The sequence below is a fragment of the Macaca fascicularis genome, chromosome 1, assembly GCF_037993035.2.
Source record: "Macaca fascicularis isolate 582-1 chromosome 1, T2T-MFA8v1.1".
Lineage (NCBI taxonomy): Eukaryota > Metazoa > Chordata > Mammalia > Primates > Cercopithecidae > Macaca > Macaca fascicularis.
The window spans coordinates 63,811,210-63,883,298 of NC_088375.1; the positions used below are offsets into that span (position 1 = coordinate 63,811,210).

The following is a 72,089-nucleotide window of genomic DNA, read 5'->3' on the forward strand; positions in this document are numbered from 1 at the left end:
ATTCAGTTTTTGAGACATCTTTTAATTCAATCTTTTTGTTTCCTAAAAGGTTCTTCTTTCTTTGAGTTTTCTTTCCTTTGCTTCTTGTCAGCTTCCTAAGACGTGGATCTGCCTCCTCTCCAGGAGGGAGAAGTGGACTGGGTAGCAGCATGGTGCAGGGGGTGGGGAGGTGAACACAGGCAGTGTAGACATCTGAGTGTAGACATCTGAGGTTTCTGCCAGGTCCCAGCAGTGCCACCTCCCTCCTCCACCAGTCCATCCAGGATGCCCCAAAGATCCTCAAGTCTGGCATGTTCTCCTTAAGCCCGCCCTGTGGGCTCTAATTTCCACTCACAGATATGTGGGAGTGGAGCAGGGATGAGGCTGGTTTATCTGTTCATTTTTCATAGGGCAGCCAAAGCCACCCAGAAAGCCCAACTCCCAGGCCACATTTTGGCAGAGACCCACCTGCATCTAGAAATCAAAAGCCTTGCCCCTGAGGACAAGACACTGTCTTAAGAAGCATCCTCCGAGCCTCTCAGCAGACACCCTGCCCCAAGCAGTCACGAAGGGCCCCTCTTCTTCCGGGTTATGGGCCTTCTCTTTCCTTGGGGTGGGAAGAGAAGGGGGAAGAAAACTGATCCTTCTCATAGCAGAAGCCTGGAAATCTATTTAGCGATTTCCATTGACAGTCAGTTATGACTGTGTATAAGATAAAGGAGGCTGGATTCAGCTGAAGCTAAATTGAAGGGAAACACCAGCAAGAGTCATTTGCTGGCTGAATACCTTTCTCTGCTCCCAGCCTACTTCTACCTTCTCTGGCCTTTTTCACTCTTCTCTCTTATCTCCTAAACAAGCTTTTTGGAAACATTGTTATAATAATGATTAGCAGACTCTAATGTTATTTCAACGATTCATAATTGTTCCAAAATCGACCTCAGATCACATTGCTGTACTACCTGGAAAGCTTCGGTGGCTGCCCCCACGCCTGTCCAGGTCTGTTAGGGCCTGTATGGTGGTAACACACCTTCCTCTCACTGCACCTCTTACCTCTGTCTCCCTTTCTTGGGACTCTTCAGGCGCACAGGCCGCCTCCTGCTTGGAGAAGTTTCCGAGCTCATTCACACCTCAGCCCTTCCTCCCAGGTCCCTCGAAGGTCTACCAGCTCCCTGTCACTGCTCAGGGCTCAGCTCTGATGTCCCTTCCTCAGACAGGCCTTCCTCCACCTCCCAGCCTAGATAGGCCCTCCCCGTGGATCAACCCGTGCCCACCTTATTTACGTGATAACTTGTTTGTCCTATTTTTCACATGGACAGAGACCTCACCTGCTTTCTCCATCTCTGTGTCTCCAGTACCCGGCAAAGCACCAAGAGCATAGTAGGTGCTCAAGCCAGATTTGTTGACTGGACAAGTGTGGATGAGTTGGGGGTTGGTGACAGATGGTGGAGTTTGGAGGCTGTTCTGATTGTGGTTTTGTCGCTCACTGGTGAATGGCCATGGGCAGATTTCTCAGCTCTCTGGGCCTCCATTTCTCCCCTGGGACCAGGATAATAATAACTTCTACACTGAAGGTTAATTTCAGCATTGTACATAAGTGTCTGGTGGTAATTGGCACTGTTAGGGACTCATTAAATTGTGATTATTAATACTAATAATGATACCTTTGTTTCACACTTACTCTGTACCAGGATCTGGTCCTGCCCTCAAATATTTAGTTTATTGGATGACACAGAGACCTGCCTGGCCAATTATGAAACAAGGGTGACTGTAGCTTAGAGGTATGAAAAGGCACCATAGGAACAAAGAGGCAAGAGCAGTGAATGTACAACCTCTTCACGAGAATAGTGTTTTAAGGTTTATATCCTATATGCACCTCTATATAGGATATAGTTCATTTGATTGCCTCCTAAACCTTTAAAGGAGGTGGGGCAGGCCTCAGTATCTACATTGTATAATAGGAGAGCAGAGGTTCAAAGAGAAGACACCATGGGCTCAAGGTCACACTCTAGCCCGTCGCTCTGCTTTATTCATCTTCCACAGCATTGAATCCTCTGGACACCTTGTGTAATTGCTGGAATGCAAGCTCTGTGACAGCCTGTTTTGTTCATTGCTCCATGCCCAGCCCCTAGAACAGTACTGGCACATAGTAAGCACTCAGTAAGTGTATGTGGAATGAATGAATGAAGGACAGAAGAGTTAATGAGTGGCAGAGCTAGGCTCAAACTTCTCAAGCAGGAGTGAGAAAAGCTAGTTAAGGGGACCAGTTTCTGGAGCCGAGCTGTTTGGGTTTGGATCTCAGCTTTGCCACATAATAGCTGTGCAACTTGACAAGTTACTTAACTTCTTTGTGCCCCACTTTCCTCATCTGCCTAATGGGAAAGATAATATAATACCTAGTTCATAAGATTATTGTGACAATTACCATGAGTTAACATTCATAAAGTGCTCAGAACATGCCTGGTACATAATATGCCACAACACTTAAAGAGAAAATACTAGGTATCTTGACTCCAAATCCAGTATTCTTTCTCTGTACCAGATTATAAAGAACTTTATAGTTTCAAAATCACCAATATATTCATGGCTTTATTTTCTCTTTTCAGCATCCTTGTGAAGTAAGCAATAAATCATTACTATTGCCATTTTACAGGGGAGAAAGCTGAATGAAGCTGGAAATGACAGGTCTGGCTCAAGGTCAAACAGAGGCTTTATTGTCTGACTTCAAATATATTTCTCTATGATTCTGCAGGTAATCTCCTTCCCCAGATCTAGCCTGAAAGAAAACAAACAAACAAGCCAAAGGGGGAAAGAAATCAAAGCCTAGCAGAGATTCTCATAAGGTCTAAAAGAAGGCCTATTTTCAGGGTTTGGAAATCCATTAAGTTTCTCTAATCATAGGCTGTCTAAATAAGACCAAAGATGCTGGAGAGTTTAAAGTCAGGGGAAACTCCTATAGATTCAAAAGGGACTGACCCAAGCCTGTAAATATCTGGGGAGATACCTGCCAACTACGGGTGGCCTTTCCTTCCAATGAGTGGCTGCTTTCATGAGGAGCATCTAGTGGGCCCAGAACGTGCCAGGTGCTGTGGGGGCAGGGAAGACACGGCGAGTTTGTCCCGAAGGGATCTTTTGTCCAGTTTGGAGGGTGGAGGCAGAATCTTCATGGGGCTAAGCTCGTCCACTACCTGCTTCCAGAGACTCTAAGTAGGTGTAAGAATTGGATTTTAAGTTTTGTTTTAAGTGACCCCAAAGCTAACCAGATGATTTGAGTTCCAGAGGGCATTCAGAGGAGGAGATGTAGAGGTGGTAAAAGAATTCTTGACTTCTTTCGTTTGCTCACTCATTCATTCATTCAGCTCTCATTTATCGTATCCTTAGCCTACAACGGGGAGTCCCAGAGTCCAATGCCCGAATTCACAAATAGATTGTAAAAAAATGCATTGAGTATCTACTATGTGCCGGCCACGTTTCATACATAAGTAGAGTCCTTCGAGGGAAGTATCATCATCCTGGTGAGACAAGGGAGACTCAGAGGCTAAGTGACATGCCCAAGGTCACTCAGTTATGGAAAAGTCAGTATTCACACCCAGGAGGCCTGCCTGACTCCACAGCTCAGGCTATGGTTTAGATCTTTACACTGGAATATTTGAGTCATAAACAAGAGTATGTGTTGGCCGGGCAGGGTGGCTCATGCCTATAATCCCAGCACTTTGGGAGGCCGAGGCAGGTGGATCACCTGAGGTCAGGAGTTCGAGACCAGCCTGGCCAACATAGTGAAATCCCGTCTCTACTAAAAATACAAAAAAATTATCCAGGCATGGTGGCACATGCCTGTAATCCCAGCTACTCAGGAGGCTGAGGCAGGAGAATCGCTTGAACCCAGGAGGCGGAGGTTGCAGTGAGCCAAGGTCGCACCACTGCACTCCAGCCTCGGCGACAGAGCAAGACTCCGTCTCAGAAAAAAACAACAAAAAAAGAGTATGTGTTAATGCACAACTAAGATCAAAAGTACGATAATAAAATGACTGACAGTGATCAAGGAATAAACCATTTCCAATAAGGCCTGTCATGGTGTGTGCCTCACCCCTACTACATTCTCCCGTTTCCCTACCACCCCCACTCCAAGGTGACCGCTATCTAAATCCCAGTTTCATCATTCCCTTGCTATGTTTTTGGTTGTTTTCACCACGCGTTTCTGATAAACATGTGTGAAGAGAACCCTTCAGTTTTGTTTTGAACTTTATGTAATGTTTTGTGATATCTTCTGCAGCTTGCTTTGCATCTTCCACAGGCTTCTGAGATTCACCCAGCTGATATACGCGGCTTCAGTTTATTCATTTCCACTGCTGTGAAATTCCATTGTTTGAACACACTGTACCACATTTTATGTATCCAATGTCCTGTAGAAGGACGTCTAGGTCATTTTCAGTTGTGGTTTTTTTTGGTTTTGTTTTGTTATTGCAAACAACGCTACAAAGAAAATTCTTCATCATGTCTTCTGATGCACCTGACGGCGTTATGTAGGTGCAGGGGTGGGCTTGCAGGGTTGCAGGGCTTGTGTGTAGCATATTTTTACTCAATACAGCTCCACAGTAGTTGTACCATTTTCCTTGCAGCTTATAAGCTGGAGGAGAGTCTTCTGAGGGGCCACTGTTGAGCTTAGGAAAGGGGGCTCCAAAGTGTTGACTACCTAGCAAACCTTGAGATTAACCTTGAGAACCATCTACCCTAAGAATGGTAATTTATATGGTAGTCCACGGAGCAGTGCACAGGCTTGATATTTATCTCCAGAGCTGAGCCTCTGAGGTTGGAAACACCTGCAGTTACTGACCAGCGTCCCAGGAGAAAACTGGCCTCTTAACTGACACAGGAGAACCAAGAACATTTGTGCCCATCTCAGCCGACCTGCGAGACTTGGCATCTATGGCAGAGCATGTGAGCTTGTGGGATTTTTAAAGCGTGTCCTTCTCTTGCAGCAGAATCTAAATTTGTCAGCCTTGGATTCAAGGGCATGTGATGTGACTGACTGGAGGCAGCTAGATCCTGGCTGGGATTCCGCCTCTCTCCCTGCTTGCTCTTCCTCCTTCTCACTCCCTTGCCTTCTACTAATATTTATGTCCTTCTTTTATATTTTTGCTTGGGTAATGCATTCAAAGAGGTGGAAGTTGAAAGTATAAAACTGTGAGGGAAAGTCTTGCTCCCACTACTCACTGCCACTTGCCTGCTACCTTTTATTGAAGGTCATCACTTTTGTTATATATCCTTCTAGAATCAGATTTTGTTTTGTTTTGTTTTGTTTTTGGTGTGTGTTATTTCTGAAAGTGTCTCACTGGGTTACCCAGGCTGGAGTGCAGCGGTGCAATCACGGATCACTGCAGCTTGGAACTCCTGGGCTCAAGTCATCCTCCAACCTCAACCTCCTGAGTAGCTGGGACTACAGGTGCACACCACCAGGCCTGGCTATTTTTTTATATTTTTTTGTTTTGCTTTGTTTTTTTTGTAGATATGGGGTTTTGTCATGTTGCACAGGCTGGTCTCAAACTCTTGGGCTCAAGTGATCCACTGGCCTTGGCCTGCCAAAATGCTGGGATTACAGATATGAGCCACTGTGCCTGGCCAAGTTTTTAAATGTATAAGCAAATATGAATATAAAGTCTTATTAAAACCTCCTATTATAGAAAAGATAGCATACTATACACATGATTCTGCCTTTGCCTTTTCTCATAAAGAGGTATCTTGGATGTCTAGTCCAAATCATCATAATAAACATTTCGTTATTCTTTTTAAAAAGCTGTGTTAATATTCTATTGTATTCCACTAATATTTCTCACTTACTGTGCACAAATCTCTTTGCTGGGTGCTGGGGTCAAAATGATGAATCAAAAGAGGTCCTGCCTTTAAGGAGAGTACAGCCTAAGGGCAAATAGACAAACGATTATGATGAAATACTGCAGGAGTTATTCATTCCCAAAATATGAAGTACCAACTGCTTGTCAAGCATTGCTCTGGGCAGAGGGGAGATGATGGAAAATAAAACCCATGAAAATCCCTGCCCCGTGGCACTTCTGTCCTAGCAGAGTTGATGCTCTGGCACTGTGATAAGGGAGAGTTGGGGGTGGGCACATGGCGGGGCCCCTAACCCGGTCTGGGGGTCAGGGAAGGCTACCTGGACGAAATAGGTGGACCGAGAGATAATGAGGGTGGTGTTGGCAGGACTTGGTTGGATTTGACCAGGAGGGAACGGAAGTCTCAGTCCTCTCATATAAAATGAGGCAAATGACCCTGTCCCTGGGCTGCTCTGAGACTCTCTGATACAAGTAAGGCTCAGGGCAGTGGTGCTGTGCCACAGCCCCAGACCCATCCCTTCACCTGCTCCCGTGCTGCCCCCACCTCACCCCTGAGCCATGGTGTCCATACTCCAGCAGGCACTCTGCCTTCCTGCCTTCTCAGCCCACTCCCTTCCCCATCACACACATACAACACACACACACCACATGCACATGCCGCATGCCACACTGCACACTGCACACATACACATGCACGCACCACATACCACACCACATATCACACACACATCACACCACACCATGCACACACACACCCCTCACACCACACACCCACCCACACACATGCACACACCACATACCACACTGCAAATCACACACACACATCACAACATGCATACATACACACCCCTCACACCACACACCACGTACACACACACTACACCACACCACACATGCACACACCACATTCCACACTGCACACTACACACACACCACACACACCACATATGCACACACCACATACCACACTGCACACCACATGCACACATCACACCATGCATACACACACACACTCCTCACACCACACACCACATACACACTACATCACACAAACGCCACACATGCACACACCACATGTCACACTGCACACCACACACACAACACACACACACCACACATGCACACACCACATTCCACACCGCACACCACACACACAACACACATGCACACACCACATACCACACTGCACACCACACACACACATCGCACCATGCATACACATATACCCCTCACACTGCACACCACATACACACACTACACACACACACCCCACACATGCACACACCACATACACACACTACACACACACCCCACACATGCACACACCACATGCCACACCGCACACTGCACACACACATGCACACACCACATACCACACCACACATCACACACACATCACACCACACCACGCACACACACCCCTTACACTACACCACACACACACAACACACACCACTTGCACACACCACATACCAAACACCACACCACACACCACACATACATACCCCCTCACACCACATACCACACACACACTACACCACACACACACCACACATGCACATGCCACATTGCACACCACACACATACACACACACCCCTTGCACTGCACACCACACACACACTACACCATACCTGCACACACCACATACTGCACCGCATACCACACATACATCATACCAAATATACACACACCCCTCACACTGCACACCACATACACATACACTACACTACACACACACACCACACATGCACATACCACAACACATACCACACCACACACACACATTATACCACGCATACACACACCCCTCACACTGTACACCACACACACACCACACGTGCACATACAACATACCACACCCTACACCACACACATACATTATACCACAAATACCACACACACCAAACACACCACAGATGCACACACCATATACCACACACATGCGGGCACATACACACCCCACACCACACACCACATACACACACATTACACCACACACCCTCCATACACATCCCCCTACACCACACACACACACATTACACCACACATACCACACACACTACACCACACATACCACACACACATCACACACACCACATACTACACACAGGCACACACCACACCACATATATCACATACATACACACTTCACACTACACCACACGTGCACACATACATACACACCACATATACACATGCACACCACATACATAGGCACATCACACTACACATGCACGTATCCACACATCACATATACACCCCTCCACACACACACCATACACCACACATGCAAACACAGCACAACCACCCACACCCACCCCCCCTACAGATCCCACCCACACCACACCACACCACAAACACCATACACCACAAACACACAACATATTCACACACAACACACACATCATACATACACTACACACATCACACATACAGACATCATATGCCCACACCACATACCACACACATACACACACGCACACACACAGACACTCCACACCACATACATACACACATTACACCACACACACAACACACCCCACATGCACACACCACATACACACATACTACACCACACATACCACACACACACCCCCTACACAACACACCACACATCAACACACCACATACCACACCGCACACCACATACACACACATTACACCACACATACTATATACACACCACACACACACCACACCACATGTACACATACCACATACCACACACATGGACACACACACGTACATACATACACACCCCTCACACCACATACCACATACACACACATTACACCACACATACTACCCCCACACCCCTCACACACAACACAAACATATACACACACAACACAAACCTATACACACACATTACATCACACATACCACACACAGTACTCATACCACACACATACCACACACACACCACACATGCACACACCACATACTACACACAAGCACACATACACCACACTACACACACCACATACAAACAGGTCACACTACATACAGCACACATGCACACATACATACACCACACCACACATCATACACATGCACACCACATACATATGCACATCACACCACACACGCCACACATGTACGTACCCACACACCACACACATTACACCACACACACATCACACATACACACATGCCACCTACACCCACCCACCCACACACTCATGCTCAGACCCCACCCATACATACCATATACAAACACACATCATACACACACACACCACACACACTGTAAATGCACATCATACTATACACACGACATATACATCACACATACCACATACCATACACACACCACACACACACAGCCACATCAAAGACACACACATACCACATACCACCCCCCCACACACAACACACACCACCCCCAGACACGTACACAATCTTGGTACAGGCCATTGACCCTCTGCAGGAGTTCAACTTCCTGCCTAGCCTGGCCCGTCCCCATCGCACATTAGGGAGCGTCCCAGAGTGCGCACAGCCCACTGTCATGGCTAGGCTGCCACACACCTCTCAGCCAGTCCAGTGTCACTGCCTGTGTGACTGTTTTGCGGACCCCATTGGACTGTGCAGTCCCAGGACTCCCACACCATGGGTGCCGCCTGGCGCCTGACCTTGCAGGGACCTGCTTAAGGTATTGCCTGTGGCTGGTGGACTCACGCAGTGAGGGTTGGGGACATCAATGGGAGTCAATGGCAGGAACAGTCAGCATTTCCCCAAATCCCCATGGGCGGTTTGGCACCCGCCCAGGCCCAGCCCAGGTTTATCTGGTGATAAGATTTGGTTTTGTTTTTTCCCAAGCCGCAAGGGCGTGTGCCACCCAGAGCCCTGGCCCGGATTACCTCTGTTGTTGGGTGGCAGCCTGGAGCTGTGCCTCAGAGCGGGGCTGTGCTGGACACAGGGTGGTCTTATTCATCCTGGCCCTCTTCTTCACAGGGATGGTGATGAAGGGCTCCAGAAGAGGTGCCTGTACAGCCCCAGCCAGGCTCCAGTGGGTGCCACTTGTCCCGGCCTGAAGTCACAGCCCCCAGATGCTGCCTTCCTCTGCCAATCCCTATACCTGCTGGGGTGGGCACCGAGGGCCAGTCCCAGACTTGGGAGCAGGGTGGGAGTGGGGTGGGGGTGGTGCACAGGGAGGGCCTCTATGTGGCCCTGATTGTTGGCTCAGTTCCCTCTGCTTGGGGGATGGGTTGAGGTGTCCCCTGGTTGTGACAGAATGGAGGCTGTGGGTTCTCAGCCCCTGCAATCCCCACCCTACATTTGGAACATTCTGTCCTGGCTCCTGAGTCTGAAGAAGGTGCAAAATGTGTGGTTTGGAACTCGCATTGAATCTCAGTGTGGCTCTGGCTCTTGCAGACCCAGAATCTTTTCCATTCTAGCTGCAGTGTGTCTGAGACTCATTGTTTGCTAAGGATTGATTTCATGAATGAGTGACCTGCCCTCAGCGGGGCCCATCCTTGATTGAAGGCTCTGTTGTTGCTGTCTTGAAACTCTTAACAATGTCTGAACAAGAGACCCGGCATCTCCATTTTGCCCTGGGTTCTGTACATTATGTAGCCAGTCTCAGTTCACTTTTAGTTGTCTGCCTTTTAGTATCTTTTTCATGTCAAACCATGTAGATGTATTTTTATAACTATAAAATCTAAGTAGCACAAAAGATAAAAACAAAGAAGGACACATTTATTATTTGCTGTGACCTTTAGAAATGGTCCACATGTCCACTGCAGTGCACAAGCTGCTATATACACACCACACTTGACAATCCAGTCTGCCTGACTCCCAGGACAGCCTGTGTGATGTGCAAAATGCCATTCCCATGAGGGCACATCATTTTTCCCCGGGACTTCTGAAGGACACAGATAGAGCTTGTGCTGTAGGCCGTGCCCCCCCCGCACCCCCGTTCCTGTGCTGGCTCCATGCTGGTGTCCACTCCAGAGCCAGGTGCGGGGAGAAGCGGCTCCCAGACTCCCCTGCTGATCTCCCCTGACCCCTAGGTGTACCTTCCAAGTCAGATGACAGTCATAGGCTAACATCCCCAGCTCTGCTTGGAACTCAGGAAAGGATACTTCTGGGTAGAAGAAAGATTCTGCGGTGGGCATGGACTTGGCCATTGAAGACCCTGAGAGGACATCTTGCCCACCCTCTGCAGGCTGGGCCCTGTCTGTGCTGCCTGGAGCCGGAAGCAAAAGATTCCAGCCTTACAATCTGCTGGGATGGAAACTCCAGGAGCTTTCTTGCATCTCATTCCAGCGTTTGCCACAGATGCTGATTTCTTGCCTGAGTCATGTATATTGAAGTTTTTGCTCATTTCTTACTAGGCTTAAGAAATTGGAATTCTCTGCCTCACAAATCCCAAAGGGCTGAACATGCCCCAAGCCCGTGAACAAATTTTGAGCATGTGAAGGACAAAACCCCAGCTCCTAAAGCGTTCATGAGCACCCACTTTCTGTTCAGCCTGGAAGACAAGGAGCACTGCTGCCCTCTGGTGGTCAGGCAGCAGAGCATCAAGGAGCCTCCCAAGGGAACTGGGTCCCCTTTGCTTTGTCTTTGGGACAGTAGCTTTGAGTCTTAGGTCAATGGATGTCCTTTCACTGTTCCTGGAAAATGGCAAGCTTGTTCTTGCCTCAGGGCCTTGGGCCTTGATTCTCCCTCTCCCTGGAATGTTCTTTCTCCAGCTCTCAGGTGACAGCTGCCTTCTCATTCTCTAGCCGCCAGACCAAATGCCACCTCCTCAGGGAAGCCCTCCTGGACCACTTCGTCTAAAATAGCAACTCATCCCAGCCCCTGTCACTCTATCCCATTGCCCTGTTTCCCCTTGTTTATAGCACTTACCTGCTATTTGGAAGTATCTCTCTAGAGTCTGCATCCATTGCCTCTCTCCCTCACCAGATGTCGGCTCCAGGAGGGCAGGGTCCCTGTCTGTTTTGTTTGTCACTGGACTTCAATGCATTGTATATAGTAGATACGCAAAAATACTTGTCAAAGAGGTAAATAAATGCATATCAACAACAGCTACTAGATTTAAGCACAGCTTCTGGTCTCAAAACCGCACTGTGATACAGGCAAGGCAAATATCACCCCCACAGGACAGATAAACAAATGGAGACTCAGAGATTTATGTGAGTTGCCTGAGCACCCGGCAAGGAGGAATGAACCAGGGTCCCTCGTGCCTTCTCCTGTGCTCCCTCAGTCCTCTACCCTGGAGGGAGCAGAGGGGGTCTCAGGCACGCGAGCTTCTGCCAGGAGGTGAGGCAGGCCCAGCCCGTGGGGTCCAGAGCTTTACTCCTTCGTCTGCTTGTTGAGGGAGGCTGAGCTGTGCCATTGTCCAAAGCTTTGCTTGTGGCTGAGGGGTGTGAGGTGGGAGGGGGTGAGGAAGGTCTGTCCACAGGAGGATGTAACCAGACTCCAGTCAGTGGCCGGTCTGCGGAGATATGCGTTCTGGAGCAGGAGTGTTTGAGGGGTGGACGGGTGGGGAAATGTGCAGCCACTGTGGAAACTGTGACTTCTGCAGGGCCAGGGTTTGGCTGTGACATTTCCGGCTTCACCCAGACGCTGTCACTAGACTCAGCCTGAGCCAGGGGCTGCCCTCTGACTCTGGGCCCAGCACCGGGTCAAGGGCTCTGCCGCAGAGCCTAGGTCCCCTGCGCTGTGCTTGGGCAGGCAGTGGGGCTGGAGGGTGATGGTTATCTGTTCTCAAGCCTGGGATGACCAGGCCTGGGGCAGGCTTTGTTTCTGGGCGTCTAGAGCAGGCGTCCGGAGGTCAGCAGCATCTGCTCCTTGACTGGTCTGGCGAGAGTTTGATGGATTCTGTGAGGTGATTCTCTAAGATGCTCTGGTACTGGGGAAGGAAAGAGAGGCCAGCATTCATGTCCTGAGGTGCAGAGAGCACCGCCCACCCTTCATTTCTTAATGGGCCTCAGAGCCTGGGCTCTTGTTTCCTCCCTATTGTACTTGTGGGAAACTGAGGCCCAGACAGGGAAGCCACTGGTGTTCCCCACCCTCCTTCTTCCCGTGTTCCCCCTCCAGCCTCTTCCCAGGAGCCCAGAGCAGGTCAGTGTCTGAATTAGCGGTCCAAGTCTCCTCACCTCCAGCCAAGTCCTATAATTTTCCATTCTCCAGAGGGGACAGCTGAGTTGTCATTTGGGCTCAGGCAGAGAGGTGATGGCCACTCCTCATTTCTCCTGGAGACCTCTTCCCGCAAATTTCCCAATACCCCCAACCTCCTTTTCATTCTGCCCGTCTCCCAGCTTCCCCTACTCGTGCCTGGAAAAACCCAGTTGGTCCTCTGTGCTGGCTGCGTCCAGGGAGCCCTCCCTAAAATGGACTCAATGTTAATCCTGGGCCCTTTTGCTTCTCCAGCCTCTCCTGTCCCAACAAGGGTTCAAAGGAAGCCCCTTCTCAGTCTGTCAAGCTTCTGCCTTTCCAGCTGGCTCCACTTCTCACCAAGAGCCTGCCCCCGACCCAGTTCAGGGGTTGGGGTGATATGGAGGGGGCCCTTCTTTAAGCAGATGGGTTCCTCAGGCTGAAGGGTTTCTTCTTCAAGGAATCCCATCTCTTCACGCTGCTGTGGCCTCCGCTAGTCACAGAGCTCAATCTCCTTCATGTTCCTCCCACAGCCAGTACTGTGGTCCTCGGGGTGAGTGATGAGCATTCACTCTGTGTGGAAGGGGTTTGTGCTGCATTGGCGTGGACCTGAGCAAGGGCGGAGCCTCCTGTGTGTCACACAAAACTGTCCCTGGCAGTCCATCTCAAGTGTCCTACTCAGGGGGGCAACCTCCAGTGACAGGGGTGCTGCCTCCTCCTCTCTGATGTTATCTCCCTGGCAGCTCCCAGGCTCAGGCCAGACACCCAGCTGGTGAATGCTCGTGACCCTGGACCTCAGGAGGCGGTGTCCAGCCCTGCCTCCTGCACCTTGATGATGCTGGGCCCCCCAAATACATAAGAAGATCCCTTGACACCTCATCACTCCCTGCCATCCCCAGACTGAGCAGTAATTTAACCCGATGGCACAGAGCTCGTGATGCTGAACCTGGGGTCCAGTCCTTCGTCACAGAGTTGGTTTCTTGGGGATCCCCCATCCCTCACCCCACCCTGGTAGGATCTTGGGGCCAGCAGAGCAAGTGCCGTCGGGGGTAGGTGTGAGAGGCGTCCTCATTTGTTGTATGGGCAGAGCCTGAGGTTTTCATGCCAGTGTTGCCCTAATAACATCTGCACCCTCCCATTAACGACATCATTTTCACTGACAATGGCAGCATCTTATTCCTCAGATTTTCTGCAAAACCTCCAGGCCATAATTAGGTTTCTATGTCATTCTGTTCTCCAGGCCCCAGGCCTCTTGACAACTTGTGAATCTAACTGTGCAAGTAATAAAATGCTATTCCAATGCTTGCAGCATTACAGTGGGGGTGTGACTGTGGGAGTCTGTCCCTGTCCCCCACAGTGGCCCAGTGGCCTTGCCTTAAGTCCTGCATCCTGAGGACCGTGTAAAGCTGCTGTGATTCACCGAGCAGCCACCAGCCAGCCCGCTTCCCTCCACTGGATGTGGTGATTCTGTCTTTTTCCAATTAACCCCAACAGAACTGGGCCTCTAGGCGGTACTACCGGTGCTACCGGAGCTGGGCCTGACAAGCCCCAGCAGGGATGGTATTGCTAACTTTTCCTCCCCCTCCCCTCCCCCTCCCCCTCCCCTTCCCCTCCCCCTCCCCTTCCTCTCCCCCTTCCCCTCTCCCTTCCCCTTCCCCTTCCCCTTCCCCTCTCCCTTCCCCTTCCCCTTCCCCTTTCCTCCTTTCTTTGACAGGGTCTCACTCCTATGGCCCAGGCTGGAGTGCAGTGGCACAATCACGGCTCACAGTGGCCTGACTTCCCGGGCTCAGGTGATCCTCCCACCTCAGCCTCCCAAGTAGCTGGGACTACAGGCACGTGCCACCATGCCCGGCTAGTTTTTTATATTTTTGGTAGAGATGGGGTTTCAACCAGGCTGGTCTCAAACTCATGGGCTCAAACAATCCATCTGCCTTGGCGGATGTAATCCCAAAATGCTGGGATTACAGGTGTGAGCCACCATGCCCGGCTGGCATTGCTAACTTTCTAGGAGCAAAACCTCACCACCCCACATCTTTCAAAGCTGGCGGGTATCTCTTCTTTAATTATTAGGGCATCCTTCGTCATATTTTGTAATAACTAAATACCCTAAACCTTGAATGTGGCTAAATTGGTTACTAAAGTAATGTACCTACCTTCTTTCCTTTCAGAATGTTAACTGAACACCTACTCTGGTCTCTTTCAGAATGTTAACTGAACACCTACTCTGATTTCTTTCAGAATGTTAACTGAACACTTACTCTGGTTTCTTTCAGCATGTTAACGGAACACCTACTCTGGTTTCTTTCCGAATATTAATTGGACACCTACTCTGGTCTCTTTCAGTATGTTAACTGAACACCTACTCTGCACTCAGCAGGTGCCTCACATATTGCTCTTTTTACTACAAGGCTCACTTGCAGAACTCAGATGTTTCCACCGGGTGTCTCGAGGAACCTTGAATTCAATGTGCTCATGTGGACGTCATTACCCCTTTCTCTCATGAAGCCCCTGCTTTCTCCTTTGTTCCCTGTCTTGTTTGGCTCAAGGAATCACTAATCCATTGTCCCTTCATTTGCCAAGCTAGAAACCTGGTCATCAGCCTTTACTGCTCCTGTTCCTTTCTCCCTGCATCTGATCATCATCAGCTCCTGAAGTTTCTACCTCCAAAGTCTCTTTAATTCACCCTCACCTTGCCAGCTCTATCCTCTCACGCCTGGACTATTGCAGTAGCCTCTTCATCACCACCCATGGAGCCCATCCTTTCGGCAGCACGAAGCTGCCCTGCTGAAAACCCTATGACACAGCTCCATTTTAAAACAGCACGTAATGCCCTCTCTGCACTACAATAGTATTTTATTTAACCCTCACAATAACCTCATGGGGAAGATATTATTATTTGTACTTTAAAGTTAGGGAAGTGGTGGCTTAGGGAGGCTGCATGACTTGCTCAGGGACACACAGTGAGACGTAGAGCTGAGTATAAAGCCAGATCGTTCCAACTTCAGAGCCCCACCCCTGTTGGGGGCTCACTCCTTATTGTAGAAGCACCTTCCACATCCTCCTCTCAAAACACCCTGGGCTGGAGCAAATGAACCCACAATCTCCCTGGGAAGGAAGGGAAGTTCCTTATAGGAAATGCCTTTGAAAACTTTTCTTTGACTTCAAAATCTGTATTTGTAAACTTCTGTTTCATCTTAAGAATCGATGTGAATTTTACATTCTATGTCCAGTTAAGTGTGTTTGTTTTTATGTGAAAATATTTCTCCTTCAAGTTTTTAAGCAAAAAAGGCACTGCAGAAAGTCGTGCCCTGTTGGGTTTCAAGGTCCTGGGTGAGCTCCTGAGTACCCTGGGTGGCCTAACAGTGCCATGTGGAAGGCGTGGGCCTGTGGTATGGCGTCTGAACTCCTGGTTGGGCTTCACCAGGCCTTGGTGGCCTTGCTGGCTTCATCACGAACTACGTCCCCATGCTCTGACATTCCTCCACGCCAGGTTTCTTCTTCTTGCCAACGAGACTTACAGTAGGTGTCTCCTGTAAGCCCCATGAACTCATGCCTGGGTCTCTGGCCTTGGCCTTCTCTCTGCCCTTCTTCCCCTCCTGCTTACACCCACCATGGCCTACCATCTCCACCTGCAAACTGTGAATTGCCTTCCAAACCTTCTGACATGTCACTTCTCCGAGCAGGCATCCTCATTCATCCTCGCCACCAGCTGCCTGGGAGTCACCTTCTCACCTTAATCCCATACCCCACAGCGCTCACGTCACTCCGGGACAGTCACTTATGGATATCTCACTCTACTGACCTCAAGTGCACTGAGGGCTGTATCTCCAGGTCTAGCCTGACAACTCAATGGATATTTATGGACTCAAATTATTTTCGTTTTATGGAGAGGAAATGGAAGCGCAGAATAGTCATATGTCTTGCCAAGGGGTCCACTTGAAAGAACCAGGGCAGGATTCAAATCCAGGCCAGTCTGACTGCAGGTACCACACCTGTGACTTTCAGACTTCTGATCAGTGCACATGCCCCATAAACATGGGGGACTAACATGGATTGCTACCCATTTAGTCTTTTGCCAAGAAAGGGTGTTTAAAAAAAGCAACAAGCAGACAAGCCACTGTCTACTAAACAGCACCACGTCATAACAGCGACAGAGTCAGAAGGTCCTAATTTACCCACAATACAGTAGGAAGGACATCATTTGAAGAAGAAAGGATACTCCTTCCTCAGATAGCACAGGTGTTAACCATGCACAGACACGGGCTGTGGGCTGATGGACGCTTCCTGGTGACTAAGCATTTGGCAGTCGCTGCACACTGTGCTTGTGGAGGATTATTGATCAATATCACCACCAAGGGCAAACAGCATTCCTCAGCACTCCAGGAGGACGGCAAGAGCAGGCACGCCTGTGCTTCGGGAGCAGACTACACCGCCCACTTCTTGACCAAGCACTAAGCGATGGACACCTCGCTGCTTTCCCTTTCCCGAGACAGTGAGGGCTGGAGGGGAAGCAGAAGAGCCAGTGAGGGTCAGGGGAACCCTAAGATCAGGGCTCTGAAGCCTGAGGATGCCTAGCTGGGCGCTTCTCCCTGAGCAGCCGCTAGAGGTAGCTGCTGCCTCTCTCTGTCTGGGACAACCCCTCACTGGGGCCTGGAGCGCTTCTTTCCAGCGCAGCTGCAGAGGGCAGCCCATGGGGGCGGTGGATGCTTCCACATAGGGGAAGCCTCCAGTCCCCTACCCTTATTTGCCCATTTCCTCAATTCAGAACCATTGCTGCGATGATGCTTTCCCCTCTCCTAAGAAGCCCATGTTGATGAGATGTGGCAGAACGATGACACAAGCCGAGTCCCTCCCCCTGCCAATCCCAGGGCTTCCAAACTCCACACCAGACTGACGTTAAAACCATGCCACTGCTTCCAGGCAGCCTTCCATGGTCTTCCCCACCTCCTTGCCGAATTCAGACGTTTTCACCTGGTGTCTCAAGGAATCTTGAATGCAATGTGCTCACATGGACGTCATTACTCGTTTCTCTCGTGAAGCCCCTGCTTTCTCCTTTGTTCCCTGTCTTGCTTGGCTCATGGAATCACTAATCCATTGTCCCTTCATTTGCCAAGCTGGAAACCTGGCCATCAACCTAAACTGCTCCCTTCTCCCAATCCCTTCTTCACTTTCCCTCCTCCTCACCCCCTCCCCTGCCCTGCGGCATGGGCTGTCTGCGTGCCCCTCCTCTAGGCCCTACCCCAAGTCCTGTCCCACCATGCCACATTGTATTACAATCACTTAGGGGCCTATCTGCCTGCCTCTTCAGACAGAGGGTCCCGGGGCCTGTACAGCGCCTGCCACACACTCAACACATTCTTGACGAACCTTCATACCTAGGGGTCTACGTCTATTAATCTTTTTGATTGGAAGATGTCAGTAACTCCTGCAGGTTTGATATTTCACTTGGGTGAATGCCTGGCACCTCCTGCCAATGAAGGTTGGACTAGACCATCACTTCTCAAACCCTTCCTCAGTTAGGATCTCCAGGGCTGAGGTACAGGACTGGAGTTTTTAGATACTCCACAAGGGATTTGGTTAGTTAGCTGGACTGACAGACCGCTGACTGCACCCTCTAAGGTAGCTTTCTACCTCTGGCATTCTGCGGTTCCAGAACTGGAGTGCTGTTGAACCCATTCCATAGCTAATTAACTGAGACGATGAGCAATCCCGTCCCACCCACATCCCTGCCCGTACCCCAGATGTTCTTCTCTGGAAGCTCCTGAGACCCTCCCCAATCCAGGGGGCGGTCTTAGCAGGTCTTGCCACCACAGCCACTCACCCTCGACAGAGCCCGACTGGCCAGCATCTCAAAGGCTTGCACCACGTTGATATCATTCTTGGCACTGACTTCAAAGTAAGGAATATCTTTCTCTCTACACCAGCCTTGAGCTACTTCCTGGGGTACCTGAATGAGGGGAAGAAATAAGCATGGTTCCTGTATTATCATCATCGCCATCACCACCATTGCCACCATCACATCCTCACCATCCCCACCAGGCCCACCACCACTCCCATTTATTGAGAACCTCCCAAGTGTCTATAACTTTACATATAAATGTAGGAGGTGGGAACTGTTAGCTCCATTTCACAGATGAAAAAACGGAGGCCTGGAGAGAAAAAAAACTTGCCCAGAGTTTGTGAGGTTGAGCAGGATTTGAACACAGGCCTGGTGGAATTACAGCCCACTGCATTTTGCTGCCTTCCTAAGCCTAAACTAAGAACTTCTTCCACCATTGCCTCCTTTGTCAGTCCCTTCAAAGGGAGCTGCACATGAGAGACAACAACCAGGAAGGGCTGGAATGGAGGACTTTCTTCTCCAGCCCAGCTAAGGAGGCTCACACTCAGGAGACCTGTTGCTGGGCAGAGACTCGGGTCTTGGCTGACCCTGCTTCCCCAGGGTAGGGTCCTAGGAACAATTAATAAGCTCCTACTATGGGCCAAGGCACTGTGTTAAACGTCACTTTATCACATATGAACTCATCTCATCCTCTCCATAACCCTGTGAGATGGGCATTGTCAGTTCCACTTTATAGACAAAAACACTGAGGCTCAGAGAGGTTCAGCAACTTGCCCCAGATCACACAGCTGAGAGAAGGCAGAGCTTGGATGCAGCCCCAGCTCAGTGCTCCCCCTGAAGTCTGAGTCGCCCTCTACAGGGCGCTGCATAAGAACCATGCATCTCCTCTTCTGTCTTCCTCTGGGAGCTCAGGGTCAGGAGCTCAGCTCTTGGCCTGGCACACACGAGCCACTAGGCACAGGCTGAATGACTACATCTCCACTCAAGTGCTAACGGCGTTCAACTTGTGATGTTGGCCTGGAAATGCCCTGGAAGCCCTCTGGGTTCCTTCCAAAGACAATTGGTACACCGAGTTTGATGTCTGATTATTTGGGGAAGGGGAAATGAGCACATATTGAGCATTTGCTGAGCCTGGTACTTTATAATCATCATTTCAATGTATTTAGGAGAGCCAAGGTCTTTCTCATGGAGAAAGGACCATTCCACCCCTCTCAGAACACAGTGCAGGCCGAGGCCGATCAAACACTGCCCCTGTTTAATTGTCTCTGTGGCTCCTGCAGGTCCTGGGAATGTCTGTCTTACTGGGATAAAAAGTCCCAGCTGATCTCAGCTGACCCTTTCCTCTGACTTACCATGACCAGATCTACCCAAGTGCCCGGTTATGACAGACTTTTAATCTCATTTCTCCCTGCTCTCTGTTTGGTTTCGAATGATTGCATACAGACTCCGAAATATCATTGTGATTATGTTGCAAATTAACATTCTTTTTATATCTCCCCCTCCTCCCCACCCCAACCTCAGAAAGCTGGCCTGGAAAGAAAGCTACCCAGACAGTATTTTTCACTTTTCTCTTCCAATCCCAGAGACAGTTTCATGATTTTAAAAATTGTCTCATCTTTTATTTATAAAATGAAAGTTATTTATAATTTAGGCTCTGACTCTGAAAATAAGCTCAGGGTGTGATAACTGGGGACTTGGGAAGTATGACAATTCTGCAAGTATTGCTTGCATTAATGTTACTTTTGGTCAACAATATACTATTGACATTTCACTTTTCTGGTTACAATTTTGCTTGTTCATTGGAAGGCAAACATTTGACAAAATTAGTCCAGCTGGCATCATTTTATTTATGATGCTTTTCCATCTCATGTGCATTTAAAATAATCGATTATACAAGTGCTAAAATTAGCATGTCAAATACTAATTACTAAACCATTAAGCCATCACTAAAAATAACAAAGGATATTTTTAGAAAACATGATCTTAAGTCTATGGAATCACTGGTAAATCAGAAATTACCCACCTGAGCACACAGCAAATAATTCGTGCCCCAGTGAATAAACTCCTGGTAGCACAGATGCCAGCAAAGCTGTTCTTTCTAACAAACTATTTTTTTCCCTATTACCTTCTGTAGAAGGAGCAGGGATTTTTTTTTAAGCTAAATCAGTAATTTCTTTAAAATTATTCTGGCCATATATGCCTGTTTTTATTGTGGTAAATATACCTAATAAAATTTACTATTTTTAAATGAAACACTTTTTTTTTTTGAATTTTTGTTTTGTTTTGTTTTTGGAGAGATGGGGGGGGGTCTTGCTATGCTGCCCAGGTTGGTCTTGAACTCCTGACCTCAAGCGATTCTCCCACCTCAGCCTCCCATAGTGCTGGGATTACAGATAAAATGTACCTGACTCGTTGTAACCATTTTTAAGCATACAGTTCATGGGTATTCAGTACATTCATATTGTATTCACACTGTACATTCCCCACTATTCATCTTCAGAACTTTCTCACCTTCCTAAACTGGCTATATATATATTATAAATATGTGTGTATATATATATGTATGTATATGTGTGTATATATGATGTATGTGTGTGTGTGTGTGCGGTTTTTTGTTTTGTTTTGTTTTGTTTTTGACAGTGTCTTGCTCTGTCGCCCAGGCTGGAGTGCAGTGGTGTGATCTTAGCTCACTGCAGCCTCTTCCTCCCGTGTTCAAGAGATCCTCCCAGCTCAGCCTCCCGAGTAGCTCAGAATACAGGTGTGCCACCACACTCGGTTAATTAAAAAAAAAAATTTTTTTTTTTTGTGGAGATGGGGTCTCGACATGTTGCCCAGGATGGTTCCGAACTCTGGGCTCAAGCTGTCCCCCAACTTTGGTCCTCCAAAGTGTTGGGATTACAGGCGTGAACCACTGGACCAAGCTGCAGTACATTTTAAATACTAATTTTCTTCTTATTAGATAGGAGAAGCTGCTGTATTTTCCCAGCTGTCCCTTGGAGATAATAATAAGGAGGATCATTTCCTCATTCCATTATTTCCATTATGGAAATCACATCCTTCCTATTATTACTCAGTCTCAGGAAGTCTGTGTTCTGGTCTCCACCCCGCAGAGGAGGTAATGGAGGCATATGGACCAGGTGGGCGGGTGTGAGCCCGCATCTGCGGGACGGGCTCCGAGGAGAAGGCGCCCCACAAGAACGTACCTCTTGGCTCCTTCTCCATGTCAACACCTGGCCAGGGGAAGGCAGAGCCCTTGCTAGGTTTGTGCAGAGTAAAGACATTTGAAGGCTGGCACTTCCCAGCCTCCCCTCTTGGGGCTTTATAATCCCAGGTCTCAGAATTAAAGTCCTTCTGCTCTCTCCCACCCATCTCCTCCTCTCCACGTCCCTGTTCTGATTTCACTATCACTCAGTGCCTCCTCCCCTCCCCTATCCTAGTCCACCTCCCCTACAAACCCCATCCCTGGGCCTACCTTGTTGGGAGACAGGCTCCCCTCTCCTCCATCCTCTCCTCACCCCTCCTCCACCTCTCCAGGGACCTCCCTGTCTGGCTGAACCCTGGTTTTTCCTAGAGTCATGCTTCCCCAGCGCCCCCTCTTGCCTTCCGCACTGGGGCTATTTGCAGACTTTACTCATCACAGATCCGAGAGAGGGGGCTGGCTTGCCTGGTGCCTCACTGCCTCTTTCAAACCTTTGTTCTTCCTCTCTCTGGGCACCAAAGCTCACCCAACCCTGAGGCTTGGATTGGACCCCCTCTACTCCCGCAAGTCAACACCTGCCTTCCTCACCTTGCCAGATGCCCCTCATTCACTAAACACTTGCCATCTAGTGAGGCTTCCTAACCCCTCAACACACAACGGCCACCTCTCATGGTAGCCTCAGAAATCCTTTGCTGCCCACATTCTCTCCATGTCAGCCTCTTCCTCTCAGGACCTCTGTAAAAGAAGAAACCTGGTCTCCTGTGCCCTGATCTCCTTTCCCTCAACCCCCTCAGGCCCTCCCTCCTGCTGCCCTGCTCCCCAGCCTCTGCCACCCCAGCCCTGGCCCTTCCGCCTTCCCTGGTCCCTCTTCTTTCCTTCATGGTTTCTTGGTGCCCTCACAGCTCTGTCCTTCCTCTTCTCTTGGTTGGAAAGGCCCTAGTCCAAAGTTCCTTGCTCCTGGCTTGTACCCTACACAGACCCCACCTCAAACTCATGGTCTCCTCCTTCGGTGGAGTCCTTGGTGTCACCCATCAGATCTTGTCCTTGTCCCCAAGTGGCTCCTCCTCCCACTTCTTCCAAGAGTAACTGGCAAAGCTTCCTCATGGTTCTTAAGCCTCGTATTGGTTTCCTCCCTTTCAACAGAAGATGGCACCTCTTATTTCACTGACTCTTGGTCTTGTACTTCCCCAGCTTCCCTCCCCCGACCCTACAGACAAGAAACAAGATGGAAGTTAAAATGAAAGTTTTGGCAGAGGCACAACAACTGGACAGATGTCAGAGATAAAGCAAGTGGAGACAGTCCACCCTGGGTACATATCCCCAAAGGCTCATGACCAAGACTCTCTTGGATGACTTGAAATCCCACAGCATGGATATAAAAGGCTTGAAAATGAGGATTAGGAGGGATTTCCTTGGAGAGAGTTGTATTGTGGGTACAACTACCCCTGCTTCTCCCAAGAGGAGGAACAGGTAAGGACTCACCTCTAGCTGAAAGATGGTGTTGAGGAGAGTCGTTAATGTACAACCCCTGGAGTTTGGTGGACATGGTGGACTGGTGTCTGACACATACCTGAGGTATCTGAGGCAACAGGCAACAGGGCAGAGAGAGAAGAGGCTGCACCGAGCACCAGCTTACCCTTGTCCACCAGTGGAGCCAGAACGCATGTGTGTACCTTGTGAAGGACATGTGGATTCAACAAAGAGAGAGAGAGAGCAAGGGAGAGAAAGAGAGTGCACAACAGGCTGGGGCTGGCTAAATCCCACTTAGAAACTGCTTGGAGGAAAAGGTGACCCCCATGGGGTGGGGATGCTGAAAGCTAGGGGTTGGGGAGGAGAATGCAAGACCCTTGTCATGGGAGGTACAGCGAAATGTTCCCAGTGGAGACTTCCAAAGGACCCACACGAGTGACCCACAGAAGAAAGAGCTTGCAACACCTGTCAGGCCAGAGAGTGCGAGACTGTCTTTTTTTTTTTTTTTTTTTTTTTTTTTTGAGACAAAGTCTCACATTGTTGCCCAGGATGGAGTGCAGTGGTACGATCTCGGCTCACTGCAACCTCCGCCTCCCTGGTTCAAGCGATTCTCCTGCCTCAGCTTCCCAAGTAGCTGGGATTACAGGCACCCACCACCATGCCCAGCTAATCTTTTGTATTTTTAGTAGAGTCGGGGTTTCACCATGTTGGCAAGTCTGATATTAAACTCCAGACCTCATGATTCGCCTGCCTTGGCCTCCCAAAGTGTTGGGATCACCGGCATGAGCCACCGCGCCCAGCCAAGACTGTCTTATGATAGTACCAGTCAAATTAGAATTGCCCTGCTCTCCTGACCTCTTCTCCCTCTTCCTGCTTTACTCCTGACAGGGTCTGAAACTGGAATTACTACCCCAGACAAGAGGAGGAAGTGTGGATGGACATTAAGCTTGGCGGTGAGATTCTAAGGACCTATTCCCTCTCTTAGACCACAAGGTTCTCACCCACAGCTGATCCCAGTGGGGGAAAAATGGAGACACCTTGCCTTTGAATGAACTTAAGACCTTGCTTATTATCTGAGGCTGGATATTTGTAATTAGAGAATTGACATGGAGTTTACAACCTGAAGTGACCACGGAACAGATGACTCCTAGATCTCTATTTCCAGCACATACTTCTCCTTTGAAATTTCATTCTTATGCATTCCAAAGCCTGCTGGCCATTTCCAACTAGTTGTACAAGCTCCTCAAACTCAGCATGTCCAAACCAAAAATGTTTCTTTCTCTATGAACCAGAGGCTCTCTCTTCTGTAGATGGTAGCTCAGTTGGAAGCACCATCCCTCCCTCCCTTTCTCCATGCATAAACACACTTCATCACGCCAAATGATGCCTCATTTCCATTGCTTTTCTCAATTTGAACCATTGTGAAAATGCAGTTCAGACAAGATGATCCAGTTCCCCATTACTTTTCTCTATTTGAAACACTAAAAAGAGAAACTTGGTTTAAACAGCTCTTTTTGGTGGCATCTGGACTTTTGGCCCAAGAGCATCTTTTACAAATTCAGTCTGCCATATTCTTTCCTCATTAGTAGGCAAGGATTAAAAGTGCTGTCTTCTCAGCGCCCTGTAATGGTAAACACAAGTGGGGTCACTGTAGTCACAGGGCAGACCAGCTGTCAAGCGGTTAACCCGATGGTCTGGAATATGATTCAGCTAATAAAAAAATTATTACTTCCCCAGAAAACTTGTATACCCAAGAATTTATAACTGCAGACCTCCAACTTGACCTAGGCAGAAACCCTGTGCTACAGATTAATTCAAATTCCACTGAGACCTGCCTCCTGCCTACATCTGATGCCTTAACTCCTCCGTTTCCTGTCTCTGGACAAAATTGCCTTTAGTTCTCAGTTTATATCATGCTGTTTATTCAGCCCAGAACGCAACTCTTCTAGGAAGCCTGTCCTATATTCTAGGCTTGGGTAGATGCCCCTTTATTATGGCTCCTTAATGCCCAAGGTATATCTCTATTATTTCATTTACCATATGGTATCGTAATTATCATTTTATTTTATAATTATCTTTTAAAGTGTCTGTATCCACTACTAGACTGTGAAATTCCTGAAGTAAGGACTATGCCTGATTCAGCTCTGTATGTGTGGGACCTAACACTGTGCTGGGCACATAGTGGATGCTCATATAATATTTGTTGAATGAATAAATGAATGAACAGTACCTTCCGGTCTGCCAGATCAATCTTGTTCCCCAACAACACCATGGGATAGGACTGCTCCATGGGGACAATCTTGGCCAGGACGTCACCCCGCCAGATATCCAGGGCTTCAAAAGACTCCAGGTCGGTGACATCAAAAGCTAGGATGCAGCCATCGGAGCCTTTGTAGAACGTGGACACCATGGAGCGGAACCGCTCCTGACCGCCCGTGTCCCATATCTGGAGGGGAAAGCAGCCGCCCCATGGGACTGTGATGAGTGGCTGGAAGGTGGCCCAGCTGGGTTACATCATGTCAAGGCTTCTTGTGCTGGGTAGGGAGCAGCAAGCCCTGGTACAGGTGCATATGGTTCTTTCACACCGAGGCATCTTGACCCTCCCACACACATACACTCCAACACCTTTGCGGTAACATTTAACATCCTGAGAGTAATTTCACATCCGACCTCTCATTTTTCCTCTGGGTCATCAAGGTGGGAATTGTTATTCCCATCTGACAGATTTGGAAACTTGGACCTTGGGAATGTCTTGCCTAAGATCACCTGCCAAGTTTTCCAGAGAACCTGAGACTAGGCATGGGGACTCTCAACTCCTGGATTAATGCCCTTCCTTCTAGATCAGGCATCAGCTTTTTTTTCTATAAGGAGCAGATAGTAAATATTTTAGGCTTTGCAGGTCATTCTGTCTCTGTATGCCAATTATTACTCAACTCTGCCATTGTAGTGCATAACATGATAAGTTAACCAATGGGTATGGTTGTGCCCCAGTGCAGTCTTATTTACAAAAATAGGAGGTGGACCAGATTTGGTCCATGAGCTGAAGTTTGCCCATTTCTGCTCTAGACCTTTCCAGCTCTGGTGCACATTGCTACATGAGTGGCTGTCGGGGTGTGGGGCGGATTTTCAGTGTATGTACTTTGAAGAGGGAAAAGGAAGGCTGCTCACCTGTAGCTTCAAAGTTGTGTCACCCAATATGATAATCTTGGAGAGAATGCTGGCCCCCAGCGTGGTCTGGTATTCTTCATAAAACGTCTTGTGCACATATTGGTGAAGGAGGGAGGTCTTTCCCACACTGAGGAAAATTCCAGACACATGTGAACACACACATGCAAACACACGTGCACATGCTTCCATACCATTCTCAGAATCTCCCCAGGCCCCTCTTGCCACTGTCTCTCCCTGAGATTCTGAATTTCAAATTTCTGTGGTCCATGGACCACACTTTGAATAGCAAGGGAGTAGGAAATGGTTTCCAGAAGTAGAAGCCAAGCAGAGTGAGCAGAGTAGTCTGGAGACAGTGGAATATCTTACAGTGATGGTCAGGTTTTTTCTGTGTGTGTAGGACGTGGGAGGACAGATAGATGCTAAATGGCTTGCCTAATTCACACAGCTGGTTACTGCAGAGTCACTGCAGATCTAGGACTAGAAACCATCTGTTTACACACAGCTTCTTTCTCCCAACTAAGCTTTTTGGAGGGTGGGATACCGTTGCTGGTGTCACCCTGAATCAGAAAGGGACCTATGGGAGATGGGAACACACCGGGAGTCTCACTGTCCTTGGGTGAGGGGCTGCTTCCCAACTCCCAGAGCTGAGCTTGGCTTACCCAATGGCTCCGACGATTATGAGTTTCAGGTCCACCTTCTTCCGGGGATTCATGGAGGGGCTTCAGAGCCTGTAAGGAAACAGAGGTCATCCACATGCTGGCCAGTGTTCCTTACAGCCATTGTCACTGAGTGTGACCTCTGCTTTCCCCTTTTAAATGGGCAAGTTACTGCCCTGGAGACTGGGTGGGGTTCTCCGAAAGAGGCACATAATTCAGCAATCTTCATACATCTTCTCCCTCACTTTCCCTGGGGGCCTCCCCAAAGCTGGAAGGGTGGTGACCCTCCAGAATGGGTAAATCTCTCATCCCTCAGCTCTACCAACCCAGCTCTTGGAGGCAGCCTGGAGTGCCAAGAAGGCAGGACCGGATTGAACACAGGCCTTGCAGACAGCCCAGCCTGGAGCCAGGGATGGAGGGGCGTGCAGGAGGAAGAGATGCGGGTGGGCAGGACAAGGGGTCCATTGTCAGGACTGCCCAGAGGCTCTGGGTGGAAGAGTGCCCCTCCCCCAGTCTGAGGTCTTGCTGCAACTGCAGAATCAAAAGGCTCCTCTCTAATGCAGCTGGCAGGGGTGTAATTCATCCATGTTTCTGGAAAGCTATTGGCAGCAAGTGTTGAGAGCCTTAAAAATGTTCCCACCCTCCACTTCTAGGAATTTGTCCTAAAGAAATTATCTGAAATGTGAGTAAAGACTTGTTCAAGAATGTTCTTCACTGTACTGTTTATAAATATCCAACACTAAAGTAGTGGTTAAACCATAGCACACAATGAACTATTAAGCAGCCATTAAATGGAGTTTTTGAGAATATTACAATAATATGGGGAAACGCTCATGCCCTAGGATCTAAATAGGATCCTAGGATGCCTTAAGATCTAAATAGAAAACGGAAGATGGTAAACTGTACACAAAATACCACCCCAACACTTAAAGGAGTTCCCACTTGTATAGAAAAAGGCCTGGAAAGAAATATATTAAAAATTCCAGCAATTCCACCACAGGATATATAGACAAAGGAAATGAAATCAGTATGTCTACACTCCCGTGTTCACTGCAGCATTGTTCATAGTAGCCAAGATATGGAATCAACCTAAGTGTCCATCAATGAAAGAAAATGCAGTACATGTACACAATGGATACTGTTCAGCTTTAAAAAAAACTTACAATTTATGACACCATGGGTAAATCTGGAGGACCTTATGTTAAGTGAAATAACTCAGGGAAAGAGACAAATACCATATGATCTCACTTGTATGTGGAATCTAAAAAAATTGAACTCATAGAAGTAGAGAGTAGAACAGTGGTTACCAGGGGCTGGGCTGGGTCGGCAGTTGGGGAGATGTTGGTCAGAGGATAAACTATTTCAGTTAGCTAGGAGTAAATTCAAGAGATATATTACACAGCATGGTGACTACAGTTAACAACAATGTGTTGTATTCTTGAAAATTCCTACTAGAGTTTATATTAAGTGTCCTCACCACTAAAAGATAAGTATGTGAGATAATGCAGACGTTAATTACCTCAATTTAGCCATTCCACAATGTATGCATATTTCAAAACAACATCTTGTATATGGTAAGTGTGTACAATTTTTATCTGTCAATTAAAAAACGTAGGTTATTAATTCTGGGTGGTAGGAAATCACATGATTTTAATTTTTTTCTCTATGCTTTTTAATACGTTCTTTTTTTTTTTTTTACAATAAATATGTCTTGTTCCTATAAGAGAAATGTAAATGTGTGTGTGTGTGTGTGTGTGTGTGTGTTTAACAAGGTAAAGCAAAACTGTTGTAGGATACACGCTTAACTGGCCCTTTGTTTCACCCATACATGCACATATGCATCCGGGTCGTTTGTCTTTGGATGCACTAAGCATGCTGAGTAAACCTTGATTTGACTCTGCTCAGATGAGGTGTCAAAAGTCGGCCAGCTTGTATTTCCCCTGGTACTTGGAACAAAGCTGTAAATAGGACATCCTAAGGTGTTGGTTCTGGTTCTCACTTTGCCAATGTGTGACCATGGGCCAGTTACTTCCCCTCTCTGAGTCTGGGCTTTCCAACTGGAGAATGAACCAGCTAAGCCCCAAAGACTCAAGATGTCTTGTTGGTGAAAAATGCCTTATCTGCTGGAGCTGGACCTCATTGGCCATGAGAGTTGAGACACAAAGTTAAAACGGGAATCCCCCAGAGATTTAGGATTGTTAGTGTCCCCTTCATGAACCATGTCATGGACTGTATTAGTCTGTTCTCATGCTATAAAGAACTGCCTAAGACTGGGTAATTTATGAAGGAAAGAGGTTCAGTTGGTTCCGCGTGGCTGGGGAGGCCTCAGGAAACTTACAGTCATGATGGAAGGGGAAGCAAGCACATCCTTCTTTACATGGCAGCAGGAGAGAGAAGTGTATAGCAAAGTGAGGAAAAGCCCCTTAAACAACCATCAGATCTTGTGAGAACTCACTCACTATTATAAGAACAGCATGGGGGAACCACTCCCATGATCTAATTACCTCCCACAAGGTCTCTTCCCCAACACATGGGAATTACAATTCAGATCACAATTCAAGATGAGATTTTGGGTGGGGACAAAGCCAAACCATATCATGGACCAAAGGTGATTTGAAGCTCTGCTCAGAGCTGTTTGTCCCAGGAGCTGGAGTTGGTGGCACTGGAACTTCTGCTGTAACCCGAGAGTGCTGGGTTGGCATGGTGAGCAATGGGTCTTCTTGATGGTCCATCCATTCATGCTTCAAATGCCTACATGCCTACTGCATGCAAAGTCTTGTACTAGACACTGGGAACAGCACAGAGATGGAACAAATAGGAATCCACCACAGGGAGTCATCAAAGAAGAAAGGACAGGGGCTGAGTGATGGCACCAGAGAGAAAGTACACAGTACCCCAGGAGAGGCACAGGGAAAGTGCTTGAGAATTCAGCAGAACTAGGTCCTGAAGAAATGAAGCATGTGGTTGGGGAGGGAATGAAATAACCAAAGCCTTGGGAACAGATGAATGGAGAAAGTGGCCGATTTGCTTCAGGGAAGGGTGAGGTGAAAGGTGTAAAGGAAGGAAAGGCTGGAGAGAAAGCAAGATTAAGATGGACTGTGAATATCTGACCAAAGATCCTGGCATTGACTCAATCATTCATTCATTCATTCACTCAGCAAACATTTCCTATATTCCAACATGTAGAATAAGGCAGTTCAAGGCTTGAACCTGGGCTGGCATTTTGTAACGGATGCTGCTGTCCACGAGGGAAATCAGTCAAAGGAGAAATGGTTCAGAAACCCCTGAAAAAGCATGGCTCTCGAAGTATTTGTTATCACTTTGGAAGGGGCCTAGGAGCAAAGGGAAGCTGTTTCCTAAAGGCATTGATACAACATGCTAGCTTAGCTTTAAAAAGCAACACAATACCTTAGAAAGAAAGTCAGAACCAAAGGCAGGCAGGAAAAAGCGGGAGAAGAGGCAGCACTGGCTGAGCCCCTGCAGTGGGCTGTGCTAAGTATTCCACCGAGGGCAGGCCATCTTCACCATCACCCTCTGAGACAAGTACAACCAAGCTCCAAGAAGCTGAGTAATCACAATTCACCCAAGCCTGCACAGGGGGTAAGTAGAAGAGCTAGTATTTGAATCAAAGTCTGAGAAGGCAGGGTGCGGTGGCTCAAGCCTGTAATCCCAGCACTTTGGGAGGCTGAGGTGGGCGGATCACGAGGTCAGGAGTTCGAGACCAGCCTGGCCAACATGGTGAAACCCCATCTCTATTAAAAATACAAAAAAAAAAAAAAAAATAGCTGGGCTTGTTGGCGCACACCTGTAATCCCAGCTACTTAGGAGGCTGAGGCAGGAGAATCCTTTGAACCCGGGAGGCAGAGGTTGCAGTGAGCCGAGATCACGCTACTGCACTCCAGCTTGGGTGACAGAGTGAGACTCCGTTTCAAACAAACAAACAAAAAACGCTGAGAAGACTTTCCTGTGTCATGCCTCCTAATCATCAGAGTTTGAACCCATAGAATCTGTGTGCACAGGAATCTAGGGGATTGGGCTCAGATTTGGTGAATTTCAACAAAATCCTAGGAGAGTTGGAGAAGACAGAGAAAGGCTGCCAAAGTGGCAGAGAGGTACAGTGGGGATAGAGAGAACTGGAGTTGCCCAACGGAGCTATATGTAAGGACTGACCACAGGGTCAGAGACACAGCATGCTAGGCAGAGGGCAATGCTTTCACACGCTGTCACAGGACCATGCAGCAGTGCTGGAGTACATCTCATGTTACAAGCTAACATTTGTTTGGTGGGCACTGTGCTGAGGGCTTTGTGAATACACAAATACACAATAGCATTGTGAGGGTTAAACAAATTATACATTATTATAATACACTGAACACATAGAATACAATATTCATAGAATATTGTTATACATTTACTGGCACAAATTAAGGACTCAAGAAACGTTAGCTATTTTATCGCACACAAAGATAGCCTGTGAGACTGATACTATTATTATCTCTGTTTTACCATTGAAGAAACGGACGCTTAGAGCGGTTAAGCAGTTCAGCCCTAAAGATGGAAAGCCTGCACGTGTCAGAGCAGGGTTTGAAGCTGGGATTGGAGTCCAGGCCTAACCCAAGAGCCGGCTCTCTTAACTACTAGGTTCTACTGTCTGTAAAACTAGAATGAGACTTACATGCCCTGCTCCATAGTGCCCCTGTTAGAGAGCTCAGGGGCTGGATGGGTGAGGGTTTGATGCAGGGAGGCCACGACGAGGAAGGTAGAAGGTATGTGTGAGACACATAACGGTAGATCACTATGCACAATGTGTAAAGCACTCATAGATAATAAAAGGCAACACACCTATCAAAAATGGGCAAAGAACATGAACAAGTTACCAATTGAAATCTTATAAAGAATTAGTAAGCTTTGAAAACACACTCAACCTTACTATCGAGGAAATTGACATTTCAAAATACCATTTATTTTCACCCAGTAGAGTGGCAAAAATTTAAAAAGATTGATGACAATGTTTGGGGTTGGCAAGTGTGTTGGGGAAACACTCTTGTATATTATTGGTAGAGCATGAATTAGCATGGTCTTTTTGGAAGGCAATTGGACAATATCAAAACTTAATATGCACACAGCCTAGGTTCTCATTCTAGGAATCTGTCCTACAGTAATACTCACACATAAGCTCAAACACATATGTGTACAAAGGTGATTGCTAAAGCATTGTTGTAATCTAACTGTCCATCAGTATGAGACTCTCTACATAAAGTCTGATCCATTAATACTCTGGAACAATTGGAAGTTTTATTATTTATTTATGTATCTATCTATTTAGAGACAGGGCCTCATTCTTTTGCCCAGGCTGGAGTGCAGTGGCATGATCATAGCTCCCTGCCACCTCAAATTCGTGGGCTGAAGTGATCCTCCCGCCTCAGCCTCCCAAGTAGCTGGGACTACAGGTGTATGCCACCATGACTGGCTGATTTTTTATTTTTCATTTTTTGTAGAGATGGAATCATGCTTTGTAGCCCCAGTTGGTATCAAACTCCTGGCTTCAAGTGATCCTCCCACCTCGGCCTCTCAAAATGCTGGCATTCCAGGTGTAAGCCACCACGCCGGGCCAAGGGCAGTTTTAAAAACACGAAATAATGAAGTGGGAAGCTATACATGAGGCCTTTAAGTAAGAAAAAGGAAAATCACTGAATGTTTTATATGGTGTGATTCAGAAAGCTAAGGGGAGATATACATTAAATGATTCATAAGAGAGATGGGAAAGGTAGATTAGAGGCTGAGAGCTATCGTTTTATGTTATATATGTTTTGCTTTAAAAATTTGTTACACAAGCCTAAGTTGTTTTTGTAATTTAAGAATATCAACTAATCACTTAACATTTCTTTAAAAAGACGTGTGGATGGCAGGCCAAAGTAATTTGAGCGTGATTTCAGATAGGACAAATTCCTTCTGTGGGCAAGAGAGTGAGGCCGTCTGGTGCCATGGAGTGATTGTGAGTTCAGGACTCAGAATTCTCATCCCGGCTCCACACATCTGTGACCTTGGGTGGGTTACTGAACCTTGGGGCATTTGTTCCCTCATAGGTAAAATGGACATCACTCGTGGCTGTGGCTTCCTCTGCAGGTGACATGTGTCATGATCTTATAGCACAGCAGGGTCCCCAAGTTGGGAAGGATCCAGATAATTGTTTACCAACTGGGAGACGGGGTGAGTCTAGAGGCCACGGTCCTGGTTGGTCATGCTTGCCACTTCCTATGGTGTAAACACTTACACCATGGCTAACTTCAAGCCACCAGCATGGAGCCTGCTCCAGTACACTCCTACAAGGACCTCAAATGTCATTGATGCCAAGCACCACACTGTGCTTGAGTCATCTCTTCCACATCCACAAAAGGTAGAGCCAGACCGGCCCCATGGAGCTGCCTCCCGCTCCTGGGAGTATTTCTCCTGAGGGCCACACAAAAAGTGCTCAAGATCCTTGTAAGTTACCTCGGCCTTAACTTTGGACTCCTGCATCTCACCTCCTCCCTGCTTCTTTCCCCTGGATGCTCACTCTGGGTGTGCTGCCGCTGCAGGTTCCCCTACCCCATCCCAGAAGGGTAGGAGTTTGCTGAGGCTGCTATTTTATAAGAGCCTAGTCCTTGGGCCCAGTGTCACTAGGAGCAACGAGAGAGTGACTGGGACCAGGTCTGTGGGAAGTGGGGGCGGCGTGTGGGGTGACACAGGCTGGCTCACCTAGGAGGCACATTCAGATCTCATACAGTGGTTGGAGTCCCTTTCCATGTCATCTCTGCTGGGCTTTGGCAGTAGCTGTCTTTTTAAGCCTCATCCCACCCACTCAGCTGACTCAGATGCTTCAAACCAGGGAATCCTCCTAGAGGCCAGGCTGAGTCATCCTCTACAGTTAAGTAACAGTGAAAAGCAGGATTGAAATGCAAGACTCTGCCTTCTGCCAGCCCTGGTCCACACAGAGCAGAACTTGCAGTGACTCACTCCCCACTGGAGGTCCCTAACTCTTTCCCCTTCTTGCCTAGCAGCACTTCTAAGCCTGGAGTCCTGGTCCTGCCCATTTGCCAAAGCTACAGGGTAGCTCAGCCCCTGTGGAGTAAGAAGGACTGAGTTGTTGCCAAGCCCCCGGGCCTGGGACCAGCCCTCCAAAAACATTGGAACCCCCTTCGCTCTCACTTCTCACTTCCTTTCTCTCCTTACCCTGCTGACTCCAACCTGAAACCAGGCACAATCTTCTGTCCCATCTGTGTTGTGTAGGGTATCACTTCTGCTGACAGGAGACTAGTGAGCAGGGGCAGGTGAGGATTCTGAAGCAGACAGAGTCTCCCGCCCCCATCATACTATCTTACTAGGCTCTCGTCCACTTTCAGGACCTTCCCTCCCGATCCCATACCTTGGAAAAGGACAAATATATCCACCCTAAAAAATAATGGGACCTACAGTCTTGGAAGCAAAGTTTGTCTGTGAAAAGAGGCTATGTAGAGAGCACAAGGCTTTGTTACCTCCCAGTAATGCTCACAATTCCGCCTCACCCACCTCAACCCTAGCAGGTCTAGACCTGCTCCCTCTGGGAAGTGCACCTACAGCCCTGGTTTCAGGAGGCTCGGTGCTCTTTTCCTTTAGGTTATTTGTGGGTTTTGTCTCCTCGAGTAGACTGTCCATTCCTGGAGGGCAGGGCTGTGCCTCACACTTCTCTGTATCCCACTAAAGAGCCTGACCAATGCTGGGATTCTAGAGGTTTCCATGAACAACCGTCCATCCACTCATCCATCCATCTGTTCATCTGTCCGGCACAGGCAGGGTGTGCTTACTAAGCCCCAGCACTGTGTAGGTCTAAAGATATAGACAAGTTACTATCTCCGTGGGAACTTTTTGGTGGGAGATTGATCTGTAAGCCCAAAGAAATTATTTGTATTAATACATAATACCTAGCAATTATAGAGCACTTGCAGTTTACAAAATGCCACTGAAGCCCAGTGGACTCCTGGATCAAGAACAACTAGTTGGTGGTAAACTGGGTATAGAACCCAGATCCGTCTGACCCTATTCATTGGCTCCCCTGGCATTGCAGCACTGGGCAAGGAGAAATATTTATGATTTAGAACAGGAGTGACAATTTCCTACTCCAGGGGCCAAGCTTCCCCTGATGAGACCCTGGCCAACACAGTTGCATCCCAGAAGGCACTCTGTCAATGTCACAAGGGGACTCTGGGTGCCAGCAGGGTTTTGCCCTCATCCAGGGCTCTAGTTTCTGGCAGGTCCTGCAGGTTTGAGGCAGCAGCGCCACCCTCTTCTGACGGGGCCAGCAGCTGCGTCCTGGGACTGATGGCCCCTGTGGGTCGCGAGCTGGGCCCCAGCTCTTCGCACAGGCAGGGAAGTCCTTTCTTGCTGCCACACCCTGGGAGCTTCTCCAGGGTGGGATCTTTGGGCTGGATCTAAACTCTGAAGCTGCCAGATTGGAAATCTCATCCTTGCATTCCCTGCCTCCACTCCTCCACCCAAACACCCAAATAACTCCGAGGGCTGCGGGGGCAGACAGAAGCACTGAGACAAACTCCCGGGGCACTTACAGCTGTGGCTGCGCAGCACTCGGCCTCCGCTCCGAGGGCGGCTGGGAGTCCTCTCTCAGTCTCGTGGTCTCTTCTTAGAGCGATGGTCTCAGCAGGGCCAAGCAAAAGGCTTTGGGACAAAGACGGGCCAAAAAAGAAGTCTGTTGAAGCCACGCCACTTCCCTCTGAGTTTTCCTTCTCTGCCTCTCGTGCACAGACTTGGGAAAGTTGCAAAAGAGGCTGGGCCGGGTGACCTCAGCTGTGTGGGTGGAGGGGGTGGAGTGGAATGGAAAGGCTGACTGGATTTGGGCCCTTGAAGAATTTCATTTATAGGAACCCTGGCCCATGGTGATGGGAGCTGTGGGTCAGGGGCCTGCAGGGTAACATGCCCCATTTGTGGGCACCATAAACAGCCTCTGGTTGGCTTTAGAAACTTCTGCTGCTGCTGGAAGGCACCCAGTAAAGGAGCCCTTTTGTTTTCGTTGAGGTTTTAGATACACATGGGTAGAAGATTCAGTCTACCATCAGCCTGGTAGGAAGAGGTTCTGGTCCTCATGCTTTGCCCTTACCCCAGTACCTGTACACACACACACACGCACACACACACTCCTCCCCTACGCCAACACACACAGCACACACACAGATAAAACACATACATGCCACACACCACACGCACTACCCACACACACCCCACACATGCACATCACACACACAAACAACACCCACACATACCACGCACAATATACACACAATATACACACCACACACACATACACACCACATACACAAACACCACACATCACACACATCACACAAACACACCATACACACACACCACACACACACACCACACATGCACACCACACACAAACACCACACATACATACCACACAACACACACACTTCACACACACACCACACATACACACCACACACAAACATCACAGATACATATCACACACAACACACACAACAAACACACTGAACACCACACATACATACCACACACAACACACACTACATAAACACACCACACATACACACCATACACAAATATCATGCATACATACCACAATACACACAAAGCACAAACACACCACACACAGCACACATACATACCACATACAAGATACACACCACACATACACACCACACCCAAACACCATACATACATATCACACACAACACACACTACACACATACACACCACACATACACACCACACACAATACACACATACTACACAAACACACCACATACACACCACACACAAACATACCACATACACACCATACACACCACCATGCACACACACCACATACACACACATACACACATACACACACCACACACACATACATACACATCACACACAGAAACAATACATATACATACCACACACAGTATACACACCCCACACACAAACTGCATACATACCACACACAATACACACATACTGCACAAACACACCACATACACACCACACACAAACACATCACATACACACCATACACACCACCGCACACACACACCACATACACACACACACACATACACACACACCACACACACATACATACACATCACACACAGAAACAACACATATACATACCACACACAGTATACGCTCCACACACACAAACTACATACATGCCACACACACACCACACACACATTGCACACACACACGCCACACACACGAACAACACATATAGATACCACAGACAATGCACATTACACAAACACATCACACACACCCATGCCACGCACACACGCACACACACACACAACACATACATACATTAAACTCCACACCAGGCTTGTGAGATGTGAAGTAAGTCCTGATGTCTCCTGTCAAGTGAGGATTGTGACCCAACCTGAAATACCTAGGAGACCACAGCAATTTAAAACGCCGCTAGCATGCGGCTAATTTGGTGTGTCTTTGAGCTGCCTGGAACCGTGCCTGGAATCGCTATGACTGGCGGATGAATGGAGAATGAAGTGAGTTTAAACAGGCCTCAGTCAGGGGATATCAGGCCTTGCCAGAGCCCCCTCAAGGCTTGTAATGCATTGGATGCCCCCTTCTTCCCCCACATCTCTGGGGGCAGATTTTGCCTCCTTGGGCCCATTCGTCGTCTAATAATCCTCTGGGTCAGGGAGTTCTTGCTCGTGTCCAACAGAAGTCTCTGACTGCTCTGTGACCGCTGTCTACGTCTCATCTGGCCGATCAGACTTCACATTTCTCAGGGGGGCACAGAGCGAGAATCCTTGAATACCACACTGGGCAGCTCATGGTGCCAGCTACAGGCCTGGCCTGGGTATGTTGTGTGTGGTTTCTTCAGTGGAAGAAAAGTTGAAGCTCATTTCATTGTTTCAATTAGCAAACATGCCTGGAGGGAGGAGGCAAAAGTTTCCATGGAGAGCCAAACTGGGCGGCACACACTGAAACTGGGAAACCTCTACCCCAGAGCACGTTCACCCCAAATGTTCCATTTGGGTGACTTGGGAAAGCGGGCATCAGGCCACCCTCAGGCCAACCACTAATGTTTGACGACTGACTTGTTCTTAAATTGTTGCCCTTTAGAATTGTCCCCCATAGTCTTCTACTTGTTTCTGAGGCCAAGTTTTAAGTGAACGTGTGTGTGTGTGTGTGTGTGACAGACAGAGAGAGACAGAGAGAAGGGATTAGACAGGGAGCCCACATAGGGGTTTAGAGGCACATTTGACCCTCTTTTGGAGAAGATGTGAGCATTCTCGTGGGGCCCGCTGCTGCCGAGGGTGCTTTGGGAATGGGAAGTGAACTGTCCGTGCTGGTCCTTACAGCCTTTGCACATGGGACTGAAACTGGTACTTTCAGGGTCTATTTGCAGAACTATCCTAACACCTTTGGAAGCCAAGTCACCAGCCACCCTCAGACTCTAGTCCCCACTTCCTCCAGCCACGTGGATAAAGAGTCAGCCAACTTCCCTTCTGTTCCTGTGACACATGCTCCAGAGGAGAATGACGCCAGCCTCGACCCTGCGGAGGAGGTCCTGACGCTGCATTCCCTCACTGCTTCCTTCCTTCCCTCCTGTAGGTGTTCATTCAATGATCTGAGCCCGTCAGATCCTTTCGGGGGTGCAGAAATGGAGAATTGCATTTTATCAGTGGAAATAAAACACGGAGCAAACAATGGCATAAAAAACACAGCTTAAGGGTTGTGGGGATTTAGAGGAAGGAGAGATTAATTCTAGTTAGGAGACGTCAAAGAGGGCTTTATGGAAAGAAGGCATATGAATTGGAGCTTGAAGGACGTGGAGGATAGGAATGTGCAGATGTGTGGTGAATGGAGCAGGGATTCAGGCTCAATATGCAGAGAAGCGATGTGGGGCCAGGGAGAGGAGATGCTGAACCTCTGGCTGGCAGAAGAGCGAGTGCATGGGAAGGGCTCCAAGTCATAGCTGAGCACCTTCACAGTGCATCCCATGGGCTGAGATTTCAGTCTTGTGTCTCACAGCACTGTGTCTGACAGCTTTTCACTGTCATCTTAACACTCATTGTAAGGGAGTCATTTTGGGGAAACAGCATGTTCCTCTGATGAACAGAAGAGAAGGAATTCTAGGACTAAGTGTACAAGTAAGAAAATCGGGATGATTCCGTTTGGTGCAGGGTAGACTAGATGTCCAGGGAGAACAGGTGGTCAAACTGAGGCAAGGCCCTGGGAGCCCTGGAAGTTGCGCCAGCTTGGATTGCATTTGGCGTGCGGCGGGGCACCACTGTGAAGTGTACGGCAGGGGAAGGGTGTGATTACAGCTGGGCTTCAGAAATATGTACCTATCAGGCACTGGTTTGTCGGAGGGCAAGAGACAGAATCAGTGTCAGGATGTTCCTGGAATATTTCTGGTGAAAGGTAATGACTGGAGGGTGGGGACAAGGAAATAGGTCACAGAGGCATTTCTGTGGCAGAACCAGCAGGGTCTTTGTGAAGACTGAATGATGTTGTGTGGCTTAGGCATCATTTTCACACTGCAGCCGCCATCACTCAGACTCCTGGCCAACACCAGACCAGCAGATTCAACAGTCGGGGCGGCCCTTGCACAGAAACGGCCATTCCAAAAGCCTGCAGGGGTGCTGTCTAACAATGGGCTTCCACTTGGCTCTTGGGGTGCTTTGTCTTAGACGAAAAAATCATAAAACCATTTACTCTACGGCTTTCTGCCTTTTATGAGACTCGCTTATGTGGAGTGAAGGTCTGTGGCCTGATGAGCATAGGCATGTAAGCTAGGTAAATGTTTACATAAGTGCAATGTGATTGCATCCTCAAAATAACCCAATGCAACACAGTCATCCCTTGGTACATGTGGGGAACTGGTTTCAGGACCCCCAAGTACACTAAACTTTGAGCACACTCAAGTCCTGCAGTTGGCCCCAAAGAACCCACATATAGGATAAATCCGTGCTCCATATACATAGGATTTGCATCCCGAGAATACCGTATTTTGTTGTTGTTGCCGTTTTTGAGATGGAGTTTCTTTCTGTCGCTGAGGCTGGAGTGCAGTGGCACCGTCTTGGCTCACTGCAACCTCTGCCTCCTGGGTTCAAGCAATTCTGCCTCAGCCTCCCGAGTAGCTGGGATTACAGGCACCTGCCACTATGCCCGGCTAATTTTTGTATTTTTAGTAGGATGAGGTTTCACCATGTTGGCCAGGCTGGTCTTGAACTCCTGATCTCAAGTGATCTACCCGCCTCAGCCTCCCGAAGTGCTGGGATTACAGATGTGAGTCACTGCACCAGCTGAATACTATATTTTTGGTCTGCCTTTGGTTGAAAAAATAAAATCTGTGAATAAGTGAACTCGTGCAAGTCCAAACCTGTGTTGTTCAGGGGTCAACTGTAGTTCCTACTATCATGCCCATTTGACAGATGAACAAACTGAGGTGCAGAGGTCCCACAACTGATGCTAGGAATGAAGTCCGAGCCTGCCTGACTCTGGAGCCAGTGTTGTTAACTGTTCTACTACGTTGCTTTGATAGCTTGTTTGGATCAGGCTGTTCTAAATTGACTTTAAAAGCAATAATTTGGTTAAAAAGGAAAAGTAAAAGTAAAAACCAAACAAAAAATGTATGTGTTCAGGTGTGTAGTTGTGATCTACTCTGAGCATGACACCCAAATCAGAAGGGAAGGTACCACTCTTAGCCAAGTGCTCCCACCCAGGTAAGATCATGGATTCTTCCCAACAGCTCTGAGGTGAGTGTCTTAGAGACATGAAGTCATTACCCAAGGCCACCGAGCACAGACGTAAACCAAGGCTATTTGACTTTCAGCCTGGTGTGTCTTCTGTGATCCCTGCAGTCAAAAACTGACAGCCAGGGCCTCTCCCAGTTATGTTGCAGGTTTTCGAGTACTTCGCTTAGTGTCTGGCATAAAATAAATATTTGTTGTATTGGATTGAATTGAACCCCAAATGAACCTAACGTTCATTAAGAGAGGATCTGATAAATAAATGGACACTGCATAGATGTTAGAAGAATGAGCTATCAGCAATGACAGGGAATCTACTGTTAAATGAAAAAAGTAGTTTAGAGAAGAGTAATTCTGGCACAGAGTGAACGCCACAACTGGGGTCCAGCCTGGGAGGCCACATGGGTTCTTGACTTCATGCAGGAAAGAATTCAAAAGCAAGCCAACAGAGTAAAGTGAAAGCAAGATTATTAAGAAAAGTAAAGGAATTCAAGGGTAGCAACTCTACAGGCAGAGCAGCGGTATGGGCCGCTTGACCAAATATACTTATGGTTATTCCTTGATTATATGCTAAATAAGGGGTGGACTATTCATGAGTTTCCCGGGAAAGGAGTAGGGAGTCCCAGGAACTGAGGGTTCCTCCCCTTCGTAGACCATCTAGGATAACTTCTGGTTGTTGCTGTGGCATTTGTAAACTGCCATGGTGCTGATGAGAGTGTCTTTTTAACATGCTATTGCATTATAATTAGCCTACAATGATCAATGAGGACCACCAGAGGTGGCTTTCATCACCATCTTGATTTTGGTGGGTTTTGGCTGGCTTCTTTACCACATCTGGTTTTATCAGCAGGGTCTTTGTAACCTGTATCTTGTGAAACCAGTCCTGTCGACTTCCTATCTCATCCTGTGACTAAAAATGCCTGACCTCCTGGGAATGCAGCCCAGCCAGGTCTCAGCCTCATTGTCCCCATCCCCTATTCAAGATGGAGTCACTCTGTTTCCAATGCCTTTTACATGTAGAGTATGATTCCTTTAGAAAAAGTTTCCTTACCAATAGCCACCTCTGTTAATATGTGCAAAGAAAAGTCTGTATAAAATGACTTCAAATTGATAATGGTACTTTTCTCTGAGGAATAAGGTCATGGAGGATTTTCACATGCTTTACAATAAGAAAAAACAGAAGATACTTTCATTTTGAAGGAAGCAAAAGCTAAAAGGGGGAAGAAAAAATAAGTTGTTTCTGATGGCAATAGATACCACCAGAAGGGGGATGTGCTCAGGCCAGGATTCTCCATGTCAGATCACTCAGGGTGGGCCCTCAGTCCCCAGGGTGAAACAGGTGCTCTCTCAATCTCTCTCTCTTTCTCAATATCTCTCTCCGTCTCTCACTCCATCTCCAATGTACTATGAAATATTTTTATTTACAACATACATATGGGCATGCTACAAGGAACCAGGACTCTGCAGGACAATGGCTGATGCCACATATGGGACTGGAAGTGTGCAAGATGGGCTGGAAAAGTTTACAGGAACTAACTTGAAGATCACCCACTGGCTAACGATAGAGTGATCTGGCATTAAAGAAAAAACTGGTGAGCTGAAACACATCAAATACGTTTAAAATCCTTTGGTGTTTAATATAGCACCAACTCATTCTGAAAACTGGTAAATAAAGGAAATAAAACTCCAAGTAATTGTCTTCTTTCCTGGGCAAATGGTTGATGAGGGAAAGGTTTTGTTTTGTTTGTTTTTGAGACAAGGTCTTACTCTGTCACCCAGATTGGAGTACAGTGGCACGGTCATGGCTCGCTGCAGATTTGACCCCCTCGACTCAAGTGATCCTCCTTCCTCGGCTTCCCAGAGTGCTGGAACAGGTGTGAGCCATCGTGCCCACCCAAAGTTTTTTTTTTTTTTTTTTTTTTTTTTTTTTTGATGGAGTCTCGCTCTGTTGTCAGGCTGGAGTACAGTGGTGCAATCTTGGCTCACTGCAATCTCTGTCTCCTGGGTTCAAACGATTCTCCTGCCTCAGCCTCCTAAGTAGCTGGGACTACAGGTGCATGCCACCACACCCAGCTAATTTTTGTATTTTTTTTTGAGATGGAGTCTTGCTCTGTCACTCAGGCTAGAGTACAGTGGCGCAATCTCTACTCACTGCAAGCAAGTCTTCTGCCTCAGCCTCCCGAGTAGCTGGGACTACAGGTGCGTGCCACCACACCCAGCTAATTTTTGTATTTTTAGTAGAGACGGAGTTTCACCATATTGGCCAGGCTGGTCTCAAACTTCTGACCTCGTGATCCGCCTGCCTCAACCTCCCAAGGTGCTGGGATTACAGACGTGAGCCACTACGCCTGGCCTAATTTTTGTATTTTTAGTAGAGATGGGGTTTCACCATGTAGGCCAGGATGGTCTCAATCTCTTGACCTCGTGATCCACCCACCTCGGCCTCCCAAAGTGCTGGGATTACAAGCGTGAGCGACTGCACCCGGCCCATTTCTTTAATAGAAGAATTCCAACAAACAAATGCCAAAGGGATAGCAGAATTAGAAAAAGCCCTGTTCTACAACCCCTAATTATAGCACGGATCTCAGCAATGATCATCAACGACCGCTGAAACGATCAGGTAAAATGCTGAACTTTGTAATGAATGATTGAAGCCAATAACTCCAAACCCACCCATCAGTCTTAACATCACCGATAGAGAGGCACCAGCATTATCTGCCTCCCGACGGGAGACCACAGGAAGTACCCAGTGCCATCTAGGAAGTATTTTTGCCACAAAACCAGACCTCCAGATCTAGCTACCATTTTATAGGAAAGATAAGTTCAGAGAACTATGTCAAATGACACCTTGGAATTTCAGCCAGGAACGTTTCATATGTGCTAAACTCCTTAGAAGGAAAGACACCTATAGACATTTCAAATAAATGCAATTTATAGGCCTTGCTTGAATCCTAATACAAACAATCCAACTATAAAAACAGCCAAACATTTGTGGGACAATGGGAGATGCTTGAATTCCAACTGTATATTTAAATTTAAGGATGTTAGAAATATTTATGTACAAAATGATGTAATGCTCGGAATTTGCTTCAGAATAATCCAGGTACAGCATGTGGAGCTGGAGGAGTGGGCAGCAGTGCAGATAAACAGGCCTGGCCGTGTGGATGGGTTGTCAGAGCTGAGTGGAGTTGCACAGGGATTTATTATACTATGATCTCTGCTTGTACGTATGTTTGGAGATTTTCATAATCAAATGTGAAAATTTTCTGATTTTCATAATCAAAAGTCAATAAAAAATATAGATATACAACTTAATTCCTCCATCATGACGGTGGTGGGAGTGGTGTGTATGTGTGAAATGTGTGTGTGTGTGTTCTCATGTTCTGTTTGGTCTTAATTCAAGTTGCAACCCTGGAAACAGCTACATTCTCTGGAAAATCACTTTTTACAGGTGTAAAGAATGCCCCAACCTAACAGATTCAAGGGGTGTCAGACAGGCAGGCACAGACACAAGGCCCCTCCTTAGGGGACTGCTGGGGCCAGTCCCACACGGTTATTACCACGGTCGAAGACCGAGTAAAACTTTCGAATGAAGACATCCCCCAGGATCCAGAGGGGCCCAGCTGGAGGGTGGATGTCAAGTCCTTGAAAGCCGCTGCTGCAGAACTGCATTCCATCCACGAAGTCCTGGGGTTGGAAAAAAGGATGCAAATGACATGGGAAAGAAGGAAGTAGTGCTCCCTGGCGGCTGCCTGTGTGGTGGTGGTGGCTGGCACTGGATGGCCTTGGACAGCTGGTGGGTTCCACCATTTTGGTCAGTGGGTTCTTCCTCCTGCTTCATATGTCCCTACCCTAGTTTTCTCAATAAATTGTTTGTCTACACAAGTCCATTCTTATGGGCCTGGGGTCTATGTTCTACAATTTTGAGAAGGGTTCATCTGTTATATACTTCCACCTGCCCCCACCACCATCATTTTACAACTGGGAAACCCTCGTTGCATGGCTAGAAGAGCAAAACGGTTGGCATTGGAAGACCTTGGTTTAAATTCTGGTTTCTTTGGTTTCTAGTGAAGCTCAGCTTGGTTTTTGTTAAGGGAGAGAAAGAACTCTGTTAGTGGCTACCCACTGCTATTTTCTTGTTGATGTTCTGGGAACAAACATTTGAGTGACCCCCTTTAGATGAGGCAAGTAGGCATCCCTTGTTCAAGAGAAGAGTGTCACGTTCTCCAATCTTAATTTTTAGTTTGGCAAAGACGTGCTCTACCAGGCAAGTGTGGCCTTTCCAACAATGACTTGAAATTTGAAGTTGCTGATGAGGGTGTGGGAAAATTTGCAGAGGGCTCAGGGAGACTTCTTGAGAGGAAGGACATGAAAAGTCAACGTTTTTACAGCAGTTTTGATGGATTGAGGTGACTCTGATTGAAATCTGCTGGTGAGAAAGAACCATGCATCATACTGGGAAAGAACCAGCACAAGACCTTGTGATCCACCTGCCTCGGCCTCCCAAAGTCCTGGGATTACAGGTGTGAGTCACCACACTCGGTCAGGTCATGATCTTCTAAAATGATCTTCTAAAGGAACCATGCACCGTACTGGGAAAGAACCACGCACCTCCCCTCCCCTGGCTTCTAGGAAACTCCCACTCTTTTTTGGGCTCTCCAGCACCTGGAGCACATCAGTGATTTCCACCTGGGCAGGGACTCAACTCACATTGGGGAAGGTGAGAGTGTGGGTGTGCTAGGGTGTTGATGGGCGTGTGGACTGATGAACAGGGCTCAGTCTAAATGTCTCACTGGTCCTCAGTGTGGTGTTCACAGTGGCAGCTCCAGAATCCCTATGTGGCAGGAGCTTAGGGGACTTACCATGAAGCTGTGTTTTAAAGCAAACATTTGTTTTTATTTGGATTGTCTGTTGGTAGCTTTGGGAAGGAGTTAATAGAGGCTTAGGGGTAGGACTGAAGCCCTCAGTCTCTATCTTAGAACCTCTCTTCTGATGCAGTTACCCTGATGCTGTCAGTGACTCTTGGAAAAATTAGTGTGTTGAAGTGTAGTGCCAAATACCTACAATGCTGGAAATTCAGACCAACTGTGGTGTGAAGTGCTCACAGGTGTCCAAAAGGTCCAGGAGTTCCCTTTCTACTTCACCCTACAAACTTGAGAATTTACTGCAACAAAAGACATTTTCTTGCTAGAGGAGGAATGTTAATTTGAATGTTAGGACAAATATAATCTTATTCTCCACTCCTCCCTGCAAACAGCTCATATCTTGAACCATTTATTTGACTCTCTGAGTCTCGATATTCTCACCTATAAAATGAGATAGTAATAGTTCCAGTCTGACCTGGTGGTAGAGGAGATTAAACTTTGTCAGTTGAAAAGTCCTACATGGCAATATCAGAAGACTTCCTTAAATGGCTTGCCCGAACTTTACTACTGCTTCACGGCAGAACTGGAAATTAGAACAAGCCCCGTGGTCTTTCCATCACAGGCAGCTGTGTCCCTCCCAGAGGGAATGCCACCTCAGAGCAGAACAATGCAGGGCGGGGCTTAGGGTAAAGTCGGGCAAAGTGCAGGCGACTGAAAAGGGGAAGTGGTAGGCAAGTGGGGAGGGCCTTGTGGCCTGCAGAATAAGGAAATAGTTCTTACCAGCAGGGTGTAGGCAGTTGGGCTGAGGGTGTAGGGGACTCCGTTGATGGTGAAGGTGACATCCGGCATGACATTAAGGTTGGCACACTCCACAGCATACTAAAACCCAATACGGAGGATCTGTTTAGAGCCTTCCCACCTCCCAAGAGAAGGCCTGGCTCTCCTGCCCCCACCATTCCCTTCCCCAGGCAGGCACTCACTTCTCCATCCACGGGGGCTGCCCCGATGGCATTTTGCAGCTGCTTAATCTTGTCGGAAGGGCCAGTGATGAGGGAAGTCCCTGTGTCCACAATGGCCTGGCAGCCCTCAGAGCAGAACATCACAGTGCCTCCCACCTGGATGCTGAGGCGACAGAGTTGCAGTCAGCCCACCTTCCCTCCCCTGGCTCCTAGGAAACTCCCACTCTTTTGTGGGCTCTCCAGCACCTGGAGCACATTAATGATTTCCCCCCACCATATGAGTGTTCCTCAGTTGTTTTCTACTGAGATCCATAGGAAGAAATCTGTTTACTTCTTGACCCAGTGCACACACACACCCATTCATGCAATTGAGGTGCATTCTAGTATTTTCTACCACATTCCAATTCATCAAAAAATGTAGGTCATGATCTTATGATCTTATTTATTTATTTATTTATTTACTTATTTGAGATGGAGTCTCACTCTGTCACCTAGGCTGGAGTGCAGTGGCTCGGCCTCAGCTCACTGCAACCTTTGCCTCCCAGGTTCAAGTGATTCTCCTACCTCAGCTTCCCGAGTAACTGTGACTACAGGCGTGTGGCACCATGCCTGGCTAATTTTTGTATATTTAGTAGAGACAGTGTTTCACCATGTTGGCAAGGATGGTCTGAGTCTCTCAACCTTGTGATCCACCTGCCTCGTCCTCCCAAAGTCCTGGGATTACAGGTGTGAGCCACCATGCCTGGTCAGGATCTTCTAAAATGATGTCATGACCCATAAATAGGTGAATTCCTACAGTGTGAAAAACCCTCAATAGACAGTGAGCATTGAGACCTTTTATTTTTTGCATTCCTAATGCCTGATACCTTGCAGGAACTCAATCCTAGCTAAATTGAAACTTGAACTGCACTTTTCCAATTCCTGCATTGTCTAGCACGGCACTAGGTATGAGGCAGGCATGTAGTTCCACTTCCCCAATTGCTTCATGCCCGGATACTGTATATATTTCCCAGCTCAGTTTCAATGTAATCCCCTCCATGACGCACTGGAGGGTTCTTCAGATAGAAGCTGTCGTGCCTGCCTGCTGGACCACGTTGATGGCACCTCTCTTGGACCACTGACCACCTTCCATTTTATAGGATAGCGGTTTGGGTGCCTCTCATCTTCTGTACAAGTTTTTTGAGGGCAAGATCTGAATCCAATTCACCTGTGCAAACCCCCATGTTACTCATCCCTCGCCTTGTGTGTCAGTGTTGAAAGAACAAAGGGGAGCAGGCTGTGCGCTAGTATTGACTGTCTGTTGAATTAAAGGGACGCCACATGTACAAGGAAGGAAGCTTTGTCTGCTGCCCTGGTTACAGAGGTCCCTTCCTGCACACTTGCTCAGCACCTCCATACCTTCAACCACAGTAAGCTTCTGGCATCCTCTGCTAGCGACCAGTGGTTTTTCAGTTAATTCCGTTTGAGTTGTGCCTCTTTTGAGTACAGTACCCCTAGTACTGTAACTACTTCATGGGGAATACTCACTTATCCAGCGCAATCTGCCAGTAGCCTTGCTTGGTGACTGGGACCCAATTCAGGCTCCCAGAGAAATGGGAGTGGTCGTAGCCTCCGAAAATCAGCTCACTCCCCGCACCACCTTCTGGGTTACTACATGGAGAGAAATACAAACTGTCCAGGAAGGGCCACTGCAAAACTCTAGGGGTGAGTCTCAGCTAAGACACTTTGCTTCTTGGTCTCATACCAAGCAGCCAGGTAAGCAGAAACATCAGCCTTGGCTTTGAGACCAGGACTCTGACTACTGCAAGTGGATTGGTCTGGGCCTTTTTGACACAAGATTAGAAACAGCTCCCCTTGACCATTTGTGAATGTCCTTCTGCTTCTTGGATAAAAAGGTTAAGGAGTTGGGAAATGGGGCCAGCAGGTCTGTCATTCAGAACCAAGGCCAGGACCATCCTGGGTGGGTACACATTGTGTGACTTGAAGCAACCCCCAAAGACACCTTTTCCCAAGGTATCTTCCCCACTATGGTTGTGACAGCACCTGGTGTTTTTGTGTTCTTCACTCATTATGTTAAGGCAAAGAGGCCGATTTGAATGTATCATGACTTACTAGAGCTTGAACACTTATTTCCATTGGTATTGATATCTCAGATTATGTTCTGGAACCTAGCAAGCTTCTGGAGAAATCGGACCTAAGACAGATTCATTTTGAGGAGGAAAAGGATCAGAAAGATACAAAACTGAAATCAGGGTAGTAAAGAGGGAGAGAAGGGAATACCTGTAGGAATTTTAGGACAGTGGTTTTAGAGAGGGAGTGGGGAAAGGAACTCACATTTGTTGATTACCTTGGTGCAAGGCCCTGTACTGGGGATTTTGTCTATCTAAACTTATTTAACTCACATCAACCTAGTGGTCCGTGGAAGAAACTGAGCCTCAGTGAGATGAAGCAATGTAAGTGGCAGGATTCAAATTCAGGTCGGTCTGACTGCCAAGCCTCGATATTCCCCATTACAGCCCACTTTTCCCAGGCGACGGGAAAAGGAAGTTCTGCAAGGGGAAGCAGAAGTGTCTAGACAACCTGCCTCTCTCACTCACAGCTCTGCCTAGGCCTGGTACTGAGTGCTGTCATGCTGGAGAGGAAGCACAGCTTGATAGGGAAAATCCAGGACCCTCCATGTGGGAGAGGGGAATGAGAGGAATGGGCTTATGCTGAAACAGAGTGAGTGCAGGCCAGGTCTGACCTGGAAGCAGTCAGGAAGGTCAGAAATCACCTTCCTGTGTAAGGAGGAAGAGGAAATGACCCTCCAAGGATGCCGGGCAAGAGTGCCTAGAAACAACAAACATTGTTGTTGTTTTCCAACAACAATGCAATTTTTAAAAATTGTTGTAAAAATATGTAACATGAAATGTACTATCTTACCCATTTTTGAGTCTACAATTCAGTAGTGTTAAGTATGTGCACACTGTGTAAAATCCAGACCTTTCATTTTACAGAACTGGAGTTTTATACCCATTAGGCCATCAACAATGGTTTAAGAACTCCTCACTTCCCCTCCCCAGGCTCTGGCAACTGGCAGTCCACTTTCTGCCTGCGAATTTGACTACTCTAGGTACCTCACCTAAGTGGAATCATACAGTATTTGTCTTTTTATGACTAGCTTATTTCACTTCGCATTATGTCCTCAAGTTTCTTCTGTATTGTAGCGTATCTCAGAATTTTCTTCCTTTCTAAGACTGAATAATATCTGATTGTTTGGATATGCCACATTTTGTTTACTCATCCATCAGTATGCAATTATTTCATTGTCAGCTTAACTTTTCATTTGTTTCTGCCTGCTCCTCCTGCAGGTGCTGTCGTTCTTGTTTCACTGTGTCCCCAGTGTGAGCATCATACTCAGCATATAATAGGAGCTTGATATTTAGTGACAGCATCAATGAAGAACCAATCCCAGAGATTCCTTAAATTTAAGCCAGTGTAGTAGAGTTTACAAAGTGCTTTCACAACTACTTGATGAAGCAAATCCCATTTCCTCAATATTCAGAGAGGTTAAATGTTTTGACTAAGATCACACAGCTGATAATAGACCAAGCTAAAGACCCAAATCAGGTCTTTTGACGGCTAAGTCAAGAGCACGTGTTGTCTCCCTATAGTTATAACTGACTTTAACCTCACAGTCTTGATGGGTCTTACCTGCTCATGTAGACAGAAAACATTGGCAAGTCCACCAGGTTCTGAGCCATCATGTTGTCAAACACTGGAGTCACTCCTCCCACAGCCAAGGAGGGGTATCCCAGGCCCAGAATTCCATCAAACTCTGCATCCACAAAGGTCTGGCCTGGCTCTGTGACACTTTCTCCAAACTGCTGGCCAACCACAGTCAGTCCTTCCACCTGGCAGGAGAAAGCCCACAGGAAAATGGCACAGGGGATTGCTGGCAAAGAGTTTGATTCCTGGATTCTCCTCTGTCTTGAAGTTAATTCTTCTCCTTCCCAACTTTCCTTGACTAAATAAGCACAAAGATGCTTGCTATATTCTCAAGAAACAGAACATTCCAAAACCTCAAAGGCCCTCATGCACCTGCCAATCATTGCGCTCCTACTCAAGAAGAGCCAGTCTCCTGACTTCTAATAGCGTATATTGGTTTTGCCTATTTTTTGGATTTATATAAATGGAATCATCCCATATGAACGCTTTGGTATCTGGCTTCTGTCACTCAACATTGTGCTTATTGCACACTGTTTTTTTGTAACTTGTTTCAGAAAATTTTGCCTCCCCTAAGATTTTGAAAACATTTTCCCATGTTTTCTTCTAAAAGCTTTATTGTTTACCTTTCACATTGAGATCTGGAGTCTATCTGAAATGTGGCAATGTGTAAGGTAGGAGTCAAGATTTATTTTTTTCTATCTGGATATTCATATGACCTGGCACTACTTAATAAATATACCACCATTTCCTCCACTTACTGCAGTGTCATGTTCAACATAAATCAGATGACTGTGTGGATAGGTTTTGTATTTTCTGTTCTGTTCCATTTGTATATTTTTAAAATTCTGTGCCAACACCACACATCTACATTGCTGTAACTTTATAATAAATCTTAATATTTACCAGTGTTTTTCTTCAGCAAGGTTGTTTTGGTGTATTACACATCCATATAAATGTTAGAATCAGTTTGTTAATTTCTAAGAAAAAGTGCTCTTGTTTTAATTGGAATAAAATTGGTTCTATAGATCAATTGGAAAAAATTTGACTTTTAAATAAAACAGAGTCATTCAATCTATGAGCATGGTTTAGTTTTCAATACAGGTCTTCTTTTAATTTTATTCAGTAACATTTGTGATTTTTATGCAAGTCTTTTACTTTTATTTAGTAAAGTTTTCTATTATCAGAGTAGAGTTCTTGCACATTTTTTGGTTAAATTTGCTTCAAAGTAGCTATGGTTTTGATGGTGTTATAGTGTCATTAAAAATCTATTTGCCATTTGTTTTACTTGCTACAGGTTGAGCATCACAAATCTGAAAATCTGAAACTGAAGTGCTTCAAAATCCAAAGCTTTTTGAGTGCCAAAAGAAAACGCTAAAAGAAAATGCTCACTGGAGTACTACAGATTATGGATTTTCAGATTTGAGATACTAAACTGGTAGGTGTAATGCAAATATTTCAAAATCTGAAAAAATTTGAAACCTAAAAGACTTCCGGTCCCAAATATTTGTGATAAGGATCCACAACCTGTATATATAAATCCAAATGATTTTTCTTTGAGACGGAGTCTCATTCTGTCACCCGGCCTGGAGTGCCGTGGCATGATCTCGGTTCTACTGCAACCTCCGCCTCCTGGGTTCAAGCAATTCTTCTGCCTCAGCCTCCTGAGTAACTGGGACTACAGGTGTGCGCCACCACGCCTGGCTAATTTTTGTATTTTTAGTAAAGATGGGGTCTCTCCATGTTGGTCAGGCTGGTCTCAAACTCCTGACCTTATGATCCACCTGTCTCAGCCTCCCAAAGTGCTGGGATTACAGGCGTGAGCCACCATGCCTGGCCCTAAATGATTTTTTTATGTTGACCTCATATCCAGCAACTTTGCTAAGTTCACATATTAATCCCAATATCCTTTCTGTAGATATTTTTGGATTTTCTACTTAAGGAATCTTGTCATACATTAATAACAACAGTGTTATTTCTTCCTTTTCCATCTTAATGTTCTTCGTTTCTTTTTTTCTTGTTGCACTGGCTAGGATTTTCAGTACAATGTGGAATAGAAGTGGTGAGATTGAGTGTCCTTGTCTCATTATTGATCGTATGGAGAAGTCTCTCGACAATTCACCATTAAGTATAAAGTTTGCTGTGGGCTTCTTTGTAGATGAAGCCCTTCATCTTTCTCAGATTAAGGGAGTTACTTTCTATTCCTAGTTTGCTAAGGGTTTTTCTTGAAGTCATGAATAGATGTTGAATGTTATTAATCTATTAATATAATCATATTGGTCATATGATTTCTCTCTTTTTATTCTGCTAAATGATAAATTCCTAGAAAGATGACCCTTGGTTAAGATGTATTATCTTTTTATACAACACAAGATTTTATTTGCTAGTATTTCATTTAGAACTTTTGCATCTACATTCATGAGAGAAAGATTGGTCTGTAATTTTATATTTTCTTTTGTTATAATGTCCTTTTCAAGTTTCATTATTAAAGTTGTGCTGGTTTCATAAAATGAGTTATAAAGTGTTTTTACTTTATCAAATATCTGGAAGAGTTTGTGAATTTTTTTTTTTTTTTTTTTTTTTTAGTGTTTAGAAGAATTTATCAGTGAGGCTTTTCTTTGTGGAGTTTTCTTTGTGGAAGGATTTTTTAATAACAGAGTATATCTTTAAAAGATTCACATTTTCTAACTTTTGTTTTTGCATCAGTTTTGGTATGCTGTATTTCTCAAGGCATTTGTTGATTTTTTGAAGATTGTAAAATTTATCAATATAAAATTATTCTTGATAACTTTAGGGTTCTCTTTCTCATTTCTAATACTGTTAAATTGTATTTTCTTTCTTTTTTCTTAATTAGTCATGTCAGAGGTTAACCAATTTTATTACTCTTGCAAAGAATTAATTCTTGGCTTTGTTAATTTCCTGTGTGATCTCTCTATTTCATTAATGTCCCATTCTACTCTTTATTATTTCCTTCCTTTTGATTTCTTTGGGTTTGATGTACTATTATTTGTTGATGGTTTGCTCATTTTCTTGTTATTTGTTTCTTGAAATAGGAACTTAGATAATTGATTATTAGCATTTCTATTAATAATACATGCATTTTAGGCTAAACGGTCCCTTTAAGGGCTGCATTAGCTTCATCTACACATTTTGGCATGTCCTATCTTTATTATGTCAGTCAGGGTTTGATAAGGAGAAGCAGAGCCATTAGGAGGTACTATAGATATAGATGAAACGATATGGATATAGATATTGATTATATGCAACTGTGGGTGCTAGTTAAACAGTGTACTTGTTTCTGGCCTGGTGCTGCAGCTGCTGTCTACAGTTTGCACAGCAGAAAGGGAAGATAGATGTCAAGTGGGAGAAAAAGGGCCAGTTGGAACCCATGAGTGTGAGGGTGGACTGGAACCCTCATTGTTCTCTCCCTGCCCCCAAGTCTCCATCCTCAATGATGGGGATGTTCTGCAGCAAAATCTGATGATTCTTTATAGAGGTAAGTGCACACCTGGCCCTGGAGCCAGAAAAACTGAGGGAAGGAGCAGTGCAACTGACATTGCTGTGGGCTTGGCTGCTGCCCTACATCAGCCAGGTGAGCCAACAGATAGGTGACAAGCTATAGGCGCGAATTCCCCTTTCTATTCTATTTCAGTGCCTTCCCTGCATCTCAGAGGTTATTGTGATGATCAGTTTGGGATGTAGCCTTCTAAATAGTTATTTGTACTTTTATATATATATTATGTGTAATTAGATATATAATGTATATGTATATGTCATAATATATATAATTTTACAGATCATATAATATATACACATTACATATATGATATGTTGTTAATATATAATAGATTAGTATATTATATTATATATTAATATACACAACATATTAATATATAACACATAATATACTATTAATATAATACATTATATCACTTATAATATATAATTAATATTATATAACATATTAATATAATGTATTACATATCATATTAAGTATATAATATATAACATATTATATAATAAAATTATGCAATTATTATAGACTATATCTAATATGTATCTATATAAAATATACAGATGGATATATACAGTATACTATATATTATATATTCGTACATACGGATATTATATATTATATATGTAATGTGTGTATGCACACACACACAGATAGTTCCAATAGAAAATGCAGTGCATTGTTTTATCTGTATGATATTTTTACATAGATGGTGTTTTTCTGCTTCTGGCATTCTTTCAGCTGATAATATGTCCTACTCCACCCACTCTAAGGGATGTTGATGAAAGCTGTGCCCTCCTGGCCTTGGGAATACCCCCTCATGGACCAATGCTCACCAGGAATAGGTCAACCTCTGTTTCTCCCAAGGCCCAGGCATATATTGCTGTCTATAAGCCTGAAAAAGTACCTGGTTCTCTGTCCCCACATTTGTCTGATTCCCATAGTTCTAGGACCCATAGGACTTCAGAGGGAGTCAGAGGGTCAGAGGTCAGAGGGAGTTTGAGGAACAGCTCATGAGCTCAGCACTGAGTTCAGTTTGGGCCTTGGCCTTTGGACAACTGGGTTTCTGCCTTGGCTCTGTGACTGGGCTCTCATCTCAGACCTTGCCCCCTTATTTTACTGAGTCCAAACCTCGCCCGCTGACATGGGCTTCTTTATCCTTCAAGATGGCGACCTGGTCTTATCTCCTCAATGCCCTAGAGACTGGAGATCCAGCTGTGTACCCTGTCACCAGGCTTTGTGCACTGGGCAGTGCTTCCTGCCGGAGTCCCCCTACACTGTCCTCAACTAGGGCACAGCATGCTGTGCAGGCTGACCCACTGCTACCATCTCAGGTGGGGAGTGTTGGTCCCCCTTTCCCCTAGAAGTTAGTCCTAACCCCTGTTTTCACCCATTCCTGAGGCAGTTTTGAAACCCAAGACCTCTGAATAAGTCTCCCAAGTTTTTGGCCGAGACAGAAAAGATGAAGAACTTGCACTCACAGAGACTTGGTCGGCTCCAATGATCCCAGACAAGCTCCCAGTTCCATACTGAATGGAGAAAGATTGCCCCGGCTGGCTGTACGTGCTGGACTGGGAAGGCTGGAACCTGGTGTGCGTCTCTGGAAAGAAGTGCATCGCTCTTGCCTATGCCATCTGCTCACTGCCTGCATCCTCGCCCTGGTGCCACCCAGCCCCAGTGTGTCAGGGTCTCTTCCCTTAACTCTCAACACTGAGGGAGAGCCCCTAGAAGCCTGGTGATGCCCCTCCCTAGTGAGCAACTACATTTCCCTCTAGCTACAGATGTGGCCTAATTGGAAACCAAATAGCTGTCCCTGAGCAAACCTGATTGTCCACAATGACCTCATGAGGCACACCAAGATAAGTGCCATTTATCAGGCGCCAGCCACAGTCCCGGCCACCCGTTGTGGGTCAGAGGTTGGCCTTCAGAAGAAACTCAGGGGTAAACAATTGCCCCAGGAAATTACTCCCAACTTTTCTCCCAACCCGTGGACATCTCTAGCCTTGGGCTTTCCAGGGAGATTCTGTCTCTGGGACTTGTCCTGTGTCGAACAAGTCATCTTTCTGTAGCTCTTCTTTTCCAATCCTTGCTGAAACCTCCGAGTTACCTCTGGCCAAATGGACCCACCCATGCCATTGTGCCCCACCAGCCGCACCTCTGTGCACCAGGAGATAAGGCTACCAAGCCTCCTTGAAGCAAGCAGACTCTCTACACTAGAACCCAACTAACCTACCTGCTCAGAAATAACCAATTAAATTAAACTTTCCCCTACATTCCTTTGGGTGTTCCAAAGGAAGTGAGTCATTATGTCAAAGATTTCTCTTTTCAATGGCTTTCTTTCTATTAATTCTGATCTGTATGGAAGTTGCTCTCTTGGACAGCAGCCACATTTTAGTTCTTCCTTGGCCTTGCTCTATCTCTGCCGTAAGCAGTTCCAGGGCAGACTCAAAGATGGAGAGGGGAAGCTGGTGTGGCAGGGGTGGCCAGTTTCTGGAACCTAAGCCCTGCTTCCCCAGAGTATCAGGCTTGGCTTCCCAGGACTGGCCCCCAGACATTCTCTGCTGGTGCTCCTGGCCCCACTTACTGCAGGCTGGGCTGGTGCAGTACACAGAGGGGACCCAGAGATTGGAGGAGCCAGTGTCGAAGATGACAGTGAAGTTCTGTGGTGGGGAGCCAATGGAGATAGTGCCGAAGTATTCCATCTGCAAGGAAGAGTGAGAAGGAAAGCGGGTGTGGGTGGTGGCGAGGGACAAGGGTGCTCACCAGGAAGCCAAGCGAAAGCTCCCTGGGGCCAAAGCCTCGGGTACTACAGACTGGAGTTTACAGAGCCTAGGAAGTGGCAATGCTGGAAAATAAAAGGTAAAAGGAGCAGAGAAATGGCCATGAGTGAGGAAATCAAACCAAGCCTCTGGCTACGTCATTTGATTTTACTTGCATTAACCTGATTCTTATAAATACATTGTAGGAGAGGCAGTGGAGGAAGAACCACCTGTTTTACAGACTAGGGAACTAGGGCTGGGAGAGGTTAAGTAACTTGCCTAAGGGTACACAGCCAGTAAGCTGCCCAGCTGAGAAAAGCAGAAGCAGGGGCCTTCAGTGTGGGATGATGCTTTCACTCCCAGCCCTTTCCTTCTGCAGAGAGCTCTGACATTTGGGTACATTGGGGCCTGCTTAGCCAACTCCATGGCAACCCAGGGAATCAGTCCCCATGGATCATCCATCCAAGTGAAGAAATCCACAATGGCCTTCAGCGCTACTGATATGGCACTGGCCATGCCCTGATGCTGGGCCTTCCTCCAGCTCCCACCTCTCCCCAGCCCTGATCCCAGGAGGCCTCACATCCAAGTAGTTGATGAGGGGTTCATTGGCACTCTGGTCCATTGAGCAGGACTCGGTGAACTGGATCATGTCCAAATTCTGGGATTTCCAGAACTCAGAGAGCTGGCTCCGTGCCCGCAGCTTCTTCTTGAGGGACGGATGCCTCCTGAGGGGCACCCTGGAGACAAAGCCCAGTGTGAGGAGGAGATGTACTTCTACCTCCCTCTTCCCCCCGTTCCCATCCCATTTTCTCAGGGGCCAACTAGAGAAGACAGAGGGGGGGATCTGCAAGACAGCATGCAGGATCAGCGTCCTCTCTGCCATTCAGACTGCCCGGCCTCATCTCTGCCCTGGAGAGTCTTAGAATCTTAGAGTGGAAATGGCTCCCCTCCTGGAGCTGAGCTCTTTGAGATCTTCTAGGAAAATGGAAGATGTGGGGAGGTCTGCAGTTTTACACGAACATCACGAAGGGCTGATTTAAAGGGACAGAAAACTCTTGGAGGCAGTGATGGTCAGTCCCCTGGGGAAGTACTGGGGTGCTTTGAGCTACAAACCACAACTGCAGGTTTCTGCTCTTTTGTAACACAAGAAGCTCCCCGGGACTTGGGAAGACACCTCCATGGAGGTGGAGGCAGGAGGATGACTTGTTGAGGACTGGAGATGAAGGCCATACACCGGCAACCACTGGGTAAGCCTCTTCCATGCATTGATGCAAACCCTCAGCTTCTCCTCCTCTTCATCTCCCCGTCAGCTTTCCTATCCCAGAGCAGCCCTGAGCTGCAGGGCAGGGGTCTACCCAGCTGAACACAGTGCAGGGATGTCTCCTCACCTGTGAAGTGATCCTTGGGCCTCTCCCAGGTCCAGGAGCACCAGCAGCAAAAGAAGGAGCGTTTTCATTGTGGGTCCGACGGTCCGACCAGCAGCTTCTCCCTTGCCCCCTCCTTTCTTCTCTCCCCGAGGGCAGTGGGAACGGACTTTCCCTAACTCTCAGACCTACCCAGCCCAGTCTGAGGGCTGAATGATAAGGCCCTGGAGTCATTAGCCATGCCCAGAGTAAATACAGCATGTGGAACAGGGCGTTCCCCCTCCACCCCTCCGTCCCTTTCCCACCTACAAGAGGAGTGTGAGTCTGGGAGTAGAACTTGGGGGTCCGTGCATTCTCTATGAGCAAGAGGGTCCTCTGAGGCTTGGCTTCTCCCAGGGCCTTGGCACCTCCCCTGACCCCAAGAAACCCTGTGTTAATGAATCCAGAGGGCAGCACATCCCTGGCTGCCTGGAAGCGCCCACTGAGCTGTTACCACGAGAGCTCTAGCTGGAGACTCTGGAGGCGTGGGAGCTGACTTGTCATGGGTGGCAGGATTCTCACGCAAAGTATTCATCCGTCTGTTTTCTCAGTGATTGTTCTTCTCTCCTCAGTCTCTCAAATGCTCCAAAGGCAGTTTACCCTTCCCTGGCCCACTTTGAAGCACAAACCAGCACTCCTCAAAGGTCCTGAAATGGGAAAATGTGGCTGCGGATTCATGGAGCGCACTCTCCTGACTCCAAGGACTTGATGAATCTAGGGCTGGGGCTCAGGGGTGTATAGAGGAGAATGCAGGGGCAGTGAGGGAGGGTCAAGGGGGTCAGCGTCTGGAGCAAGTGCCCGCATGAGTCTACTAGAGCGGCCATGACAAAGTACTGAGGCCTGAAACAACAGAAATTTATTTTCTCACTATTCCGGAGGCTGGAAGTCCAAGATCAAGGTGCTGGCAGACTTGGTTGCTTCGGAGTCCTCTCTCCTTGGCTTGCGGATGGCTGCCTTCTCTCTGTGTCTTCACATGGGTCTTCCCTCAGCGTGTGTTTGTGACCACATTTCCTCTTATAAGGACACTAGTCATATTGGAGTAGGGCTCACCCTAATGACTGCATTTATCCTTAATACCTCTTTAAAGACCCTGTCTCCAAATACAGTCACATTCTGAGGTAATAGGGGTTAGGGCATCAACATGAATTTTGGGGGACAGAGTTCAGCCCTTAACAGTGCTCAGGGACAATAGGATCTTCTATCTGTTAAGTGGGACTAAGCACAGGGGTGGAGAGTGGGTGGGGCTCAGGCCTTAGTTACCGCAGTGTGTGAAACCCCCTCACCATCAGCCTATCTCTGTGACCACCCGCCTCATAAACAGATGGTGGGACTTCACAGCCTGGGGTTGGGATGAAGGGGTTACAGGAAGGAAGACCCTGACCCTGACTCAAGTTAATTGGACCCTCTTAGCCAGGGCAGCAGTGGCCACCACCATGTGCCAATGCTTCCAGAGGGCACTAGCTCAGCAGTAGGAAGTAGGTGGCCTGGGTTTAGCTTTAGCTCTGCCCTGACCAGCTAGTGGTCTGGAAAATCTCTTCAGTGCTATGGGATCTGCCTTTCATCTCTGAAGTTCAAAAGACAAGCAAACGTGGAGTATGGAGCTAAGTCAAACCTACCCTTGGGTCCAAAAATGTTAAAAAGACATCAAAAGGATTTAAGGAACAGCCTAGACCTTTGACCCCTGAACCCAAGGCAACAAAGCCTGTTTGGCATTTCCCAGGAGCCCGTCTCATTGTCCTTTCACTGGGGAGAGCGGTCTAACCCTAGAAGGTCAGCTTCAGTCAGAAGTGGCTAGAAGTGCAGATCATTCATTTTGGCAGTAAGCTCTGCCACGGTTTGCCCATAACTTCTTACTCACCAGATACCTTAGTTTTGTCATCTGCCAAATACCCTACCTACATCAATGGGTTTTTAAGGAGGATTAAATAATAAGGTACAGATGTACTTGTTGTACTGCATTCTGCTTTACTGCACTTTGCAGATACTGCTTTTTTTTTTTTTAATTGAAGGTTTGTGGCCAACCTGTGTCAAACAAGTCTATAGCACCATTTTTCCAATAGCATGTGTTCATTTTGTGTCTCTGTGTCACATTTTGGTAATTCTTACAATATTTCAAACTTTTTCATGATTATTTTATCTGTTATGGTGATCTGTACTCAGTGACCTTTGATGTTACTATTGTAATTGTTTTGGGGTACCACAGACAGCACCCATATAAGACAGAGAATTTAATAAGTATAATTGTGTGTTCTGATTGCTCTGCTAACTGGCCATTCCCCTATCTCTCTCTCTCTCCCTCTCTTTCTCTCCCCCTCAGGCCTTCCTATTGCCTGAGACACAACAATATTGAAATTAGGCCAATTAACAATTCCAGGATGACCTCTAAGTGTTTAAGTGAAAGGAAGAGTTGCATGTTCCTCACTTTAAATTCAAAGCTAGAAAGTATTAAGCCTAGTGAGGAAGCCATGTTGAAAGCCAAGAAGGGACGAAAGCTAGGCCTGTTATACCAAACAGTTACCTAAGTCATGAATGCAAAGAAAATGTTCTTAAGGGAAATTGAAGGTGATATTACAGTGAACACACAAATGATAAGAAAGCAAAATAGTTTTGTTACTGATATGGAGAAAGCGTTATTGGTCTGGATAGAAGATCAAAGCAGTGACAACATTTCCTTAAGTCAAAGCCAAATCCAGAGCAAGGCTCTAACACTCTTCAATTCTATGAAGGCAGAGAGAGGTGAGGAAGCTGCAGAAGAAAAGTTGGAAGCTAGCAGAGATTGGCTCATGAGGTTTAAAGAAAGAAGCCATCTCCATAGGTGAAGCCTATGGAGATTTCTGCAAGGTGAAGCAGAAAGTCCCAAAGCAGAAGCTGCAGCAAGTTATCCAGAAGATCTAGCCAAGATCATTGATGAAGGTGGCTACAATAAACAACAGATTTTTAACATAGACAAAATAGTCTTATACTGGAAGAAGATACCACCTAGGACTTTCATACTAGAGAGAAGTCAATGCCTGGCTTCAAATCTTCAAAGAACAGGCTGAATATTTTGTTAGGGGATAATGGAGCTGGCGACATGAAGTTGAAGCCAATGCTCATTTGCCCATTCTGAAAATCCTAGGGCCCTAAAGAACTATGCTAAATAGAGTCTGCTTGGACTCTATCAGTGGAACAACACAGCCCTGGATGACAGCACATTGGTTTACAGCATGGTTTACTGGATATTTTAAGCTTGCTGTTGAGACCTACTCTCAGGGAAAAAAAAAAAAAAAAAAAATTCCTTTCAAAATTTTACTACTCATTGACAACGCAACTCATTGCCAAAGAGCTCTGATGGAGATTCACAAGGAGATAAATGTTTTTATGCCTGCTAACCGAATATTCATTCTGCAGCCCATGGATCAAGGAGTAATTTTGACTTTCAAGTCTTATTATTTAAGAAATGCATTTTGTAAAGCTATAGCCACCATAGATAGTGATTCTGATGGATCTGGGCAAAGTAAATGGAAATCTTCTGGAAAGCATTCACTATTCTAGATGCTACTATGAATATTTATGATTCATGGGAGGCAGTCAAAATATAAAATTAAAAGGAGTTTAGAAGAAGTTGATTCCAATCCTCTTGGATAATTTTCAGGGGTTCAAAACTTCAGTGGAGAAAGTAACTGTAGATGTGGTGGGAACAGCAAGAGAACTAGAAGTGGAGCCTGAAGATGTGACTGAATTGCTGCAATCTCATGATCAAACTTGGATGGATGAGAAGTTGTTTCTTATGGGTGAGTAAAGGATGTGGTTTCTTGAGATGGAATCTACTCCTGGTGAAGATGCTGTGAACACTGTTGAAATGACAACAAAAGATTTTGAATATTGCATTAACTTGGTTGATAGCAGTAGTAGGGTTTGAGAAGATTACTCCAGTTTTGAAATAAGTTCTACTGTGAGTAAAATGCTATCAAACAGCATCATATGCTACAGAGAAATCTCCATAAAAGGAAGAGTCAATCCATGTGGCAAACTTCGTTGTTTTCTTAGTTTAAGAACTGGGCACAGTAGCTCATGCCTGTAATCCCAGTGTTTTGGGAGGCTGAGGCGGGCAGATCACCTGAGGTCAGGAGTTTGAGACCAGCCTGACCAACATGGAGAAACTCCATCTCTACTAAAAATACAAAATAGCTGGGCATGGTGGCATATGCCTATAATCCCAGCTACTCAGGAGGCTGAGGCAAGAGAATTGATTGAACCTGGGAGGCGGAGGTTGCGGTGAGCCAAGATCATGCCACTGCACTCTAGCCTGGGCAACAAAAGTGAAACTCCATCTCAAAAAAAAAAAAAGAAAGAAAAAGAAAAAGAAAGAAATTGTCATGACCATCCCAAACCTGGAGCAACTATCACCTTGATCAGTCAGCAGCCATTAATGTTAAGGCAAGACCTCCACCAGCAAAAAGGTCATGACTCCCTGAAGGCTCAAATGATTGTTAACATTTTTAGCAATAAAGCATGTTTTCATTAAGATGTTTTTAGACACAATGCTATTGCACACTTAATAGACTACAGTACAGCGTAAACATAACTTTTATATGCATTTGGAAACCAAAAAACTTGTGTGACTGACTTTATTGCAATTTTCACTTTATTGCAGTAGTCTGGAACCAAACCCACAGTAGCTCCAAATGATGCCTGCATATGGAAGTTCTTGAAAAACTGTAACATGTCATGTGAACGAAAGATTGTCACTAAAAACTTCAGCGTTTCAGAAGTGCTGGAAAGCTTCTTACAAACTCTCAAGGCAAACCCACTTGTAGAGCAGAATGAGAAAACTGAGGCAGAGAGGCAAAGTGATCAGCCCAAGAGCACATGGTTCATTTAGTGGCTGATCTAGGATTAGGACTCAGCCCTCCTAACTTCTAGGCGGGCAATCTTTCTGCTACAGAATTATAGCATCATTATCACTGAACTATTGAAAGGAGCGTAACCATAACCCCTTCCTCCTTTTCCATCTTTCAGACGTCTCCCCGCATCCCCCTTGCCCCTGTTTACTAAATGTAGAGGGTTTGCCTGGCCCAGGCTTGAGAAAAAGCTGACTGGTCCTTGTAGCTGTGGGCCACCTGATACTGAGTGGAGCAGACAGAGCCTGGACTGCCTGCAAGGAGCCCCTGGGTCTAGCTGGATTTTGGAAAATTTGACAAAGGTTAGGAGCAGGAACACTGGGGATGTTTGTCAGAGCTAATGAGATCTGTCCTCTCCAGAGACATTGGGAGCTGAACCTACCCTGGCTGTAGATTACTGGCTTTTTCCAGCAAGAACCAAATATTGCTGTGGACAATTTGAATACTTTCCAAAGAACAAAAGACCTTAGGCATATGTGTGGCGGTCTGTGTGTGTCCTTTGAGTAGAGGGAGAGAGAAGAGAAGAGCATTTGAGGTAAAATAGTATGATGTGGGGGAAAGTGACACATAGTATAGGCAATGACCCAGACTCTCTGCATTAGGAGAGGGTCTTTGGAGAGAGAGAGAGAGAGAGAGGGGTGGGGGGAGAGAGAGACCCTCAGGAATGTGGATTGGAGGCTGACTGGATGTAGAGACTTTATTCCCAGAACATTTGAAAGCTGGTGGTGGTGTCACTATCTAGTGAACTTCTTTCTGGAGCTTCAGCTACCAGAAAGTAAATTAATAATAAAAGGACATTTGGGAGGCTGAGGCAGGCAGATCACGTGAGGTCAGGAGTTCAAGACCAGCCTGGCTAACATGGTGAAACCTCGTCTCTACTAAAAATACAAAAATTAGCCGGGCATGTTGGCACACGCCTGTAATCCCAGCGACTCGGGAGGCTGAAGCGGGAGAATCTCTTGAACCTGGGAGGTGGAGGTTGCAGTGAGCCCAGATTGCACCACTGCACTCCATCTTGAGAGGCTAACAGATGTCTCAAAATAATAATAATAATAATAATAATAATAATAATAATAATAATATAAGAGGACAGTTGCTCAGTGCTCTGTGGATCAGTTTTATCAGGGCTTGATAGCTCCTAGGACAGAGTCTGTTACTGTCAGACATGAGCTGGCTCCTGCTCACAGGGGAGCCGGCACTGCAGGATGCACTCCAGGATGCCTGACTCTGGCAACGTTACTGGTTCAGCACAAACCTGGCCAACTGGGAAATGGCCCAACCTCTTTTGCTTAGTTAGGAAATGAGAGAAAATCCATGATGCTGTGTGTGGTACAGTAGAAAGATGTCTGTACCAGATGAGATGAGATGAGATGCCTGGCTCCAGTCTTGGCTCTGCCACTAACTGGCCACCATGACCGCAGATAAATCCCCTCTTTCTGAATCTAGTTTTCTTGTCTATAAAATGAAAAAGCTTGATTGGGTGACAATATCAAGGAGCACTTTGGAGGCATTAGCTCTTTGCCAGGCCCTGAGCTGAGGGACTTACAAGCATTAGTTCATTCAAGTATCTCACCAATCCTATCAGGTAGGTATTGTTTTTAAGCCCATTTTACAGATGAGGCATAACTGAGGCACAGAGGGTTTAAGTAACTTGCATAAGGTGCTGAAACCAGGATTCAAACCCAGGTTTACCTGACTTTGAAGTCAGTGTTCTTAACTGCGGCATTGGATCATCTTTAAGGTCTGACATTCTAAAATTTCTTTCTGGAAGAGAAGGGCACAGAGGAGTGGGAGAGAGGAAAAGGAGAGAGGGACAGAGGATAATTTCTTGCATGGTAAAAATTGGAGGCCTTTTTCTTGTAAGAAGAAATGGGTGTGTGCAGGGTGGGGTGTGGAGGTGAGGAGCTGCATGATGAGATATCTTCTCATTGCATATTTTTGCAAACATGTTCTATTTTGCCTTCAAGGAGCCTCTCAGCAAGGGTGACTATTGTATTGCTGATAGGAGCAAAAACTCCCCCATGTACCTTTCTCTGACCCCCCATCCTTGACACTTAATTCTGAAAAAATAAAATTTAAGGTGCTCAAACCACTTTTTTATTCCCAAAAGAGAGCACCTGGCACTAAAAGCTTACTTTTTCCGTGTATCTTAATTTTCTTTGGTTCGTCAAAGCCTCTTGTTTTCATTCAACTGGAAATAAGAAAGATTCAATGTCTTCAGTATCTCCCGACGTCAAGGATTCAATTTGTTGGAGTCATTTCCAAAACCAACAGCAATTCTACTCCAGGAAAGTGCCTTTCAGACCAGAAATTGCTACAGCACAGACAGCAGAGGGCGCAGGCATTGGGGACATTTCTCACTTGAATGCTGCCTGTGTGTCTTTGTGGCGGGGAGTATGTGTGTCTGCACCTGTAAGCAGGAAGAGCAGCTCATGCCTCAGGCTTGCCAAAAAGCAGGACTGCACACTAACACCACCATCTGCTTTGCTTGTTACTGAGCCCGGGCTTTGGAAGCAGACAAAGCAAGGTCTGAATTCCCAACTCTGCCACTTAACAGACGATTGCGTGACACTGGGGATGTTCTAGAGCTTCAGATTCCTTCACTACAGAAAAGAAAGAATGATTTCCTTGCAGAATGATCTGAAGATTCCCTGAGACCATATTCAGGATGAGTGCTTTCTATGTATTACATAGCCCAGTGCTTGACACCAAGTAAGCCCTCATTACGGGTAGCCTGGCTAAATTCCACTTTATGCCATGCACAGATCTAAGTGTTTTAAATGTAATAGGAAATAGGCCCAGAGAAGGAAAGGAATTTGCCCAAGGCCACACAGCAGGTAATCATGGAACTATGCATGCTGAAACTCAGGAAGTCTCTCTATAAAATCTGTAATCTTGGCTGGGCGCGGTGGCTCACGCCTGCAATCCCAGCACTTTGGGAGGCTGAGGCGGGTAGTTTGCTTGAGTTCAGGAATTCAAAACCAGGCTGGCCAACATGGTGAAACTCTGTCTACTAAACATACAGAAAGTAACCAGGCATGGTGGCATGCAACTGTAGCCCCAGCTACTCAGGAAGCCGAGGCATGAGAGTGGCTTGAACCTCGGAGGCGGAGGTTGCAGTGAGCTGAGATTGCACGACTGCATTCCAGCCTGGGCGACAGAGCAAGACTCTGTCTCAGAAGAATCTGTGATCTTAAACACAACTCTCAGCTGTCATGTATAGTTTACATATATGTTACTGTGTATATTAACAGATTGAAATACATTCTGAAGGTCATTCACACTGATGTGCATTTTAATTGTTCAGGACAGTTGCTGAAGTTGCCACCTGTCCTTACTTCTTACTCTGTGATCAGGTGCTCAACTACTGAAAGGCTACAAAATAAATATACTCTTTGACTCTTAGTTTCCTTATCTGTAAAATGGAGTTATTAGGAAATTAAATAAAAGCATATGTGAAAATGCATGACACACAGTAAAAACTTAATAATTAATTAACATTTTATTATAAGAAGAGAGAGTATACCATGGCAAATACATCATAAATCTGATTCCTTTCTTCCATTAATCTCCTTGAGTTTTCTTTTTTACATTTATAGTCACGGGGGCCTCCCTCTGCAGTGCTTGTTTCTTTAATGTTTTATTTCCTGTACCAGGACCACTGGACTTTCTGAATCAGTTTCCATCCTGGAACTTCCTCAAGAGGCCTCAGGGAAGGATTTAGGCTGTGGCTAAGTAGAATAAAGGCAGAACTTTAATCTCAGGTTCTTGTTTAAGGTGAATTTGTCTCCATTCCTAAAGACTCCTGTCTTGTTCCCAGCCCATTAAGTGCCCTGGAAACCCACAGAAGGAAAACACATACTAAAGATGCAATTAAATTTACGTATATTCCAAGACACAGAGACACTCATCTGATCTTCCTTTCAGGTTTAACAAGCTTCTTTTTTAGGAGAGCCTCCAAATGAAACCCCATTACTGAAGTCTTGGGAAACACCACTCATTCATTCACAGAAAAATCTGGATGCTTACTTTCATTGATCCTATTTCAGGAACAAAAAGTCTGAGGCAGAGACACTCATCTGATCTTCCTTTCAGGTTTAACAAGCTTCTTTTTTAGGAGAGCCTCCAAATGAAACCCCATTACTGAAGTCTTGGGAAACACCACTCATTCATTCACAGAAAAATCTGGATGCTTACTTTCATTGATCCTATTTCAGGAACAAAAAGTCTGAGGCCTCAAGACGGCTCTTCCTCAAAAGGGCAAGACACAAGTATAGGAATCTCAAGAGTCTTCCTGACCATAGATGTGTCCACTGCAATGGCTCAGGCAAGAGACAGTGGTGGCTTAGAATAGAGTGGGGATGGTGGACAAGGAAAGAAATGGTGGGCTGAAGTTTGTTTTGGAGATAGAACCCACAGGACAGGCTAGCAGATTAGATAGGAATGAAGGAAAGGAAGAATCAGGGATGACTCCTGGATTTGTCTCAGTCTGAGACAAATCAGTCTCTGTCTGAGTCCTGCATGAAATGCTGCAAGTTCAAGGTTATTTCTGCATAGGGCATTGTTTGTGATAAAAAGTTTGGAAATAGCCAACAATAAGAGATGGCTAAATAATTACGTCTATGCAATGGAATGTGGTGGTGCCAGGTTAAAACAATAAAAAAGCCTCAAAGAAAAACATGTAGATCATATTGTTGACTTGAAAAATGTAACAGTATGTATAGTATGCTATTATTTGTATTAAAATACAAGGTGAAAGTATACATAGCCCCATTTGCTTATATATGAATAGGATGTCTCTGGAAAGATATACCAAGAAGTTGGTAGCATTAGGTACTTCTGGGGAAAAGTTGGTGGGTAAGGACAGGGTGAGACGGAAGCTTGTTGTCTACTATTTTGTACTCTCTGAATTTTGAGTCATGTGACTATGTTGCTTTATTAGTTTTCTATTACTGCTATAACAAATGATCACAAATGTAGTGGCTTAAAACAGTGCAAATTTATTATCTTATAGTTCTGTAGGGTAGAAGTTTGACACAGGTCTCACTGGGCTAAAATAAAGGGATTGGTGAGCTGCGTTCCTTTCTGGAGGCTGGAGGGGAGTCTGTTTCTTGGTCTTTTCTAGCTTCTAGAGTCTCCCTGCAGGCCTTGGCTCATGGCCCCTTCCTCTGTCTTCACAGTCAGCAGAGTGTCTCTGACTCTTCTCCCAAATTCATGTCTTCCTCTGACCACAGAGGGGAAAGGTTATCCACTTTTAAAGACTCCTGTGACTAAATTCAACCCATCCAGATAATCCAAGATAACTCGCCTCAAGGTTCTTAATTACATTCACAGAGTCCCTTTTGCCATGTAAAGTCACATATTAACAGATTCTAGGGATTAGATACGAGCATGTTTGGAGGCCATTATTCTGCCTACCACAGTTACTTATTCAAAAACAGTTTAAAACACGATGAAAAAATAGTGACTCCTCAGCTTTTTGGTTTGAGCCATCAGGTGGATAATTTACAGAGTACAGGGACTGAGGCAGCAGAAACAGGCTGGAGGAAGCAGAGTCGAGAGACTTGTTTGGGCATATTAAGTTTGAGATGCCAGTAGACTTTTCAGAGGTGATATCAGCTTGACTCTTGAATGTGTGGGTCTGGTGGTCATAGGCTTGTTAGGGCTGGAGATATTAATTTGGGAGATATCAGTGTATAGAAAGTGGTTAGAGTCGTGAAACTGGCCAAGAGCACCTAGAGAGGGTTTGTGGATGAAGGAGAAGCCCCACGACTGTGCTCTGAAGCCTGTAGGTAGGTGAAGGAGGAAGAGGAAGCCAAGGAAGCCAAGAAGGAGCACCAGTGGGGATGCAGAAAAACCCCATTACCTCCTCCGGGGAGGCTTCCCCACCCAGCCTGGATCTAAAGAGCCTCCATCCTACTCCCTAGTTGCCTCTATCGCACCCCCTTGTTCATTTTGTTTATGGGATGATCACAGTCTGTAATTCTCTTGTTTTGTTTCTTTGCTTATTGCCTGTCTTTCCCCACCGTATTGTAAGTTTCATGAGAGCAGAGCTTCGCCCATCTTGATCATTGCTGTATCCCCAGCACTTGGTCCAATACCTGGCTCAGAGTAGGCACTCAGTAAATGTTTGCTGAATGAATGAGCGAATGAATGGGTGGACGAAAACAAATTTAATTCCTCTACCCTTAATCCATAAACAAAGAAAATGGCGCTAAAATTTAAAAGTTAAGGGGAAAAAAAAGTGCAACTGTCTTACATCCTTCGCAGACTGTTCCTCATGTTAGGGTCGCATAGGAGTTGTCTACTGAAAGCACCAGGAAGGTACCTCTGTTCCACCTGTGCCACCTTGCTTGAAATCCTACCATTATCATTCCCTGGAGTGAGGCATCATTCTCTTAGCACAGTGCCCAATAGTTAGTAAGCACTCAATACATTTGAGTTCTTCTTTTTTAAAATTATTATTCAGTCTTTAAAAAATGCAAATATCCCTGGGAAAGATGGCCCACAAAGTATTAACTCCTTAGTACGAATTTGTGTCTCAGCAGAAATAGCTGAGGAAGAACCTGGTTTTTCCTTAAACTGGTTGTTTCCCCCCCAGCAGCACACGGCTTCATTTTTGCATTATCTGAGATTAGTCTACAGGGGTGGAGTTGCAGAAAGGGGGAAAGGGCTTTCCAGAAAATGCTAGGGAATCTAAAGCAAACTTCAATATCTGGTTTTGCTGAGGCTCATGCCTGCACAGCATGAAGGTTGCTCTGCAAGCCACGTCAGCCACTGGCTTTTCATTTTGGGGTTGTTTGAGTCTCCCTGTGAGCTGAGCCAGGCAGTGGAGGAAATGAAGAGGCTCTCAAGGGAGGGGCAGGGGAAAGAGACAGTGGCAGGGTGGGTGCAGCTGGCAGTGAGAGACTCTGCCTCTTCAACACGGATGGCTCCTCCCGCTGCCGCTGCTGCTCCAGGAGACAGGTAAACATTCTGTGCAGGGTTGAGACTTCTCTTTCAGTTTCTTTCCTACTTGTCTGGAATTTGGGCTCACACAATATAAAGTGGACATTCTGTAGCCTAAAGGGACTAGAAAGCAAGGCATCCCCCTCTTCCCTTGAGCTGTTTCCTAGGGTGCTATAGTCCCAAACCCCCAAATCAATTACATCATCTGACAACTGCTTGTGTGGACAATGGGAAAGAATATTGTGCTTGGGGTATGTCTAAGGCTTATAAGAAAAGCCTTGAGCTGCAGGTTGAGTATCTTATAATAAGCAGTGTGGGAACCTGCAGCCAAATGTATATTGTTGGGTGAATGTTCTCCATCTGTTCTAGATCCCTAACTAGATACTGAGTCCCTTGAGGGTAAACCCATGCTCTAATCTAGACTTTTTGGTCCCCCAACACCCAGCACAGTGGATGGACGTGGAGATTTGCCTACACTTCTACACCTGTGCTGTCCAAAATGGTGAGAACTTGAGGTGTACTCCAAGTGTAAAATATACCCTGATTCTGAAGACTCAGTAGGAAAAAAGAACAAAAAACACTAATAATTTTTAAATGAGAACAAGTTCATATAATAGCATTTTGATATATTGGGTTAAATAAAATGTACTATTAAGATTACTGTTACATGCTTGTTTTTACTTCTTAAGTGCGGCTACTAAAACATTTTAAATTACACATGTGGCTTATGTTATGTTTCTATGGAACATCTCTGGTTTATATTGTGCTGGCCTCCCCTCTCCCATCCTTTTTTGCTCCCTTTAACCTCTAATCAGACTAGAGAGGTCCTTCTCGCTGGGCGTCTAAAGCCCTCAGAATCTTTTATTGGTCAGAGCAGGATCTCCTGGGTATTTTACATTTGTCCAATCACTGATATATCTTAGCAAATGTGTTGGTCATGTCATTTAAGCCTTCCCTATAATAGCACCCTTTGTTCTAAGGTAAAGAAATTCAGGCCAAGTGCAGTAGCTCATGCTTGTAATCCCAGCACTTTGGGAGGTTGAGGCAGGTAGATCACCTGAGGTCAGGAGTTCGAGACCAGCCTGGTCAACATGGTGAAACCCCATCTCTACTAAAAATACAAAACTTAGCCAAGTGTGGGGGTGCATGCCTATAGTCCCAGATACTCAAGAGGCTGGAGAATCGCTGGAACCCGGGAGGTGGAGGTTGCAGTGAGCCAAATCAAGCCACTGCACTCCATCCTGGGTGACTGAGTGAGACTTCATCTCAAAAAAAGAAAGAAAGAGAGAAAGAAATTCAAGCAGCCGCAATTAGGAGAGGGATTGACTTTAATTGAGCATCTTTACAAATGTTATCTTCTTTAAATTTATTTTCATTTGGTTAGGTAGGCATTGTTTTCTCTGCTTTTTTCAGCTAAAGAGACTGAGACTCAAGAGCTCTGATAATCTGTCCCAACCAAAATCATCCACATAGTAAGAGATGCAGGGTCAGGGCTCGAACCCTGGTGCACCTGACTCAAAGAGCAAGTTTTCCCCCCACCAGTAGCACGTGGCTTCATAGTTTGCATAACTTGAGATGAATCTACAGGGGTCTCCCCCTTCAACCTGCCTATGGAAGGGGCTCATTAAGGACACCCTGTATGATTTATTCTTTATCACAGATTTCTAGATTGTGCAAGGAACAAGTCCATCCAGGTCTTGGAGCACCTGAGTACATTCTAGTGCTGGCATCGTCCCTAATTTACTAAGTGCCTAGGACAAGTAGCTTCTCGTCTCTATAAAACAAAGAGAACCTTTACAGTTTGTGATCCTAAGCCTGTTAGGTGGGGAAAGTGGAAATTGAATTAGGCTGCCTTTGTCATTTTTTGTTTGCTTTAGGGACAAGTTCTCACTGTTGCCCAGGCTGGAGTGCAGTGCTATTTATAGGCATGATCATAGCTCACTGCAGCCTCCAACTTCTGGGTTCAAGCAAGCTTCCTGCCTCATTCTCTCAAGTAGCTGGGACTACAGGTGT

The 72,089-nt window shown here is 46.3% G+C and overlaps 2 protein-coding genes across 8 annotated transcripts; both read right to left on the reverse strand.

Annotated features, from left to right (window-relative positions):
* Positions 1–10,503: 10,503 nt before the first annotated feature.
* Positions 10,504–36,029, reverse strand: RAB7B (RAB7B, member RAS oncogene family). 6 transcript variants are annotated; one of them, XM_045395942.3, is made up of 6 exons: positions 35,842–36,029; positions 27,263–27,331; positions 26,604–26,730; positions 25,666–25,881; positions 18,749–18,874; positions 10,504–12,682 (listed from the first exon to the last, which is right to left on the reverse strand). In XM_045395942.3, exons 2-6 carry the CDS (start codon positions 27,313–27,315, stop codon positions 12,605–12,607), a joined length of 600 nt encoding a protein of 199 aa, XP_045251877.1. In that variant the 5' UTR covers positions 27,316–27,331; positions 35,842–36,029; the 3' UTR covers positions 10,504–12,604. The 6 variants fall into 6 exon arrangements, with proteins under 6 accessions (XP_045251877.1, XP_065396927.1, XP_073890826.1 ...); XM_065540855.2 differs by lacking the exon at positions 35,842–36,029 and adding an exon at positions 27,586–27,632; XM_045395944.3 differs by lacking the exon at positions 10,504–12,682 and adding an exon at positions 15,763–16,032.
* A 7,925-nt stretch (positions 36,030–43,954) lies between these two features.
* Positions 43,955–58,410, reverse strand: CTSE (cathepsin E). 2 transcript variants are annotated; one of them, XM_005540624.3, is made up of 9 exons: positions 58,231–58,410; positions 57,423–57,579; positions 56,668–56,785; positions 55,565–55,683; positions 50,558–50,757; positions 48,392–48,514; positions 46,886–47,027; positions 46,686–46,784; positions 43,955–44,727 (listed from the first exon to the last, which is right to left on the reverse strand). In XM_005540624.3, the coding sequence occupies exons 1-9, from the start codon at positions 58,296–58,298 to the stop codon at positions 44,563–44,565; spliced, it is 1,191 nt and encodes a 396-aa protein (XP_005540681.3). In that variant the 5' UTR covers positions 58,299–58,410; the 3' UTR covers positions 43,955–44,562. The 2 variants fall into 2 exon arrangements, with proteins under 2 accessions (XP_005540681.3, XP_045251892.2); XM_045395957.3 differs by lacking the exon at positions 46,886–47,027 and having other exon boundaries at positions 44,390–44,727; positions 58,231–58,396.
* Positions 58,411–72,089: the final 13,679 nt, after the last annotated feature.

Excerpts from the sequence above, each read along its gene's own strand:
- RAB7B (XM_045395942.3), bottom strand. The coding sequence starts at position 27,315 with ATGAATCCCCGGAAGAAGGTGGACCTGAAACTCATAATCGTCGGAGCC. Across the intron at positions 26,731-27,262 it reads ATAATCGTCGGAGCCATTGG|TGTGGGAAAGACCTCCCTCC; the intron begins GTAAGCCAAGCT and ends AATTTTCCTCAG. Across the intron at positions 18,875-25,665 it reads TTGATCTGGCAGACCGGAAG|GTACCCCAGGAAGTAGCTCA; the intron begins GTACTGTTCATT and ends CCCCTCATTCAG.
- CTSE (XM_005540624.3), bottom strand. The coding sequence starts at position 58,298 with ATGAAAACGCTCCTTCTTTTGCTGCTGGTGCTCCTGGACCTGGGAGAG. Across the intron at positions 48,515-50,557 it reads TTTTCTGTCTACATGAGCAG|TAACCCAGAAGGTGGTGCGG; the intron begins GTAAGACCCATC and ends CTCTCCATGTAG. Across the intron at positions 44,728-46,685 it reads CAACTGCCTACACCCTGCTG|GACTTCGTGGATGGAATGCA; the intron begins GTAAGAACTATT and ends TTCCAACCCCAG.